Genomic DNA, 70,689 nt, shown 5'->3' on the forward strand with positions numbered 1-70,689 from the left:
AAATGAAAGCAAAAAGATCCATAAGTTTGGAAGAGTACAACGCAGAAGATGAACTGAGGTTGAAGGAAAGGAAGAAGAAAACCAATCTGCCCGAACCTTTCTTTTATGTTGTTCATTGCCCAGCCATTCGTTGACATCTAATGCCTGAAGACGTCTTCTTTTGATTGAACTTCCTGATTTCATGTAGGCCAAAATCCCCCAATTCATGAAGACATTCAATTGTAATTGAACTCTTCTTTCTACTGACTTCAAGGAGCTTGTAAAAACTGGGCTCTTCTTAATTGCTAGGTACCCCTTCAATCCCCTTAATTAGAAGGCAATTGAATCTGAATGTCAGAAAAGCTTGAGCTGCGTTTTGCAAAGCAAAGGAGTGTCTTCAAATGAGTAGAGAAGAGGATAGGAAGCTGGTCACGTGAGAGGCTTATCTCTTCTCCAAAAATTAATTATACATATTAGTAATTGACCACACAAGTCAACGTATCCACCTCCAAGTCCAAGTGCAGCAATGGGCCTTTAATTGTCCAATTCCTTCATCCAAGTATCAGACCTAGCAAATCAGAAAAATGATATAATTAGAATAATTTAGGCCAACAAAAGACTCAATAGCCAAGCAATTATGAAGATATGACTGCATTTTTAACCACTTATCACTTCTCAACCCAAATTTGAATTTATTACTATTTTTTTGTCTTTTTATTGCCTCCTCATCGTTAATTCTTTATTCAATTCACAAAACTATTACCTTTGACTTCATCAAAATCTTTGCAATATTTTTTGTTAACACCGAAAGTAAAAATTTAAAACAAGAAGAAAAAAAAAATCAATCTCTTCTTCATTGATCATAATTGTAAATTTACTAATTTTTTTATATAGATTGAAATAGAGAACATTGAAATTCCTGATCAAAAAAAAAAAAAAAAACATTGAAATTGAAAGGAAAAAAATTAAAAAAATGGGAGTACATCAGATTATGATTTTATTAGGAAACTTTAATAAATTTTAATTTTTTTTATGAGTATAAATTAAGTGAGAGATTTTCGTTAAAAATATTTATTTTCTAATTAGATATGTCATATAAGGATATTCTTGGAAAGAGAAATGAGTTAAATAAGTAAATTTAATAATTGAAATTAAAATGTAGGGTGTAATGAGCAAGTAAGGTGAACAAAGAAAATAGTAGGGTGGCAATAGCCACACCCAAAAGTAATTAATGAGAAAGGTTCTCATGTTTTGTTGCATGTATGTCAAATTCTTGGAAAATTATCTTATGGTCTTGGACCATGATACAAGTGGTGGTTCGGGTTGATGTCATTGATCCATATGACTTGTATTTATTTATGATTCGTCTCTCAGAAAATTTAAGTGATATTATTGACCCGGACCACCACATGACTAGGGACGTAGCGACTCATAGGGCTACTTGGGCTGTAGCCCAAGGGAGAATTTGGCCCAAAATGCGTCAAGTATGCGTATAACCCAAATAAAATAAAATAAATACTAATGCTTCGAAGAGTGTTGGGTTGCTGCTGTCGGTCCCGAGACCGTAGTCTCCCCGTCCAGAACTGCAGTTCGGTTCCGCCTTCCACTCTTCCAGAGTTCCAACTTCCAGGCTCCAGCCACGGAGCCACCTCCAATCGCTGCGAGCCACAAAGCCACCTCCATTCGCTGCGAGCCACGGAGCCGGGAGCCACCTCCAATCTCAGAGTTTCAGTCCACCGAGCCACCTCCTACTCTCACTCTCCTTGTCTCCCCGTTCAAAACTTCAGATCAATTTTGATTCCACCTTCCAGAGTTCCAGGCTTCAGCCACCGAGCCACCTCCCCTTTCAGAGTTTCAGTCCGCCTGAGCAGCTAAGCTGCCTCCTCCGCCACCGTCCACAGAGCCACCTCCACTGCGGTCTGCATCTTTGGATTCTCTGCGACAGTGCAGCTCCTTGAATGCTCTTGAAGGCTTCAAATCTTCAATCCCTGATGCTCAGATTCTCAGGTAAACACAGTATACCCAATACCCATGCTGATGATGTTTGAATCGTGATGTTTGGTGTTTAGGGTGAGGTGACTGAGGTCGTAATTGGGAATGGGTTGATGAGATTCATTGATATTATGCAGGTTTGGCTATAGAGACATTAAAAAAAAAAATTGGGCTTCGCCCGAAAACTTTAGCCCACCCCATTGTCGAATCCTAGCTACGTCCCTACACATGACAATGTTACGTGGTAATCCAGAACCATAAAATAATTACTCCAAATTCTTACTCTGTTGTGGAACACCCACATATAATTAATAATTACTCAACTAAAAATAACAATAAAAGTATAATTCACGAGTACCCAAAAATTAAAAATAAAAATATAATTATGCTTCTCACAATATATCAGAGACCTTACTTGGTTGGAAATCATCAACATGTAATTAATAAGGATTTAGGGGGGGTTGACGGGTTGGATGGTTGATTCGTGAAAATACCCACCTTTATGTAAAACCCAAAAAGTATTAAAATATAGAGAGAAGAAAAAAACTCAAAGAAACAAAGTTAATGCTCAACTAGAATTACTCCATTCTCCTCCCCTACATTCACATTACTATTCTGGTCTCAATCATCCGGCCCCTAAGAATGTGGAACACGATGATTATTTTAGCATATGAACTAGCGCCACAATTGCGTGCTGATTTCAGTGGGATGGCCCCATAAGATGATATCAGCACATAGAAAATCGGAATTGTACAACTCAATAATACATTTGATGTTTCCTTCTTTTTCTCAAGGAAAAGGTCCTTTGGACTTGGGACTGAGACTCATGCTTTTATCTTCTTTTCTCTTTTGCAGTGGCGGATTTAAGATATGAAAATGGGGTGAATTACATATTCATGTGTCTCTTTAGCGAAGTTTAAAATTTTTTTTTAGTACAATTATACACAAGTGTGGGAATGCAGGAGCAAGAAGATAAGAACATGAGAGTTCAAGTGTTCAACGATTGAATTTAGTCTGAAATTTAGGCATTTTTTAGGAGAAGCAGAAGACAAAGAATTAGAGTTTGAGATGGACAGAGAGAATGAGAGAACCAGAGAGGAGTTTGACTTCGATAATTCGAGAGTTTGGGTGGGCTTCGTCCAACGAACATACATACAAACAAAAAATATATTATATATATATAGGTTTTTTTTTTTTAACCCAAAAGTCTGGGGAGGGCTTGAGTCCTCCCACCCCTATACCTAGATCCGCCATTGCTCTTTCGTTTGTATTATTTCCTTTTGGAATATCCTATTATACTCCCCATCTTATATAAAATGATCTCCACCATAAATCAAGGAGATAAATTTGAAAAGGGTGCGGCTATTGCCACCCTACAATTTTCTTTATTTACCTACTTACTCATTACACCCTATATTTTAATTTCAATTATTAAATTTACTTATCTAACCCATTTTTCTTTCCAGAAATATCCTTATAAGATATATTCAATTAAAAAAGATTTTTTAAAACTTAAATTTCTCATTTAATTTATACCAATAAAAAACTAAAATATATTAAAGTTTTCTAATGAAATCATAATTAGATTTACTTCCATTTTTTTTCTTTCAATTTCAATGTTCGTCTATTTCAATTTATATCAAATATTAGTAAGTTAATAATTATGAGCAATGAAGAAGAGATTGATTTTTCTTTTGTATTTTAAAATTTTCACTTTCGGTGTTCACAAAGGTATTGCAAAGATTTTGATGAAGTTCACACTAATGAGAAGGCAACAAAAAGACGAAAAATAGTAAAAAATTCACATTTGAGTGGAGAAAAATGAAGATTAATTTATCCAATGAGAAATTAAGTAGTATGTATATTTAATTAATTGGTTATGTATTGATTTTTTTTCTTACATATTTGAATTTTAGAAAATTAGTGTATTTATTAGTCAATTTGCACTTGGGTAATATAATCTTTTAGTAATTTAAATGATTGTAGAGTGAACTACGAAAATGGTAGAGTGTCAATAGCCGCACCTATTTGAAAATAATAATGTTAGGTGAACCACGTAATTTAATGAAATTCTGTGATATGTTAGTCTTTCTGATACATCAGCTGTTACATAAAATGAGATGTATGCGACACCCAAAAAAGTGTTTCACATAACATTACTCATTTGAAAATGTCAAAAATAAACCAGCAGGTCTCTGTCAAATGAAATAAGCAAACCATCACAGAGAATCTCTAAGTTGACGCGAACATCCATGACCAATTTCTCATAAACCTGTATCCACCTTGATTACTTCTCAGAATGCTTTAAAAACCAGGTTTCTTCCATTGCTGGAGAAACCCACTAGTATGTGAACACTTGTTAATTAAGGGTTCACTGAATTCAGACCTTGTTCATTGCTTTTACACCAAATGCCAAAAGCGATGATAGACTTAACAATGACCTTGTCACCTCCCCCCACCCAGTAGGGAACATGATCTTTCTCTGGTTAGGAAAAGGTAAGTTTTTTATCACAAGAAAAGCGATTCAGGGATATCCATGCTTTTCACAAATTTTTTTATCTCTTTTGGTATTTGGCAATTTACTTAATGGCCCTTTACTTAATTGCATCATTAGTGACTTGGTGTATATTTTTTAATCTTTCACAATTTTACTTTATATCTACTGTTGAAACATAAGCTTGAACGACTTCAACTTTTGAATACTGATTAGGTAACATATATCAAAACCTCTTATATGAGGTTATGAGCCCAGATCTTGATATCGAGTATAATTGATGATATTTTACTTCAAAAAAATTTAAAATATTGATATGCAACTGACAAATATCTACAAAAATAATGAAGTACAACTTTCTTTACCTCCCAAGTCCGTGCGTAACTAACAGAGAATTGTTATGTGATGTTCCCAAAAACGGTAGCTATTCCTTGTAAGAGTTATACTATTTCAACTAATTCCTTTGATCCTCTTAAAAAAAGAAAAGAAAAAAAAAAAACTAATTCACATTACACCATTAAAGTGCTCTACCAAACTTTGGAAATATCCATGTGAAGGTGCTTGTCAACTTCCGAGTCCTTCTTCTGTTTTGGGACCTATATATACAAGTCAAGCATTATAGTTAGTTTAACAGCAGGAGTGCTTGGAGCACAGACCATAATTCCATTCTAATGGAGCTAACACAAGTTAAGAGAGACGTCCACTCATCGTTTCGACACCAAGCTTCGAGCTACTCAATCAAAGAGGAGGATGAGGAAACTCAGCTGCAGTGGGCTGCCATTGAGAGATTGCCTACATCCAGAAGGCTGAGGACCTCACTTTTCGACCTCGGTGATAGCGAAAATGGAAAAACCAGTGGCAAAGAGTGTGCAGGGAAGAAGGTGGTTGATGTTACCAAGTTGGGAGCAGATGAGAGGCATCTTTTCATTGAGAAGATCATAAAGCACATTGAGCATGATAATCTGAGGCTGCTACAAAAAATGAGAGAAAGGATAGACAGGTAACTACAAACTATTTCTTTAAATTCACATCAAGGCTTGTATAGATTAATTTTTGAGTACCGAAAGGTTTTAATTTCTTGTAGAGTGAATGTGAAATTGCCAACTGTGGAGGTGAGGTACAAGAGTTTGTGTGTGGAAGCCGAGTGTGAAGTAGTACAAGGAAAGCCGCTCCCGACGCTGTGGAACTCCCTTCTAAGCTTGTTATCAGTAAGCATCCCTTGACTTCAGTCTAATACATGGATGTCTTGATCTTGTTCAGCTTCAAAAATTCATCACAGAACCCTTTCAGCTAATACTTTGCCCCGAGTGCTTGACATTTTTCCAATAATTCAATGAAGGTTTTTCGAAAGGTAATGTGGTGCAAGTCTCAAGATGCAAAGATTAGCGTTCTCACAGATGTCAGTGGCGTCATCAAACCTTCAAGGTACCTACTTATGTATGCATGCTTAATATAGTAGTTCTCTTGTATAGAGGTTTTTTCTTTGAGTAATTATAGTGACATATATCAAATTCAGGACAAACAGTTAAAACAACAGACAGACTAAGGTAGCTTAACTTTAGGAAGAGTACACACATCTTTGTAAAGCAGAACAAGACAGACTAATTAACCAGCAATTGATTTTGATTGAACCAAGTCGACTAATTTCTGCAAATAAGGATGTATTAAATTCAATTAACATATAACAAGTAGCTGACGCCAAATTTCCAGTAACAGACAAATTTTTACTCATAAAATATGGACTTAAATGCAGGCTTACTCTCCTTCTTGGTCCCCCGGGGTGTGGTAAAACCACCTTCTTATTGGCACTTGCCGGAAAACTGGATAAATCCCTGAAGGTGAGTATTTGAAAACATACATGTTCAACAGCAATAAAATGAAGGTTGACAAATGTCATAAAATATGAAGACTTTTGTTTGCCTCAGGTTGCAGGGGAGATTTCATACAATGGTTACAAGCTAGATGAGTTTGTTCCTCAAAAAACGTCAGCGTACATAAGCCAACACGACCTTCACGTACCTGAGATGACTGTAAGAGAAACAATCGAGTTTTCAGCCCGCTGTCAAGGTGTTGGAAGCAGAGCTGGTACATTCCTCATCTCCTTTGAATTTTTTTCGGGTTAGTTCTTCATTTCCATCATCGACATGTGAAGTCAGAGCTTGATTTGGTCGTGCAGATATAATGCTAGAGGTTAGCAGGAGAGAAAAGGAAGCAGGAATTGTTCCTGATCCAGATATTGACACCTACATGAAGGTAACCATAAAATTGAACAGCATTGCCTTTGATAAATTTATAATAATGCTGTTAGAGATTAACATATGCAATTCTGGCAGGCAATCTCAGTTGAAGGACAAAAGAAAAACCTCCAAACTGACTATGTTTTGAAGGTAAATTTTTCTACTAGATATTGATTTAGTGTTGGACATGAAGCGAGATGATGTTTCATATACTACCCAATTTGTTGTGTGAATTAATTAGAATATTGCGTTCTCTTAGATGCTAGGACTAGATATCTGCAGTGACACAATGGTTGGTGATGCATTACAAAGAGGTATTTCGGGTGGCCAAAAGAAAAGGCTGACAACAGGTACTAAAAAATGAATGAATGTCATTACTTCCCAAGTAGAAATATTAATTTGAAACACTCTTCTCTTCAATTTTCAGGAGAGATGATTGTCGGTCCCACAAAAGCACTATTTATGGATGAAATATCAACTGGATTAGACAGCTCTACGACTTTTCAGATAGTCACATATCTGCAGCAGTTGGTGCACATAACAGATACAACTGCATTGGTGTCACTTCTACAACCAGCACCTGAGACATTCGATTTATTTGATGATGTGATACTAATGGCAGAGGGGAAGATAGTTTACCATGGTCCTCGGAGTCATGCACTTCAGTTTTTCGAAGATTGTGGTTTTAAGTGCCCACCAAGAAAGGGTGCTGCAGATTATCTTCAGGAGGTGCGAGAACAGAACATGCTTTATTTTCTCTTTCTAGTCAATACTTCATGCCTAACGAAAACAATGAAAAATATTCATTCCTACCATTTACATTTTACAGGTAATCTCAAAGAAGGATCAAGCACAATACTGGAAGCATGATAACATTCCCTATGATTATGTTTCTGTGGACAAATTCTCTCAGCTTTTCAGAGCAAGTTACTTGGGAAAGAAGTTAATTGATGAGCTCTCAAAACCATATGAGAAATCACCGGGCCAGGATAAGGCTTTATCATTTAGCATCTACTCTGTCAGAAAATGGGAATTGTTCAAAGCTTGCATGGGTAGAGAGCTGCTTCTTATGAAACGAAATTCCTTTGTTTATGTATTCAAAACAGCGCAGGTTTGTTATTTAATGATGTCAGCAGTTAGGGAAGTGCTTCTGGAGTTCCTGAATTCTAACTACTCACATGTTTTTGCTCTCATTTTTTGACAGCTTGTCATCACTGCACTTTTGACAACGACAGTATTCATACGTACTCAGATGGATGTGGATTTGACAAGTGCAAATTATTTTATGGGTGCATTGTTCTATACACTTGTGAGACTTATGACCAATGGAGTTGCAGAACTGTCCTTGACTATCACTAGACTACCAGTGGTTGATAAGCAAAGAGCCTTCTATCTTTATCCAGCATGGTCCTATTCAATTCCAGCCTCTCTCCTGAAGATTCCATTTTCACTGAGTGATGCGGTGTTGTGGACAGCAATAACTTACTATGGTGTTGGTTATAGCCCTGAAATAAAAAGGTAAGAGCACTCCATAGTGACAATAGAACAGTAATTTCTAGATCAAATGGTTTTCAGGTTCTTCTGCCAGCTAAACACTAATTTCACCAAATGGTTTTTAGGTTCTTCTGCCAGCTCCTTGTGCTGTTTGCTCTGCATCTTGCATCAACATCCATGTGTCGTTTGATTGCAGTAATTTTCCGATCCATGGTTGTTGCAACAACTATTGGTACTTTAATCTTGGTACTAATGTTTGTATTTGGAGGCTTCATTTTGCCACCACGTAAGTGCATTTCTTTCCTTTGATTATATTCGATAACAACAACTCAAACACTACTAAAAGGCTGGCTTTTTCAGCCTCATTACCTGTTTGGTTGAAGTGGGGATTCTGGTGTTCTCCTATGACTTATGGGGAAATAGCTGCAAGTCTGAATGAATTCCGTGCTCCTCGATGGCAAAAGGTAAAACTGAATCACGAATTTAAGATGATATAGTTAGTCACTTTTCAAGTCGGATAATGGATGTTAACAGCTAAAGTTCATTCTTCTTTTTTAGGTTTCGAAAGGAAACACAACCTTGGGGAATGAAATTCTAACCAGTCATGGTTTGAACTTTGGTAGCTACTTCTACTGGATATCAGTAGGGGCTTTATTCGGGTTCACAGCTATTTTCGATCTTGGATTTGTTTTAGCCTTAACTTACTTAAAATGTAAGTTCATTTGAATTTACAGATGACATATTTTTTACTATGTTATGATACACTTTGTTAGTTTACCTCTGAGCTCTACCTAAATACAGCTCCAAAGATGTCTCGTGCTATTATTTCGAAAAAAAGATTATCTCAACTCAAAGGACAAGATTCTTGGAACAAGACCGGTGCAAAGTCAGCTAATGTATCAACTCCAGCTGATTTTTCCCAAACCATGGAAGAAACAGGTAAGTTTTTTGAGATTAAACTGACACTGAAAAGTTATGTAATCTGAAACTTCATTTCTTATATTTAACACACCAAACAGGGAAGATGGTTCTGCCATTTGAGCCGCTGACAATCTCATTTAAGGATGTGCAGTACAGTGTTGACATCCCACCGGTAATCAAATCATAGTTAATTATATTCACATATTAATGATTATTGATTGGTTTCATTGTGGAAAATAATTATTTTAACTTTATGCCTTCTGCAAAGGAAATGAAAAGGCACAGTTTCGATCAGAAAAAACATCAGCTGCTTAAAGATATTACAGGAGCATTTAGGCCGGGAGTTCTTACAGCATTGATGGGAGTCAGTGGGGCTGGGAAAACAACTCTCATGGATGTTCTTTCGGGAAGGAAAACTGGAGGCACTATTGAAGGAGATATAAGAATAGGAGGCTATCCCAAAGTCCAGAAGACATTCGCTAGAATATCAGGTTACTGTGAACAATTTGATATACATTCTCCATACATCACAGTAGGAGAGTCGGTTATGTTTTCAGCTTGGTTGAGGTTGCCACCCGAAATTGATCAAGACACAAAAGCTGTAAGATATGGTCTCAACTAACCAACAATAGTATCATTGTGAGTTTCCTTCAATGCATAAATAAAAGGATTTTTCTTTCATGATAAGAGTTTACTTTGATTGTAATCATGCAGAAATTTGTAGAAGAAGTTATTGAAACAATTGAATTGGAGGATATAAGAGATTCTTTAGTTGGCATTCCTGGCCAAAGTGGCCTATCAACCGAACAGCGCAAAAGGCTAACAATTGCAGTTGAGCTTGTTTCCAATCCATCAATAATATTTATGGATGAACCTACATCAGGACTAGATGCCAGAGCAGCGGCAATTGTCATGCGTGCAGTGAAGAATGTAGTTGCCACAGGAAGAACAACTATTTGCACAATCCACCAACCTAGCATTGATATCTTTGAGGCTTTTGATGAGGTACTAGTACAGTATAAGGACTTCCTTCTGTTTAAAATGGTAAGTTGAAATGATGAAAAAGCCTGTCACTAAGGAAGACACATTGATCTCTTGCAGTTAATTCTGATGAAAACGGGAGGGCAAATTATCTATTCTGGAAGTCTGGGCCATCATTCGAGTAATCTCATTGAATATTTTGAGGTATGTTTATAATTCTAGCACTGCACTCATTAAATACTCTCTGGATCCTTTAATTCATATGTAATACTTTTTTCTGGACAGGGTATTCCTGGTGTACCAAAGATCAAAGATAACTATAACCCCGCAACATGGATGTTAGAAGTTACTTCCTCTTCAGTAGAAGCAGAACTCGGTTTAGATTTTGCGAACATTTATAAAGAATCTACTCTGTATAAGTAAGTATCCAAGCATACATAACAAAGGCCAATTTCTGTTAAGAAACTACACATGATCATTATGTATCTAATTTAGGAGTTTAATTTATTTGACATTGAAATTGTGTTTCTACTTGTAGAGACAGAGTTGAATTGGTGAGACAGATAAGTAAACCAAAGCCAGGTTCAAGAGCTTTGCAATTTTCCACCCAATTTCCACAAAATAGCTGGGTGCAGTTTAGGGCATGCTTATGGAAACAACACTTATCCTACTGGAGAAGTCCTGAATACAATCTAGCACGTTTCATGTTCATGACTGTTGCCTCAGTGTTGTTTGGTGCAATCTTCTGGCAAAAGGGGAAGGAAATGTAAGACCTTTTCTCCTCCAAAACCATTCATATAATTCTCTAATATAAATCAAAGTTCTAAATCCTATAATCTTTTTCCTTCTTCCTGAAGAAATAATGAGCAGGATTTGCTGACTATACTTGGGTCCATGTACATTGCTGTAATATTCCTGGGAATAAACAATTGTTCAACAGTTCTTCCTTATGTGGCAACTGAGCGCACCGTTTTGTACCGCGAAAAATTTGCTGGGATGTACTCATCAAAGGCTTATTCCTTTGCACAGGTTTGGTAATCTTGTCCATTACTCCATACCGTTGAGAATATACACATCCCACATGGGAAAAATGGGATCTTACCTATGGGTTTATAAAGGTTTGGGCCACTCCATCCATTGCCAATTGGTTTTGGATGTGAACCTCAGATTACTTTATCATGTTATCAGAGCGGGTTACCTACGTGTGCATGTCTCATGGCCACACGGGTTCCACATCATCTAAAGTTGTCCACGTGTATGGCTTGAAAATTCGCCACACGTGTAGAGAATATACACATCCTACATGGGAAAAAAAGGACATTGTCTATGGGTTTATAAGGGTTTGGGCCATTCCATCCATTGCCAATTGGTTTTGGATCACATACATTGTCATTAGTATTTTGGTAATTGTAACTATATATGTTGACCAATGTTGTAGGTGGCCATGGAAATACCTTATACAATGTTGCAAGCAATTTTATATGTGGTCATTACATATCCTACGATAGGCTACTATTGGACTGCTTCCAAGGTTTTTTGGTACTTCTATGCAACCTTCTGTACATTTCTATACTTTGTATACCTTGGGATGTTGTTAGTTTCTTTGAGCTCAGACATGGAAGTAGCTTCGATATTGGCCACTGCAATCTACACCATATTGAATCTTTTCTCCGGCTTCCTCATGCCTGGACCGGTATATATGATTCTAACTCTCCTTTGTTTGAAAGGATGATTCCAACACTCTTCTTAACTGAACAACTAACACTATTTTTCTGGGAATATGTTATGTGCAGAAAATTCCGAAGTGGTGGATTTGGTGCTACTGGATCTGTCCTACATCATGGTCACTAAATGGCCTCCTGACTTCACAATATGGAGACATGGACAAAGAGATATTAATTTTTGGAGAGCATAAAACAGTTGCTTCCTTCGTACAAGATTATTATGGTTTTCATCATGATCTTTTACCCCTTGTGGCTATTGCTCTGATTACCTTCCCAATTGCTTTTGCTTTTCTCTTTGCCTATTTTATAGGGAGATTAAATTTCCAAAGGCGATAGAAACAATATTGGTCAGGGTCTCAGATAAATTTTCATATGCAGTCTCTCCTTCATAGTCTTTGTTCATCCTTATTTTTTATCTAGTCTTAGCCGTTCATGTTTTTATGAATACATATATTTGTTGTCCCTAGACATTCTTGAACTTGGACTTTGTTCTATTTGTTGAGGTCCCATTACAACTTACAAGAGCTCCCTAGTTGGAGATCTGATGCAGAAACCTACAGGGAATTTATGAGTGCCGCATAATAATGTATATCACGGGCCTCTCCATCCATAGCCATTTGGTTTTGGATACAATGAATTTTTGTGGGAGTTTGTTGCATACTCTCCAGATCACCAATATTAGTTCACGAGCTAGGCCTGATGTATGGTTTTGAATATGCTAGGCAAAGCCATGCAGCCTTATATTTTGGATCCATTCAGCACAAGTACTTGAAGCAATGTATAACACTAGGAATTAGAATAAACTTTGTAATGACCAAAAAGATAACATAAGTTCATACAACCATTTGATAAGCAATGAAACTGATGAAACTGATTTACCTGGATTTCTCTTTCTATATTGATTGTACATTGCTGATATCTGTTTATCTTGATTATACATTGCTTGATCTTAGGATGTTGAGATCTAAACTGAAATCTCTAGAATCTAAACTGATCAGCAGTGCTTCAATTGTATTCATTGTAATGACTGATCTTTAGGAACAAAATTGATCAGTAACCATGTATATATGATTGACATACATCAATGAGAATAGAGTGGAAAAAAAAAACACTTCAATCAAATCTGCATTATGGTATCAAGAGCTTTTGTCTAAATGACAACTCCTAAACTCTTCTAGCTCATTTTTTTTTTCTACTATCTGTTCCCTCTCCTTCCCATGGCTACCCCCGCCAACACCACCACCACAACAACATCAAACTTCCTCACCATCAAACTGGACTGTACCAATTACTCCTTATGGTTAGCCAGATTACCCCCCTCCTCAAAAGCCGAAATCTCATGGGTTTTGTTGACCGAACAAAGCCTTGTCCTCCCGCCTTTCTTCGGAATGCAGTTGGCGAATTAACTTGGGTTTCACAGCGTCTCAAGCAGACTCTTCTCTATTTGTCTATCATTCAAGCAATATAAAGCTTTATTTTCTTATATATGTGGATGATATCCTCGTCACTGGCACTCATGCTGATCACATTAGTACTCGATCTTATCACCAATTTGAGTAAACTCTTATCCATGAAAGATTTGGGTCCATTACACTATTTCTTGGGCATTGAAGCTATGCGGTCCTGTCATGGCCTTGCTTTAACTCAAACCAAGTACACTTTAGATCTTCTACACCGCACAAACATGACAGATGCTAAACTTGTTTCAACTCCGGCAGCTACTGGCAAACGTTTGAGTATCATTGTAAAATCCAATCCCAAATATGCTATGGTTGTGACTTCCATCACTCACCAAATTGAACCAAGTTGTTATTCTCAAGCAACCAAGCAACAGGAATGGCGTTCCTCTATGAGCACAGAATTCAATGCTCTCATTCAAGCTGGTACATGGCAGCTCGTTCCCTATTCGCCTTCAATGAATGTCCTTCCCAACAAATGGGTCTTTCGCATCAAAAGGAAACCGGATGGTTCTGTGGAGCGATACAAAGCTCGCCTAGTAGCCAAAGGCTTTCGGCAGCAAGAAGGAGTTGACTATGGTGAAACATTTAATCCGGTAACTAAGCACTCTTCTATCAGATTAATTTTAGCTATAGCAGTTTCTTTTGGATGGACCATTAGACAATTAGACGTTCATAATGCATTTCTCCATGGATATTTGTCAGAAGATGTTTATATGCAGCAACCACAGGGTTTCATTGATCCACAATTTCCTACCCATGTTTGTAAGCTCCGTCGTTCTCTCTATGGCCTTAAACAAGCACCCCGGGCCTGGTTTTCTTGTTTCTCTTCTTATTTGGAGGACTTGGGTTTCACGGCGTCTCAAGCAGACTCTTCTCTATTTGTCTATCATTCAGACAATATAAAGCTTTATTTACTTATATATGTGGATGATATCCTCGTCACTAGCACTCATGCTGATCACGTCAGTACTCTTATCACCAATTTGAGTAAACTCTTCTCCATGAAAGATTTGGGTCCATTACACTATTTCTTGGGCACTAAAGCTGTGCGGTCCTCTCATGGCCTTGCTTTAACTCAAACCAAGTACACTTTAGATCTTCTACACTGCACAAACATGACAGATGCTAAACCTATTTCAACTCAGGTAGCTACTGTCAAACGTTTGAGTATCACCGATGGCACTCCTCTTCATGATGGTACCCAATATCGGAGTGTTGTAGGAGCCTTGCACTACCTAACACTCACTCGCCCTGATATATCATTTGTAGTTAATCAGGTATGCCAGTTTCTGCATTCTCCAACAAATGTGCATTGGGTGGCCGTCAAACGGATTCTCCGTTATCTCAAACACACACCTACCTATGGCTTGTTCTACACTCCAAGCACCTTGAAATTAACAGGTTATAGTGATTCTGATTATGCTGGGGATCCAGACACAAGAATCTCAATAGGTGGCACTTGCATCTACTTGGGTACAAACCTCATTTCATGGAGTTCTAAAAAGCAAAGTGGAGTGTCTCGTTCTAGCACGGAAGCGGAGTATCGTCAATTGGCCTATACTGCTGCACATATTTCTTGGTTTCAAGCTCTATTTCGGGACCTAGCAATGAAACTGATTTACCTTGATTTCTCTTTCTATATTGATTGTACATTGCTGATATCTATTTATCTTGATTATACATTGCTTGATCTTAGGATGTTGAGATCTAAATTGAAAATCTCTAGAATCTAAACTGATCAGCAGTGCTTCAATTGTATTCATTGTAATGACTGATCTTTTGGAACAAAACTGATCAGCAACCATGCATATATGATTGACATACATCATTGAGAATAGAGTGAAAAAAAAAAAACACTTTACTCAAATCTGCATTAACATTATAGAATTTGATTTACAGACAGAACATAAAGCTCTCTAAGATGAGGCACTTGCATGTAGTGCTACCAAAGAAGCATAAGTTCCACCCTTGATACCGATCAGAGTTTCATGCTTTCCTTTCTCTGTAATGACTCCATTTTTCACCACTGCTATTAAATCTGCACCCTTAATTGTGGATAGCTGATGGGCAACCACCACTGTAGTTCGATCCACCATAACTCGATCCAGTGCATCTTGAACCACTCTTTCGGATTCAGCATCAAGAGCACTGGTGGCTTCATCTAGTAGCAATATCTTTGGTGCCTTCATTATAGCTCTTGCAATAGCTACCCTTTGCTTCTGTCCACCTGAGAGTTGGACCCCTCGCTCACCTACTATTGTATCATAGCCCTGCATTGTTTGGCATACATACATATAATGCTTCAACATTCATAGTTTGACATTTCTAATTTTAATTGACTATCCATTCTCATAATCTCATTTACAAAATTGACAACTTGTTAATTCAGTACCTACATGTTGTAAACTACTAATGAACTTGTGAGCATTTGCCAATTCTGCTGCAGCTATAATTTCAGCCTCGGTTGCACTCCCTTCCTTTCCATATGCAATGTTGGCTCTGATAGTGTCATTAAAAAGTAGAGGCTCCTGGCTCACCAGCCCCATCTGCTGCCTCAACCACTTCAGCTGTAATGTTTGCATTTCAGTACCATCTAATGTAATGTGACCTGAATCAGGATCATAAAATCTCTGCAGCAATGAGATCACTGTTGATTTCCCACTTCCGCTTTCTCCAACCAGAGCAACTGTCTGAATAATATAACTCAAATTGGTAAGTTCAATTTTCCTTTATGTATTGAGAATAGGAAAAAGAAAAAAAAAAAATTAATAGTACAGTACACTAAAGTTACCTGCCCATAGTGAATGGTCAAGCACAGATCCTGGAATATTGGTACATTAGGTCTATTTGGATACTTGAAACTAACATGCCAAAATTCAATTTCTCCCTTCAAATTTTCTATAGTTGTTCCGGAGTTATCACTAGCATCTATTTTTGATTTCCGGTCAAGAATTGCAAATATTGAAGCAGCAGAGCTCTTTCCTTTGCTTGCATCAGGGGCTAAGGAACCCTGTTGAGACAGTGCCACAGCTGTCATAGTGAGGGCAAAGAAAACCTGCAATCCAGGAGAGTAAAATTTTATCTATGGACTTACATGGGGTAAACTTATTCTCAAGTAATGGGTCTAAGGCAGAACAACTTACCCGAAAAACATCTGGGAATGTCGTCTTGCCTGCTCCAACAAGTTGTGCCCCTGCATAGAAACTGCATGCATATACAGAAAAGAGCAAGAAGAGTGATAGCCCAAAGCCTATTCCACTAACTATACCTTGTCTTATCCCTGCCTTGATAGGACCTTCACATTTTGTCTGGTACAACTTAATAATCTTTTCCTCAGCACAAAAGGAAGCAATTGTTCTAATACTCCCCACAGCATCGGTGGCTACTTGGCTTGCATCTTCATACATTTTCTGCAACCATTTACTATATCAGTGAATAGAAGACTGCTCATGTATATAAAGTAGTATTCCTGCATGTCAGTCATGAGAAAGCTTCATATAATACATAAAAGAAAAGAAAAAAAGAATTTGGAGCAATACCTTTGCATTTGAGCTTAATCCTTTCAGGACCTCGATTTGAAAATATCCACTTATTCCTAGTAGAGGCAGCATAAGAAGAATAATAAAAGCAAGTTGCCAGTTTGCCAAAAAAGCAATAACCAAGCCAGCAATTGTAGTTGATGCATGCATAACAGCCAAACTGAGAGCATCTCCAACCAACCCTCGCAGAGAAGCTGCATTTCCTGAAAGCCTTGCACCAAGTGCACCACTCGAGTGCTCGGCTTCATCAAACCAACTTGCTTCCATATAAATGACCTTCTCAAAGCATAGTGATCGGATTCGTCTTATTAACTTACACCCTGCCACAGCAAAGAAGTATGCTCTCACTGGATGCGCCAAGAGAGCCACCACTCCAATAACAACAAAAATTAACGCCCAAAGTTTTGAGTCCTTTCGGAGCTGATGAGGTGGATCAAAGAAGGTCTTGATTACGCTAGATATTAGCACCCCAAAAATAGGCAAGATTACGCCACAGATTGCTGCAGCTATAGAACCTAGAAGTAGTACTGGGATTTCTGTCTTGTTCAGATAAGCCAGGCGGCTAAGTGAGACTTCCGGATGCACTTCTATCGATGCAGATAGAATGTCAGGTTCTGCAGGAGCTATTTCAAAGACACCGGTTACAGTAGGAGCACCATGTGAGATTGAAAATGAGTGACTACGGCGACTACTATTTCCTATTTCTGATGACCCCAGACTTATGGATCTAAAGGAAGAAAGTTTCCGAAAACTTGAGGAAATTTCTGGCCTTTCATGATCATTTTGAGCATCATGTTCTGACACATTGCTAATTTCTTGCAATCTTATAAGTTGGCTATATGCACCATCAGGATCCTTAACCAGCTCAGTATGTGGTCCTGCTCAATTGAAAACATTAGTATCTGCGATACTCATAAATTAAAAGTATGTGATGTAACATGTTGAAATACTGACAGAAGTGTTAGTAAAATCATGATTGTAACATGTTGAACTACTGACAGAAGTGTTAAAAAATGCATTTACCTTTTTCAACAATTTTTCCGCGATGTATTACTGCAATTGTATCAGCAGTCCTCACTGTGCTCAAGCGATGGGCTACAATGACAGTAGTCCTGTTAACCATAATTCTGTCCAATGCCTCTTGAACAACTCTCTCAGATTCTACATCAAGAGCGCTTGTTGCTTCATCCAAAAGCAGAATTCTTGGGTTCTTCAGAATTGCTCTTGCTATGGCAATTCTCTGCTTTTGGCCCCCAGATAGCTGAGTTCCATGTTCACCAACCATTGTATCTAGTCCCTGAAAAAGGAAAGGAAAAAAAATTAGAAAGGAGAAGAAAAAGTAACTAAAAGAGGGGAGTTGTGCTAAACTAATTAGAAAGGAAAAAACTAAAATAAACTTAAATAAAAAAGTACAATCTAATTTGACCTGAGGTAGTTTGTCTATGAATTTTGCAGCATTGGCCAGCTCAGCAGCAGCCCTCATTTCTTTAGTTGTTGCATCATCCTTTCCATAGCCAATATTATCTTTAATGCTACCACTAAACAAAACAGGTTCCTGACTTACAAGGCCTATTTTCTGTCTGATCCATTTCAGTTGAAACTCTTTTAGATTGTTCCCATCAATAAGAACTTCACCAGCCTGGGGATCATAAAATCTCTCAATCAAACTGATGACAGTTGATTTACCACTTCCGCTTTGTCCAACCAAAGCAACAGTTGCACCACTAGGTATCGAGAGAGAAAATCCGAGGAATATTTGCTCATCCGGTCTTGCAGGATAACTAAAATAAACATCCCTCAGTTCAATGTCTCCGCGGATCTCTTGTGATTTTAGTCCTCTGGTGTCATACACATCTATATCTGGCTTTCTGTTGATTGTCACAAACATCTTATAAGCTGCAGCTTGTCCTGCAGAAAATGCACTCACGCATGGAGATGCTTGCCCGAGGGAGCTGAAATTTTGCAAAAAATACATTGATCTTTTGCCTAGCATATCATACATAAAATATGGAGTGAAGGGGATAGGAAAGTAATGTATACATTTCCAAATGGCACAGGAATTTAACTTACAAAGAACCAGTGAATACAGCAAAAATCACATTGATGACGTCTCCTGCATTGTACCCCTTTTCAAGTATCATTTTGCCACCATACCATATAGCCAATGCATAACTGCAGAATAAAGTAAGAATAACCGTACCAAGACCCACTCCTGATGCTAAACCCTCTTGCACACCAGACTTGTAAGCTTTAGCTAAGGAGTTGTTGTACTTAGTTATAGCTTGATTCTCCCTCGTAAATGACGCAACCTATATAAGGTAGAAACCTCCAATGTTATTACCATAGAAAGAAAAAGACATAACAATTTGTGTTTTGAAGACTGAAATGCATACAGTTCTGATTGAACCAATTGTCTGCTCTACCACAGTTGCTCCAACTGAATAAGCAGCTTGTCCGCGGGATGCCAACTTCCTTATAGTGAGGCTCATGACAGCACCAGACAAGATAATAGGGGGAATAGAGGTGATCATGACAACGGTGAGATGCCATCCCTTGGCAAATGCTATAACAAAACCTCCTATAAATGTTGCAACTAACTGGATAAAAGTTCCTACCTGCAATAGGAGAATGAAAGAAATAAATAAAAGGATTGTTAATTGTTGAAGGCAATACCTAGAGGCTTTTTATGTGGTGTGTAGTCAAATTCGTACTTTCTCCCCCATGGCCTCTTGAATGAGCACAGTATCACCTGACATTCTCCCAACAATTTCCCCAGTATTAGCTTCTTTATCAAAAAAACCAACATCTTGCCTCAGTATTGTTTTCAGGTATAAACATCTTATTCGTGCAGCCTGTCTCTCTCCGGTGATCATCCAGCAAGACATCTCTGTCACATACAAAATCACAAGTAAAGTCATCAGTTTTGGAAAAGAAAGACTAGTAAATTAGCCAGATATGGTAATTAAGTTTTCTGCCAGCAAGGAACTGAATGTGCTTACGTGAAAATGCAGCAGCAGCAGCCCCTACAGCCAAGTAAACGAACTTTAGTGCTACCTGATGAGGATGGTTAATCAGCCACAGTATATTTGATCAAACATAGTTAGTACTAAAATTTGTGCTGGAAATGAACTACATTGTAATGAGCAAATATAGAAATATATACTCAAGTCAGTAATCACAATATAAAGTAAGGAAGAAATTAAAGATGTAATTGATTATGATAAAGTCAAAATGAATTGATTTTTTAGCTTAATATTTCAAATTCAAGTGGATGATAAGATTAAGAAAGATACTTAATTTAACTCTCCATAATCAGAAGGGCATATTAGATATATCAAAAAAATGAGAAAAACTATTAATCATAGACATATACTCTATATGGAAGGTTTGCTTATGTAGAGTGGGTGTAAATTGAAAGAAAAATATTTATGGGTTTTTCTCAATAGATCGAAGCTTATATTTTTGAGTTTATCTCTAATTTTCTGTACTATATTTACTTAATTATATGCACTAGAGAATTGTTTAATGCGGAACTTGTGTCTTGCCTCTTTTAGCAATATATAATAGACCAGGGAAACAAAAGAATATGGAAAGTTGAAGTTGAATTTTCTTTTTGTTTCCATAGTTGACTATGCTCAATTATAGTTAAAAATATACAAGTTGCACCAACACAGACGACTACGTATTAGTAATTTGCATAAGAAATACACCTGTTGCAACTTTCTAAAGATAATAATGAAAATTGGTACATGTTTAGTAAGCAAATATTTTTTGTTTTTATAGCACAGACGTATTAAGCACCTACAGTACACACTATTAACTGTACTAGAAAGGTAAATTAGTGAAAAAAAAATTATGATTGATCTTACCTGGGAAACTAAACTAACCACATTTTTGGTATTCGTAGTTTCTCCAAAGGAGTTAATCACTTCTCCCATGATCACGGTCATTAGAGGCAGACATAGTCCATTTCCAATTGCGCCGATCATACCAACAGACATTAACAGGCAATCCATGGAATCAGCAAATGAGAAAAGCTTGTAGTATGGTACTGTATTGGTTGCTTCCTCCTTGCTCTTATTGCCAGAAGTATTTTCTTGGTTGTTTTTGAATTCTACTGCGTTTGCTGATGCTGTTTCTGCTGGCTCTGTGGCAAAATCTCCATCCAACTGTTTTTTGTGATCATCAGCCATGTTTTCGACAGTAATAGCACTACTACTTGCTATATGTACTTGAACACAGTCGAGCAACTAAGAGAAGTTGCATAATAAGATCAGAGCTGCAGGAGAAACAGTTATGCAATTTAGTCGATGAAACAAAAAATCAATATGAGCAAGAGAAAAAGAATTTACCACTTTTCCCGGATATTGGTTGATGAAGATGGTGTAGCTAATCCCATATGAAACTATTGATTGGTAAATTAGATATATAGTAGTCTGCACAACACTGTAGTTGCTGGTCCTTTTATATTACCATTATAATAATCTTGGTCAACCTATGTTTTACTTATTCCTGAGCATAATCAATTACTCAAAAATTGCTGTAATCTTGCTGTAATATTCCTGGGAATATACAATTGTCCAACAGCTCTTCCCTGTGTCAACTGAGCGCAAAGATTTGTACCATGAAAGGTTTGCTGGAAAATATTCATCAAAGGCTTATTACTTTAAATAGGTTCAGAAATCTTGTAGATCACTACTATACACTCGTTTGTATTTCGGTTGTAACTATATATGTTGCTCAATGTTGTAGGTCATGGAAATACTCTGTACAATGTTACAAGCAATCTTGTATGTGGTAATTACTTACATATATATAGAAAGAAGCCTCGCTTCCAAGGTCTTATCCAGAGCTAGGCCTCGCTTTGAAATTTCAGAGCGAGGTTAGGGTTTAGGGTCACTTTTGGGTCGCATATCCACATCTCAACCGTTCAGTTTCTAGGCACTAATGTATAGATTATCTCTGCAAAATTTCAACGAAATTGATGGTCTTTAAGGTATCTAACTCGCTTAAACAAATGGATGACTGAATCTATCCAACCTGAACCATACTAGCTTTAAGGCAGTTATCAATGCTTTAACGACCATCAATTTGGCTGAAATTTTGCAAGGATGATCTATACATTAGTACTTAGAAACTGAACGGTTGAGATGTGGATATGAGACCCAAAAGTGACCCTAAACCCTAACCTCGCTCTAAAATTTCAAAGCGAGGCCTCGCTCTAGATAAGATCTGTATATATATATATATATATATATATATATATATATATATATATATATATCCAACAATAGGCTACTATGGGACTGCTTCCAAGGTTTTTAGCCTGTTTGCTCAAAAATCGTCTCGGCCGCGTGTCGCTGGGCCTAGGGCTTCTTTGGCTTACACGTGTCCTTCTGGAGTGGTGACGTGTGAGCGGGCGTGCCAACTCACGGCCGGTAGGCCAAGCGAGGTTTTGTTCTAGATTGTAGATCTTGCGCCGATCTGACTTCCGATGATCAGTTGATTGTGGGCCGAGGAAGGATCGATCTCGGCCGCGTGGTTCCCTATGCCTTGAATGCAAGGACTTTAGCACGAATCGGCCTTACCTAGCCGCAGTGCTGTGTAACTCGGTGATTGAGGTGAAAGTGAAGTGATGATGATTCTTTTTGTGATTTTGTATAAAGTAAATGACGTAAAGTAAACAACACGAAATAAATAACATAAATGCAAGTGCAGGTAAAGAAAGTGCAGCAATGTAAAGGTGCAGCAAATAAAGTGCAGGAAGATAAAGAACAAGAATGTAAATCGCGGGAAATAAAATGCAGCAAACTGAACAGCGAAAAGATAAATTGCATGAATGTAAAGAGCCACAAAGTAAAGTGCAGGAAAGATAAATACCAGTAAAGAAAGCGATAAGATAAACACGTAAAGATTGATATGTGTTGCTGAAATGTTGAAATGTATTGAGATAAAATTTGAGTAATCGCGTAGAGCGTTTGGTCGAGGACCTTTAACAATGAAACCTATGGTCCTTTTTATAGTGAAACTAAACTACTGATGACACGTTTACTTATTTGGAATGGAAAATAATCATGAATCGGAGACAACTGGAATGAGAGAACAAAGGAATCGGTATTGATTCCGGAGGAGTTGATTCCTAAACCCATCTCCCCCCTTCGTAATCAAATTCCTGAGTATTCAGGAATCGATTCCTTATAAGGAGGTGAGACCTACACCAATTCCGATTCCTTCATGTGTTAGTAAACGCAGGAAAACTTTTATCCGGAATCATTCCGATTCCTTTATGTGTTAGTAAACGTAGGAATAGTTTTACCCCGTAATCATTCATTTCCATTCCAAGTAAGTAAACGTGCCCTGAATGAAGGAAAAGAAGCAATCTCAACCTTTACAGCTAAGACCGCATTGATTACAAATAGAACAGTATTCATGTTTGTGATATCATTATCAATGATTGATTCTATCATGAGTAATCAATCAGGTCTTGTAACTGATGATTGGCAATAACACTTCATGATGCTCATTCAAGTTAATTGCCCCAAACTTCGGTAACATTTCTCGATTGTGACAATCAACCTCTTTGATGTGCTGCGGCTGCGGTCATTCATTATGACTTGTGAGTCCACGGTCATTCATTAAGCTTTGTGATTCATTTGATCTCTTCCGATTTAATTAACGGCTTTCTGCACAAGTTATTTTTTGTCATAAATTTGACAATAAACATTTAATGTGCCGCGGCTAATTGGCCGCGGTCCTTCATTAGGCCTTGCCAAATGTAGGTTCAAACATAGCCATTTCTATGCAACCTTCTGTACATTTCTATACTTTATGCTTCTTCAAATGCATCAAATGGAAGTTCATTATCATACAGAGCTTTATGTTACTACTGATATATTGCAGTACAGACTAGAAATAAGAAATGCAAGTTTCTGGACAGAGGTAAGAAAGAGAAATAGATCCTTCTTTCTTTTTCGGCATCTTTAAAGCTGTTTACAGCAGCACATTATTGCATTTAATTTACAGAAAGAACAGAAAACACTCTAAGATGAGGTACTTGCATGTAGTGATACCAAAGAAGCATAAGTTCCACCCTCGATACTGATCAAAGTCTCATGCTTTCCTTTCTCTGCAATGACTCCATTTTTCACCACTGCTATTAAATCTGCACCCTTAATCGTGGACAGCCGATGGGCAACCACAACTGTAGTTCGATGCACCATAACTCGGTCCAGTGCATCTTGAACCACTCGTTCAGATTCAGCATCAAGAGCACTGGTGGCTTCATCTAGTAGTAATATCTTTGGTGCCTTCATTATAGCTCTTGCAATAGCTACCCTTTGCTTCTGTCCACCAGAAAGTTGAACCCCTCGTTCACCCACTATTGTGTCATAACCCTGCATTGTTTTCTCAACATAACAAACATTAATATTTAAAATACATTATTGGAAATGGCTGAAAGAATCAATCGACAAACTTCTTTATTTCTTATACATACCTGTTGTAAACTACTAATGAACTTGTGAGCATTTGCCAATTCTGCTGCTGCTATAATTTCAGCCTCAGTTGCCTCTCCTTCTTTTCCATATGCAATGTTGGCTCGGATTGTGTCATTAAACAATAGGGGCTCCTGACTCACCAGCCCCATTTGCTGTCTCAACCACTTCAACTGTAATGTTTGCATTTCTGTACCATCTAACGTAATTTGACCTGAATCAGGATCATAAAAGCGCTGCAACAATGAGATCACTGTCGACTTCCCACTTCCACTCTCTCCAACCAGAGCAACTGTCTGAATATATTAACTAAAAATGATAAGTACATTGTTTTATTTTCTGTACTGATAGTTGGTTAAAAAACAACAGTACAGCACACTAAATTACCTTGCCATGGCGAATGGTCAAGCAAAGATCCTGAAAGATGGGCACATTAGGTCTATTCGGATATTTGAAACTAACATGGCGAAACTCAATTTCTCCCTTCAGATTTTCTATTGTTGTTCCGGAGTCATCACTTGAATCTATCTTGGATTTCCGGTCAAGAATTGCAAATATGGAAGCGGCAGAGCTCTTTCCTTTACTTGCATCCGGGGCTAAAGAACTCTGCTGATGAGTCAATGCAATAGCTGTCATAGTGAGAGCAAAGAAAACCTGCTAACCAGGAGAGCAAGATGTTAGCAGTGGACTAATAAGTTAGTTCTTATATAAAGGATACTTAGCAGAGAAAATAAAACATTTGTCTCTTGAAGCAGAACAACTCACCCGAAAAACATTAGGAAATGTTGTCTTGCCTGCTGCAACAAGACGAGCCCCAGCATAAAAACTGCATGCATATACAGAATAAAGCAAGAAAAATGATAGCCCAAAACCTATGCCACTAACTATCCCTTGTCTTATCCCACTCCTGATAGGGCCTTCACATTTTGTCTGGTACAACTTGATCACCTTTTCTTCAGCACAAAAGGAAGCAATTGTTCTAATACTCCCCACAGCATCCGTGGCTACTTGGCTTGCATCTTCATACATTATCTGAAACCATTTAGAATATCAGTAATGATCAACAAGACTACACCTATACATACATATAGAGAGTAAAACTTATGTCAGCTGTGAAACAATTAACTTTATAGGTTCATACATAATAGAAAAGGAAAATGATCGAACTATATATAAAACCAAGTAATTACCTTTGCATTTGCACTTAATCCTTTCATGAACTCGACTTGAAAATATCCACTTATTCCTAGTAGAGGCAGCATAACAAGTATTATAAGAGCAAGTTGCCAATTTGCCACAAAAGCAATAACCAACCCGGCAATTGTTGTTGATGTATTCATGACAGCTAAACCTAGAGCATCTCCAACAATCCCCCGTAGGGAAGCTGCATTTGTCGAAAGCCTTGCTCCAATTGCACCACTCGAGTGATCAGCTTCATCAAACCAACTTACTTCCATGTAAACCACCTTCTCAAAGCATAGTGAACGGACTCGTCTTATTAACTTGCACCCAGCTACAGCAAAAAAGTATGCTCTCATTGGATGTGCCAAGAGAGACACCACTCCAAGAACAATAAATATTAATGCCCAAAACTTGGAATCCTTTCGGAGTTGATGAGGTGGCTCAAAGAAGGTCTTGATTATATTGGATATCAACACCCCGAAAATGGGCAAGGTTATCCCATTGACTATTGCAGCTATAGTACCTAGGAATAGCACTGGGATTTCTGGCTTATTCAGGTAAGCCAGGCGTCTAAGTGAGACTTGTGGATGCACTTCTGATGATGCTGAAGCCGGAATATCAGGTTGTATTTCAAGGACACCGGTTATGGTGGGTGCACCATGTGAGATTGAGAATGAGTAGCTGCGTCGACTACTGATTCCTCTTCCAGATGATCCCCGACTTATGGAGCGAAAGGAAGGAAGTTTTTGAAAACTTGAAGAAAGTTCTGGCCTTTCATGATCATTTTGAGCATTTTGTTCTGACACACTGCTAATTTCTTGCAACCTCATAAGCTGGCTATATGCACCATCAGGATCCTTAACTAGCTCAGTATGTGGTCCTGCTCATTTGAAAAGCATTAGTCGTATCATTTTGTGCTGGACAAGAAAACAGTTGGAAAATGATGATTTTGAGATAACAATGACAATGACAACAAATGCATTACCTTGCTCAACAATTGTTCCGCGATGTATCACTGCAATGGTATCAGCATTCCTTACTGTGCTCAAGCGGTGCGCTACAATGACAGTAGTCCGACTAACCGTAATTCTGTCCAATGCCTCTTGCACAACTCTCTCAGATTCTGCATCAAGAGCACTTGTTGCTTCATCTAAAAGAAGAATTTTTGGGTTCTTTAAAATTGCTCTGGCTATAGCAACTCTCTGCTTTTGGCCCCCAGATAGCTGAGTTCCATACTCACCAACCATTGTATCTAGTCCCTAAACCCAAAAATCACAATACTATCAATTAGAAAGAAATGGAACTCAAGGACTGGAGTTGTGCTAAATATTTGGTAATGTCTACATATATTTTCATCTTTGTGTCACGAAAATTCAGATATACACAAATACAGGAAGCTATAATCTAATTTGACCTGAGGTAGTTTGTCTATGAAATTAGCAGCATTGGCAAGCTCAGCAGCAGCCCTTATTTCTTCAGTAGTTGCACCATCCTTCCCATAGCCAATATTATCTCTAATGCTGCAAGTAAACAAAACAGGTTCCTGGCTGACAAGCCCTATTTTCTGTCTGATCCAATTCAGCTGGAACTCTTTGAGATTAATACCGTCAATAAGAACTTCACCAGCCTGTGGATCATAAAATCTCTCAATCAAACTAATTACGGTCGATTTACCACTTCCACTCTGTCCAACCAAAGCAGCAGTTGCACCACTAGATATTGAGAGTGAGAATCCATGGAATATTTTTTCATCCGGTCTTGCAGGATAACTAAAAGAAACATCCCTAAGTTCTATGTCTCCACGAATGTCTTCTGATTCCATCCCATTAGTGTCATAAGCATCTATATCTGGCTTTCTGTTAATTGTCTCAAACATCTTAAATGATGCAGCTTGTCCAGCATGAAATGCACTCACGCATGGAGATGCCTGCCCAAGAGAGCTGAAAATGTAGTAAGAAATTTTGTTATACATTGATCTTTGCTAAAGCATACATATAATTTGGAGTGAAGGGGATAGTGCAAATATATGAACATGTCCAAGTAGTACAATGATTGATGCAACTTACAAAGAGCCGGTCAATAAAGCAAAAATCACATTCATGACATCTCCTGCTTTATATCCCTGTTCAAGTATCGTTTTTCCGCCATACCATACTGCCAAAGCGTAACTGCAGAATACAACAAGCACAACCATACCAAGACCCAACCCTGATGCCAAACCCTCTTGCACACCAGACTTGTAAGCTTTAGTTAAGGAGTTGTTGTACTTGGTTATAGCTTGCTTCTCCCCCGTAAATGATGCAACCTGCATCAGGAAGAACCAATCGCATTTACATCTATAAAAGAAGGAAAAGGAAGGGACAGTGTTTTCGAGACAAGAATGCATACAGTTCTGATAGAACCAATGGTCTGCTCTACAACAGTTGCTCCAACTGAATATGCCTCTTGTCCACGGGACGCCAACTTCCTTATAGTGAGGCTCGTGACAGCACCGGATAAGATAAGAGGGGGAATAGAGGTTAGCATGACAAGGGTGAGACGCCATCCCTTGGCAAAGGCTATAACAAAGCCTCCTATGAATGTAGCAACTAACTGGATAAAGCTTCCTACCTGCAATGGGAGAATGAAAGAAATAAAGGGTTATTGGGAAAATGGCAACAACTTGACGCTTTTTATGTGGCACGTAACAAAAATTACAAAATACACACTTTCTCCCCCATTGCTTCCTGAATGAGCACAGTATCCCCCGACATCCTGTCAACAATTTCCCCAGTGTTAGCCTCTGTATCAAAAAAGCCAACGTCTTGCCTTAGTATTGTTCTCAAGTATAAACTTCTTATTCTTGCTGCCTGTCTCTCTCCAGTGATCATCCAGCAAGACATTTCTGTCATATGGAAAATCAAAAGTACATCAGTTTCAAAAAAGCAAAACTAGATGGTAAGTTTTATGTCAGCAGAGAATCTGTTGTACATACGTAAAAATGCAGCAGCAGCAGCCCCCAGAGCCAAGTAAACGTACTTGAGAGCCACCTGAGGATAGTTATTTGGCCAAATTAGATGTGATTAAACAGAGTTACTTATATAGTTACTTGTTTGCACAGTTTGAAAAATAACAAACACCAGAGAATTGCTGATCTTTTGGTGGAGTATCCATATATCTTATTTTAGCAACTAAATTATAGACAACAGGGAACCAAAATAAATAATGGAAAATTGAAGATGAATTTTGTTCCTAGTGTTTGCATATACTAGTTGACTAAAATATAGTGTAAAATATATATATACAACCTGCAACAAAACAGATGACCGTATATGTAATTCTCATGCATATACTATTTTTCAAGAATTTTCCCATTCATACACTTTCTAAAGATAACAGAAAATACACTTTACAAAGCAAAAGTACTATTCATAAGTGTATATATCAACAATATACACACATTATCTTGACATACTACATATACTATTCTGTATTGCACATGTAAATCTGATCTTACCTTGGAAACTATACCAACCACTTTATTGATACTCGTAGTTTCTCCAAAAGAGTTGATCACCTCCCCCATGATCACGGTCATTAGAGGCATACATAGTCCATTTCCGATAGCACTGATTGTACCAACAGACATTAACATGTAATCCAGGGAATCAGCAAATGAGAAGAGCTTGTAATATGGTACTGTGTTGGTTGCACCCTCCTTGCTCTTGCCTGCAGTATCCTGCTTGTTGTTTTCGGAATCTGCTGCCTTTGTTGATGCCATGGCCGGCTCTTTTAATACATCTCCATCTGACTGTTCTTCGTGATCAGCCATGTTTTCAACAGCAGTAATTGAGCTGCGAAATATATTTTTGAACAGAAGCAACTAGGAGTAATTGAATAATAAGATGAGAGCTGCAAGAGAAACAGATATATGCAACTTAGTCAATATGAAACAACTAATCAATATGTTAAATTTAAACTACAAGAACTTGCTCACTTTTTCCGGATAATGGTTGATGAAGATGAGCCGAGGTGAAATAATTGATTGGCAAATCACTTATATAGTAGTCTGTGTCTAACACGTAGTCACCGGTCCTTTCTTATTACAAAGGATTTTTGTCCATTTAACTCATTTTCAGAGATTTTTTTTCTCACTTACCCCATTAAGTTTTTTTAATTCTCTCTTACCCAAAACACTCTAAAGGAGGTCTTCCCTAATACCCCATTAAGATTTTTTTTTTGTTTTTTATTTTTTTTTAATACTATTTTACCCTCACCCCTTTGTTACTTAGAGAGAGAAAAAATAGAAGAGAGAGAAACTATATGAGACTTCGCCAGAGCTCGGCCCGTCACCGGCAGCCGCCCACCTGACTTTTCTGAAAACCTCACTGGAAATGTTTATTGCCCCCAATAGACATCTATTACCCCCCAATAGTGGGGCATTAGACCTCTATTGCCCCCCAATAAAATTTTCGGTTGCTGGAATGGAAACTAATCTTTCTAAAATTAGACAAATAAAACTTTGATTTAAGAAAAAAAAACGAAAATATTTTGTCAATTCAAAACATCTATTGCCCCCAATAGACATTCTTTTTTTTTTCCTTCCTTCTGTCCCATTACTTAAAAAAATAAAAATTAGAAAAAAACCGATTTAGGCACCCAGAAACTACTCTGGGCATCCACCCCTCAACCTTTCTTCGCCTGGCCGGTTTTCGCCGGTTGCAGACCCTCATATAGAAGAGGCGTCGTGCTGGAGAGAGATAGAGAGAGCAAAGAGCGACGACAACGCTCAGATCGACCGGAAGTTTGGCCTCTCCATCGATGATCTCAGAGCTTCGTCGAGGTAGCTTCGAGGCGAGGCGGCGCTGTTTTGTGGCTTTGATCGAGATTGAGTTCGACTCCGGTAGCTACTACCGGAGCTTCAGGCTTGGACGCCATGGCCGTATGTCTTCCAAGATTGTGATGCTGGAGTTCGACACCACGGTGGAGGTGATCGGAGAGAGAGAAACCGGATGTAGAAATCAAGGAGGGGGGGGAGGAGAGAGAAAGACTGTGAGAGAGTCGCACTGGAGAGTGAGTGGCATGCATATACTGTAGTTTGTTAATTATGTCAAGGGCAAAATGGTCATTTGATGTTAAATTGGGTTAGTGAAGCAAAAATTCGTTGGAATATGGAAGAAAAAGAAGACTACATGGAGTGTGGAAGAGAACAATATGTAACACGAGAGGACAATAGCAAAAAGGATCAAATAGTCAACTACATGACATCTTATTTTCTAGTTTCTTGACTTTTGGAATTGGCTAGCTCTTCTCCTCACTGGGTTGACAAAATTGATATGCACATTTACTACTATTAGAGCAACTCCAACAACTTTCTTATAATTTTTGTAGTATAGGGAAGCAAAAGTCAAAGCTTTAACCTTTTTTTCTTCTCTCAGGCAACTCCAACAGTTTCCCTATAATTTCTGTATAATAGAGAAGCAAAAGTCAAAGCTTTAGCATCTTTTTCTTCTCCAACTCCAACAGATTCTCTATTTTACAGCAATCTCTAAAATCACCATATTCTTCCTTAAATTTTAGAGATTGCTGTAAATATAGGGAATTTGGTTTTCTCTTTCCTCACTTTCTCTAAAATAGGGATAATTATAGGAAATCTGTTGGAGCAAAAGAGTCTAATTTTTCCCTAAAGTAGAGAAAAATCAAAATATGGGGAAGCTGTTGGAGTTGCTCTAACTCCAACAGATTCCCTATTTTACAGCAATCTCTATAATTCTTCCTCAAATTTTAGAGATTGCTGTAAATTTAGGGGATTTGGTTTTCTCTTTCCTTAGTTCCTTAGAGAAACTCCAACACTTAGAGCAACTCCAACAGCTTCCCTATAATTTCTGTATTATAGGGAAGTAAAAGTCAAAGTTTTAGCCTCTTTTTCTTCTTCAACTCCAACAGATTCCCTATTTTACAACAATCTCTAAAATCTCCATATTCTTCCTTAAATTTTAGAGTTTGCTGTAAATATAGGGAATTTGGTTTTCTCTTTCCTCACTTTCTTTAAAATAGAGATAATTATGGAGAATCTGTTGGAGCAAAAGTGGCTTATTTTTCCCTAAAGTAGAGAAAAATTAAAATATGGGGAATCTGTTGGAGTTGCTCTTAGTTCCTTTATTATCTTTAAAATAGGGATAGTTATAGGAAATCTATTGGAGTAAAAGAGACTTATTTTTCCTTAAAATAGAGAAAAAAAATAAAATATGGGGAAGCTGTTGGAGTTGCTCTTAGTTATGAAATTACATATAGGGAAGAATATCAATAATGATTTTTTTTTTGGTGAATAAATCAATAATAATTATTTGAAGTTTATTTTATGGTGATGTTATTTAGATTAAAGTAAAGTTATCTAGATAGCGGCTCAATTTGGACGTAAGCTGAAGAAGGTGGATAATTATTTAACATTAATAAATGTTTTAAGTTTTACATTATTCACTCAAAGTTTACTGTGGATGATGAAACAGTTGTGCAATTTAGTCAATGAAAAATTAATATGAAAGACAAAATGAACTTGTCACTTTTACCACAATTAGCTTGTGAAATAATTGATCTGACAGATATATGACTTTTCAATGTTTATCATTTCAGAAAAAAAAAATTGAGGAACAATCTCAAATCATGTACCTTGTTAAAATGAAGTGTGTCCCATTCTCTGTTATGGCAAAAGAGATATCAATTTGCATGAGACCTCATCTAACATTGCGGCCGAATAACAATATCATTAGAACTGATATATAAAGTCAAAAGCAAGCATAAATATAGCTCATTAGAGCAGCAACAGTAGGCTCACTATTGTGTGGACACTCAATTGCGGTACAACATCACATAATGTCGTAGAAAACTCACACAGTAGCAAATTCCCAAATGATCATTTCCAGCTAAGTTGAAGAAACCATGATCCAGACTTGCCGTCGATTAATGAACGGTATAGACCAAAACCGAATCCCGGCTACCCAATCCCTTACGAAGCTCTATACCCGCCACCAGCTAGTGCACATCTTCAAAACTCAGAAGTCAGAAACTGGACTTGTATTCTTTTCACGAGAACAGTACTGAACAGAAACTGAAGGATGAAGCGTGTGTTTGCAAGGATAGGAAGAGAGTGAATATAAATATAACGTGTAGATAGAGAGAGGAGTAAAATAGTTTCCTATTAGCAGGTGAAGGAGTAGTTTAATTTGGGTAGTTGGTGTCTTGCAGTTTGCAAATGCATTATTTTTTCCTATTTACTCCTTGTAATTATGAGTTTTGAAGTAGCTTAATGAACATGATGCCTAGAGCTGTGGATGCATTGTACTAAAAAAAAACAGAAAAAAAAAATGAACGTAAAAGTACACCTAGAATAAAAGGATATGTAATAGCAGAGTAGTACTGCTACTTCGATTCAGGCCGCAGGATCAACACGTAGACGGCAATGATAAAAGGCTAGGGCAACGTCTCCCTGAAATTGATACCGACAATGAAGAAGTATACCTACCTCATAGTTAATAAAATGACAGATGCAGATGCAGATAGCTTATAATGGTTTGGCATGGGCATATTATTCAAGCCAAGTAGTTTTCTTCCTCTAAAGATAGTAGTGGTCAGATAATATAGTGCGACTCGATCTTCTTCAAATGATAGCACATAGCGAAAGCCGATAGACTAGAATTATGACATTTGAAATACAGAAAGAACAATTCTTAGGTTCACCCCTTGAGTCATATTCACTCTCTTTTGCAATTAACACATAACAACTTTATAATTTTCTAATCTAACCATCCACATTGTATAACGTAATACAAAGATTAACTCTGTGAAAAATCAATCAAATTGAAGACTTTTTAGTTATTTATTTCCATGAAATACATGGATGGTTCATCATAATAGTAGTAAGTATTGTTAGAACCATTCATTTCTTTGATTTAATTAGATAATTAAACGATTTCCGATTCGATTGATTTTTTTACAAAGATGATATTTAAAGGCTAATTTGAGATATGGACAGTTGGATTATAAATTTATTAAGTAAAAGTATGTTAATCGAAAATGGGGGTGAATATGCTCGTTCACCCAGGGGTGAATCTAAGAATTGTCCATACAGAAATTCCCGAGCCTCGATTTCTATATATGGAAAGGATTTGATTGTCATCAATGTTGATTGAGATGGAAACTCAAAACACCATAACATTAACATGTGTCCCATTATCTGTACATTGAAGAGGACAATCCCATTATCCCATTACCAGTTGTCACCTCCCAACCACATATGCGGCCTGCGGCCACCATCATATTTACTCCGATGAGCCCTCACGCCAATTAAAAACCCTTCAGATAAGTGAGTAGTTGGACCTAATTAGTTAAATGATGGCTAAATTTAAAGCTATTGATTTTCCTTATTCTCCTACAAATATGTCGATTGTAGTGTAGGGAAATAAGGGTCTCCCGCAGAGGATTAAGTTAAATTAAATGCTTCAACAAAAGTAAAAAAAAAAAGTGACTGCAGCTCCTACTGAACAGCAGTCTGAAAACAAACTAAAAACCTAATAAAAACAACCCAGAAAAATACGAAAATTTACAGAGATGTACTAGACACACAAGGAATCCAGCACACAATTTAGAAATTTTTGGAGTTCGTTTACTATGAAAATAAAATATGTTAACACAGAGGACAGAAAGAAAAACGAAACTGATCTAACAGATTTGAGATTAGTTGATATCAAGATGATGAAACTAGCTAGGCAGGAAGTATCCACCCCCAACAATCATACACAACACAATTTGTCCAATTTACTACCAATTAACTTAGTTGAAGATGCTCAGGTTGGCTCAGTACGCTTGAACACAACCTATTACCCTTTCTTACTTTGTACGCTAGGCAGGAAGTGCTCTACACCTAGACTATTCCCAAGCAATGCAACCTAAAGGTACATTTATTAGATTAAACATGCAGAGATTATTAAGTTTGAAAAGAGTTTGAGCAATCACTAGGCATCGCAAATAACTTAATGCCCTGCTAAACCTAGGGTTTTGTTTACTTGCTAGTGAAAACTACCAATTACTTCTCTAGACAATTTGAGGAATCCAACTATCACTACTAGAATTTTCCTCATACACATCGGCCAGAAACCGATGTAAAAAAAAAATTGTACCGATGTGTTAGTGGGTGATGTAAAAGATCGCAAAAAAATAGACATCGGTTAAAAACTGATGTCCCATATAACAATAAATATCAGATTATGTTCCAGAATCGATGTTAAACTGCTATTATGATCACAAATTGGTGTTTTTAGATATTGTTAAATCTTCATATTTATGCATATCATGGATAGGCAAAATGGTAGTATGCATTTTATATTAATAACTCGATGTGCACTGAAGAAAGAGACATCGATTTTTGTTTCCAATCTGATGTATCATCTCTTTAATGACATCGTTTTTGAAGTTTAATGCTGATTTGAAATAGACATATATACATCATGTCCTTTGCATGAGCATGATGTCCACTAATTTTGTAATTGCTGCTACCCACACATTTGACAACATGAAATCCCAAATAATTTGAATATGGGGCATTGTATTAATTTGTATCCAACATCTTTAATAGTTCAAAAAATAGGCAAAAGGACCCCAACCAACTTCAAGGCTAGCCTAAAACATATATACCATTGTAATAAGTGTACATGTAGTTTTGTTCACAGTTGCTGCAACAGTACAACGTACTACTCCAAAATGGTTCACAAAAAATCTAGCTAGCCCTACTCAAAATCACTTTGCTAGTCAGCATCTATAGCAAAGTCTGTAAATAGTCAGCCACTTCAATGCGCACCTCGTCAAGTTGCTGTTGGGTGTATCATTTCCGAGTCTTTGCTGCCCACTAGGAATGTATTTCATAACGTAAGTCATAATCATCAGGTAAACGCGCTATTTATAATTAAACTAAAGTTTATATAAACTATAATGCATATACCTTAGTCGGAAATGAAAATGTGTCATCATTTATAATCTCCTTCATGTATCTCAGTACATAATAGCCACATTCATCAATTCCACCCGGTTGTTTAGGTACACCCTATGTATTCACATTATTGAATTAGAAAGTGTACATACTGGGGAGTCTCAACTAAGTTTGGCACTATCGGCTGGGCCCCATCGGTACTCCCAGGTACTATGCCATGGGCCGGGTTCACGACCCTCCATGGAGGGCCTCACATGGGATGCCACCCCGGACACCCAGGGCCCGGGGCAAGTCCAGCACAGCCCATCTATACACAACAAGAGGGCTGATATGACGTCAGAAGAACCTGTGTCCCACATCGAGGATAGGGGGGACTCCTTTCCTATACTCGAATATAAAGACATTAGCACAACCACCTTCGACAGGTAATAACTCCTTTATCCACTATTTAATCTCTACACATCTATTAGTTTCTCACTCAGGCATCGGAGAGGTATAAACCGTCCGGTACGGTTTATCCCTCTAACGTTGTATTCTTGATACAGGATTTAAGAGTTGGATCGGTACCCCAGACGGTATAGCATTCTGTGTGAGGTACCCGGAGAAAGCCACCAGTAACATTGGCCCGCCAGATAGGGGGTGGAGTCATGAATGAGCCAGAAGTGACAGGAGAGGGTAGAAGTGTTGCCCGGGCACTGATATTCTCTCCGGGAACTTCGTCAGCAGACGCTCCAAATGTTCAGGGAGAAATGCATGGTCTTGGATCCTTGGACCCGATAGTCCCGGATCAAGTGACTCCGGTATTGGAGTTGGAGTCTATGCGAGCCGAGATCGCAGCCTTCAGGGAACAATCTAGGATCGATAGGGAAACAAACCGCCTTACGCAACAGAGAATGCAGGATTTGGAAGATGAAAACACAGCGCTGGCCCGAGCACTGGACAGGAGGCACCAGCACAACGAGGCACTCACCCAGGCCCTGGCTAGAGCATCCCAGCTAGCAGCAGGCGTGAACGCTGCCCCGATAACAAGAGACACCAGCACCACCCCAGCACCTCCAACGGAGGGCAGTCAACGGATAATCCAGATACCGGTTGACTTATTCCCGGAAAGCTTAAGGCATCTGCCACCACCACCGTTACCACAGCCAGTTCATAATATCCCACCGGTAACCGACGCAAACACTACATTACTCGTGCAAATGAGCAACTCTTTACATGCCCTGCAGGCAAGGGTACTGGCCACAGAAAATAGAGACACCTGGAGAGCTATGACCACTTACGAGGACCGCCCGGGCCCTTTCACCCAACAGGTTAGAGGAGCCATTCGAGCGAATACATCGAAACCACTGAAGATTGACTATACGGGAGTTGGAGAGCCCTACCAGCATCTACAGGCTTTCCGGTCGCAAACAAGCACCAAGGGATATACGGACGAAGTGTGTTGTAATATGTTCCAGGAGACCTTGTCAGGGGAGGCTTTGAGTTGGTTCTACGAACTGCCGGTCGGTTCTGTAGGGAATTTTAAGGAGTTAGCTGACAAATTTGTCGCTCGATTCATCTTACGCACTGATGGGATACACACACCAAAGGGCCTGTTAAAAGTCCAGCAGGGAGAAGATGAAACTCTGAAGTCTTTTGTAAATCGATGGCAGGAGGCTACCGCTAAATGCCGGGACCTTAATAAGGAACTGGCTGAGCTGGCTTTCAGGAGGGGCTTAAGGCGCGGAGAATTTCTCTACCGGATCAACCATAATCCTCCAGCTAATTACGACGAGCTGATGGCCACTGCCATCAGACACGCCCAGGCCGAATTCGAAACATACGGGGACACCCCCAGACCAGAGCTAAGATTGTCCGCACCGGCCTCGACGGTCAGGGATGAGCCACGAAAGAGGGAGTGGGTCCATAGTCATGATAGGTCACCCCATACCTCGAACAAAAGAAGCAAGGAGTCCTCATCCAAGTCTAACAGTTACGGGACCGCTCACCCCCACCGGGAACCGAGGGTACAGCAGGCCTCGGGACACCACCACCACCCCGGTATGAAGTATTCACGATCCTCAATGCTTCATACGAGACTATTTGGAACGAAAACAGAGATGAGATACCGGGACCACCCCAAGGAAGTTCCCGAAAAGTAAACTTACCCAGCAGGATACCGGAAAATTCTGCACTTATCATGAGGATGCCGGACACAATACCAATCTCTGCGTTGCTTTAAAAAATACAGTCGAGTCCCTCATCCAGAGGGGCAAGCTTCAACGATACCTACCTGCCAAGGAGATAGGAGCTGTAGACGTGTACGGCCAGATCTTCACGATCCACGGTGGGGGCCCGAAAGAGTTGCCTCCCCAGGGGAAGAAACGAAATTCTAGTTTCGGCCGTCCGGAAGTTTTCAACTTCCACAAGGCCTCGCAGCAAGACGGTGGCACCAGGTGGACATCGGTGACATTCCTGCAGGTGGAGGAAGCCGATCTGAAGATGCCCCATGATGATCCCTTCCTAATAACACTCCAAATGGACCACTATATAATGTCCCGGGTGCTCGTGGACACCGGGGCCTCAGTTAGAGTATTATTTCGCGATGCATACAAAGCTTTGAACAGAGGAAGAGCCAAGCTGTCACAAGATAATGAGCCCCTCATTAGTTTTTCAGGAGATATCGTCCAACCACTCGGATCAGATTACCTATCGATCACGATAGGCGAAAGTCCAAATTGTTCAACCATCAAAACAGAGTTCATCGTAGTGGACTGCGTCTCGTCCTATAATGCTATCCTAGGCCGGCCGGCACTCTGGCGTCTGAAAACGTTCATAGCAGGTCACATGCTGATGATGAAAGTGCCGACCCCGACCGGCACTGCTACGATCCGGGGTGATCAGGCCGCCGCGAGGAAATGCTATTCTCTAACTGTATCTCGCGGTAAGGGAAAGTCTGAAATGTTGCACGTAGCTACGAACCCTCTGATGGACAGGTACGAGGATCCCAGAGATGATACCGGTTCAGACGAAGAACTGCCCAGTGCCGTAGAAGACATTGAAGAGGTGGTGCTATCAGAGCAGTTCCCAGACAGGACTGTTAGGATTGGTACTAGGCTGTCTCCGGTTGTTAGGGAAGGGTTGATCTCGTTTCTCCGTTCCAACACATCCGCATTCGCCTGGTCGTATGAGGACATGCCCGGTATACCGACGGAGATAGCCACGCACAATCTTAGTATTGTTCCTTACTCGACACCGGTAAGACAAAAACGAAGGGCCTTCACACACGATAAGTACCGGGCTATCCAGGTTGAAGTAAAGAAGTTGATAGCCATCAACTTTGTCAGGGAAGTAACATACCCCCGGTGGTTGGCCAACGTGGTCATGGTACCAAAGAAATCTTCGGGATCATGGCGCATGTGTGTGGACTACACGAACCTCAACCGAGCGTGCCCCAAGGATAGCTTCCCGCTCCCGCGAATTGACCAATTAATCGACTTCACTGCTGGGTACCGGTTACTCAGTTTCATGGATGCGTTCAGTGGATACAACCAAATTCGAATGAACCCAGCAGACAAGGAGCACACTGCCTTTACCACAGACAAAGGTCTCTATTGCTACCAAGTCATGCCTTTTGGGTTAAAGAACGCAGGTGCCACTTATCAGCGACTTGTCAACTCCATGTTTGAGGAAGTTATCGTTACTATCATGGAGGTATACGTGGACGACATGCTGGTAAAAAGTTTAACTTCGGAGGATCACGTATCCAACTTATCAATCGTCTTCACCATCATATTGCGCAATGGTATGCGGCTTAACCCACAGAAGTGCATCTTCGGGGTCGAGGTAGGAAAATTTCTTGGGTACATCATTAGCCACAGGGGAATTGAGGCCAATTCGGAGAAGGTACAGGCTATTTTAGACATGGTATCCCCAACATACCGGAACGAGGTCCAATCTCTTACTGGCAAGGTAGCCGCCCTGTCAAGGTTCATCTCCAGGCTGACGGACAAGTGTACTCCTTTTTTCAAATTGCTAAAAACCCAGCACGTCGAGGTAATATCCTGGACAACGGAACACGAGGCTGCTTTTCTTGGCCTGAAGGCATACTTGTCAGAGGTACCTCTACTCTTCAAACCGGTTCCAGGAGAAATGCTCTACATATATCTGGCGGCATCATCAACAGCTGTGAGCTCAGTTCTGATTAGGAAGGACTCCGATTGCGAGTACCCAGTGTACTATGCTGGGAAAGGTTACACTGGTGCAGAATCCAGGTACCCGGACATTGAAAAAGTGGCACTAGCTCTCCTGGTATCAGCCCAGAAGCTCAGACATTACTTCCAAGCACACTCAATCACCGTTTACACTAATCACCCTTTGAGGCAGGTTTTGCAGAAACCAGAGACATCGGGCCGGTTAATTAAATGGGCCATCGAGCTTGGGGAGTTTGATATCAAGTACCAACCCCGGACAGCTATTAAGGGCCAGGCAGCAGCAGATTTTATTTCCGAGTCAATTCCCTCCCATAACCCACCCCTGGAATCACCTGAACCGCTAACCCCAGTTCCACCTCCCCCAGGCACTTGGCGATTATACGTTGATGGCGCGTCTAACAAGAAAACCAGTGGAGCCGGTATCCTGCTAATTAGCCCGGACGATCAAGTATACAAATACGCCCTCAAATTTTCCTTCAAAGCATCCAACAATGCCGCAGAGTACGAGGCACTCATAGCAGGTCTGCAGATCGCCCGGGAACTGGGGGTACAACACTTTAGTATCTTCAGTGTTTCTCAGTTAGTCGTAAAACAGGTCAGCGGTAACTTCGAGGCAAAGGAGCCCCACATGTCCTCCTACCAGGCCTTGGCCCGGGCATTAGTTCAGAGGTTTACCTCCTACATTTTTACCCAAATACCGAGGGCAGAAAACGACAAAGCAGACGCCCTTGCAAAGCTCGCATCAACTTCTCCAAGCCCTACCTATGGGGCCACTAAGGTCGAAATACTCGCGGGACCTAGCACTTCTAAGACGGTGTCAGAAATATTTGTGGTGGATCACGCAGCTTCATGGATGGACCCAATTTTGAAATACATGGTCGACGGCCTGGCACCGGATGATAAGGTCGAGGCCAGAAGACTACAGCTAAGGTCAGCTCGATACACGATCATGAATGGCAAACTGTACAGAAGAGGGCATTGCTTTCCAAATCTGAAGTGTGTAACACCGGAGGAAGGTCACAAAATAATGAAGGACATTCACGCTGGTGTATGCAGTAACCATGCCGGAGCCCGATCCCTTGCACACAAGACCCTAAGGGCAGGATATTTCTGGCCAACCATGTCGGCCCTGGCCCAAACAATATCCAGTTCGTGCCACAAATGCCAAATGTATGCAAATATCCCAAGGGCACCGCCCATCGCCCTTTCCATCCTCCTTGCACCATGGCCGTTCTGTCAGTGGGGTTTGGACTTAATTGGTAAACTTCCCACAGCAGTGGGACAGTTCAAATACGCCATCGTTGCCGTGGACTACCAAACAAAGTGGGTAGAGGCAGAACCTCTCGTCGCCATCACCACGGAAAAGGTCAAAAGCTTCCTATGGAAGAACATCTACTGCAGGTTTGGAGTCCCGGATACCATAGTCACGGACAATGGTACCCAGTTTGACAATGATGAGTTGAGGGCTTACACACAGAACCTGGGCACTAAGATTCTCTATGCTTCCCCGGCTCACCCCCAGACCAACGGTCAGGTCGAAGCTGTCAACAAGATAATCAAGAAAATACTGAAAAAGAAGCTTGACGAAGCCAAGGGTCTTTGGGCTGCTAAACTCCCGGAGGTGTTGTGGGCTATCAAGACCACGGCAACGGAGGCCACCGGAGAGACCCCTTTCTGCATGGCTTTTGAATCAGAAGCAGTACTACCTATTGAAACACAAATCCAGAGCCCCCGGATCGAATACTTCGATGCGGGTACCAACTCAGAAGGCCTACACCTCGATGCTGATTTACTCGAGGAACGAAGAGATGTGGCACACATGCATAACTTGGCAAACAAGCGGAGGATAGCTCGTTACTACGATGCCAAGGTACAGTCCCGAACATTAAAGTTGGGGGATTGGGTCATGAAGCAAGTCTACCCAGAGCCCCGGGGACTGGATCCATCCTGGACAGGCCCCTACGAGATCATTGAAGAGGTAGGCCCCGCAACCTTTTTCATCGGGGACATGAACGGGGTCGTTTCCAGGCATCCATGGAATACCCAGCGCCTGCGGTACTATTACAAGTAGCTCCGGGAGCATCTTGTCCTAGCTTTTGCTTTTTGAACATACAGCTATGGCAAGCCACCCATCGGGTACTCATTCTGTATTTAACCACCATGTGGTATTTGAATGGAAAAATGAATTATTCAGACCATTTCTAGCATTTTTTTTACCTACCCCGGACATTCCCGGACATAGCTATTGTCAGTTACTCTATTCCAGTAATAAGTGATGCAAACAAATGCTCAAGGTACGAAATCCTAGAAATTTTAATTCCTTTCCAATTCCCATTCAAAATCAAGAAGTTTCCATTCCACTACTAAAAACAATTGCAATTGCTTCGGAAATTTGCGACGGAAAAGTTTTCCGTCGCAAAAAGTCAACTTTTGCTACGGCATGTGCTACGGTTATTTTACCGTCGCATCTCAGAGAATTTTTACGACGGACGTGACCTTGCCGTCGCATAATTATACATCTATTGCGACGGTACAGTCACGCCGTCGCTTGTATAATTAAAAAAAAAATAATAATAAGACTATTCAATCCTTTAGATCTAGACCAAAACTGATTTTCTTTCATGCCTCCTCTCTCTCACGCTTTATCCACCTAGCGATCCTCGGCCTCCTCTCTCTCAAGACCAAGAGAGACAGGAGCTTCGATGAGCCGACGCCGCGTGGCTCGCCGAGAGTCAGTAAGGATTTGGGGACAGTTATAAACGGGTCGTCGTCCGGGTTCTCAGGTTTCGATTCTGATGGTGGCGGCTCCAAGGGACATCCGCTGCCGCGGCTGTCGGTGTCGTCGGCGCAGGGAGTGGGAAATGATAAGGGGATTGGGTTGGGATCTGCGTCCGGATCGGTTTCCAGTGGGACTTCGTCGGTGTCATCCTCTGATGAGCAGCCAATTGTGCACGACCCCAGTCAATTTGGGGCTTTCAGGTTGGTTTGGATTTTTGGGGCTTTTTGCTGTTTTTGATCAAATTGAGTTTCGCTGAATTTGATTCAATTGAAGTGAGTAAGATGTGCAGAAATGAACAGTTTTGGCTAAAAGCAGTTGTGAATTTATTGGATTTGATGATTGTCAAAATTAGTAATTTGTTGGCTAAAACCTGAAAGTCTGGGTTTTGCTGTCAAATTTGGATTTCCGAGTTACTTGAGTCTGCTACTTTTTCTGAGTTAGCAAAATTAGGAATTTACTACTAGAAAAATCGAGTCTTTTGCTTTAGAATTGGTTTGGTCTGTATATGGGGATTTGTTATCAGTTACAGTCCAACTCCCCTTGTTGAGTTTGCTACTTTTTCCGATTTTTGTTTTGGCCTTTTCAATTGATTTTTCCTTCTTTCTGCAATTGGTGTGTCTTCATTCGACAACAACATCATCTGATCCCGCTTTATTTCTTCTTTTTGAGCGTCTTTTACTGATTTCAGTCTCAATATGGTTGTCTCTAGACTACGGATAGGCTTTTTTGTTTGTTTGTTTTTTTTCTTCTCTATTCCCATAGAAGGTTGAAATGTAATGGAACAGTGAGTGGAAGAAGTATTTTTGTATTTTGTGATTACAAGCTCTAGATGTTAAAGTCAAGGTATGCAGCTTTACATTTTTCATTTTTGTGATTACAAGTGATATCATGTAAAGTTATATTATTGATTAGCAAATGGAGGACTTTGAGATTTCAAACCACTGAGCTTCTCTCTATTTTGCTTCAATTCCAGAAATTTTCTTTCCTTTCGGTAAGAACTTCTACTTTCTGTTAAATTCCAGTTCTTAAAGCTATTCAAGGTTGTAATGGAATGCACTTTTGATTATTACGTTTTGGTAAACCCATGAGGATGGATAGGACTGGAAAATACCAAAGTTCAATTACTGCACTCCAAGTGTCTGGTGTTATGCCTCAAAGACAACACCCAAGCTGAACCAGTGGGCTATTCCATGATTTTTGAAAAACCTATACTTCTTGTTTTACTCTCAGTTTTTAACAGCTTAAAATAGACTCTTAAATGATCATTTTGAGCTTGGTTTCAAGAAAAACGGAGTTAAAATGAGATACTTGTACAATTTTGAAGTTACTGCACTGTTTCAGGATTTCTGCAGAATCAGCGTTTCTGTCCATTTTAGATTCTTGTTTGACCCTCCATTTGAACTTCGATTAGCATGAAACTTTGCAAAATAGTAGCTTCGCATGTCTACTTCAAATCTGGAAAGTTTTGCTTGAAATGACTGAAAGACTAATAGTTGGTGAAATTTTCTTGCTTGTTACCAGTTTTCTGAAATTTTCTCAAAACTTGCAGCTTATTGTTACAAACAATTGATTTGAGAACCTTTACACTTGTTTTCTGTCCTCGATCTTCAGTAAGTTAGATTAGAGATGCAAAGCGGAATTGAAGGACATCAAAATTGTTTTCTGTCCTCGATCTTCACTTGATTTGAGAACCTTTAAACTTGTTACAAAAAGTGGAATTGAAGGACATCAAAATTGTTGTGGTTAGTACATACATATTCATTATGTTATCTTTGTTTTTGGAGTTCAATTTTCTACTCAAGCATAGAGGGAGGGAAATATAACACTATGCCAATAATGCCTTCAGACGACACATTTCAGACGACAGAATTTTTGTTTTCTGTCGTCTGAATCTTTTAAACTTCTTTAGACGACATATAAATTAATTATGTAGTCTGAATAGCAAGAGAATCCATACTATTTCACTTTTTAGTAAGTTAGAAAATTAAGACGACAGATATCTGTCGTCTGAAAGAACTGATAAATTTGCATGAAAAAGTGAAAATTTAGGACAACACTCATATGTCGTGTGAGTAAATGGGAAACAAGTGGAAAATTAGGACTACATTCATATGTCGTCTGAGTAAACGAGGAAACTGACAGCTAATTTGCTAATCTAAAGTATTCGATCCCTCCCTTGGCTAAAAAAGAAAAACTCGGGCTCCTTTTGCTAGGACCTTTCCCTTAGCTGAAAGAAAAAAAGAACCAACCCTAGATCTAAAAACTCGGGCTCGTTTTGCCGCCTCTGACTCTCAGCCAATCTCTCCCTCGCACGCTCGATCTCACTCTCATGAACCTCAGTCCCTCAATCCACCCTCAATCCCTTTCACCCTCTCAAGCTCACACACACTCTCATCCTCCTGCGATTCCGGCAAAGCAAGTTTGGGTATGGAAGTTTTGGGTATAGAAGTTTGGGTAAAGTAAGTTTGGTAAGTCTTCAATCTTCAAGTCTGGGTTTCTCGGTTTATTTTTTTCACTCTTCAAGCTTCATTCTTCAATCAATCGGTCTCTTGCTTTCTGGGTTTTCAATTTCATGTGTTCAATTTGCAGCAAAGCATAGACGTCCTCAAGTTTGGTTCTATTTCTGGTTCGATTTCGAATTCTTCAAGCTTGGTAAGTTGCTGCCTTTCTGGGTATTCAGTCACTCTAATCTTTGTGCTTTGAGCTAATGAACCCTGACTAAGATTCATTTCTCGGTAGCAGAAATCAGTGGCGTGTTTTGATTTTTGTCTATTAGACTTTACCATTGGGTTAGACCAAGTCATATCACCAAGGCTTCTGGTGTGACTTGGTTGTAAGGTTGGGAGCTAAGCTGATGAGGTAGACTAGTTCATTTGGATTCCTTGAATGAAAATCAGGATGTATATGTACTGTGAATGAAACCCTGATGTTCTACACTGTGTACATTGAATTGTACTTTCCTCTATACGTAACTTCTTTGTTACTAAGTTTCTGAGTTGTTCTGGTATGCTTTTGCTTGTCAACAGGAACATGGAGGCGATCTCAATGAAGCCGTGAATGCACATTTTAGGGAAGGAGATGTACACAGGTATCACATTTTCACTTCATCTCATTCCTTTTTATTTTCTTGCTCAACTTTTAGCAGTAATTTTAGTAACATTCTGCGTCTGTGTCTTTTCTCTTTAATACTTGTTTTACCTTTGTTCTTTTTTGGTTCAGTACAAGTCCTTCATCTACTGCTCCCCCACAGTACAATTTCCCTCAAATGAGTAATCGGAATCAAGTAGCTCCACAACAAGGACTTCTGCCACTTCTCTCTGTTGCCAGGAGTTTCAAGCCTTCATTACTACTTGACCGTAGTTACAGTAGAGATCTCTACAATCGGATTGGTTCTGCATTAACTGGTTGGGCACCATCACCTTCACACCCAGGAGAGGTAACTGGGGTTCCTGTAGGTTTCAATGCCAGCAATGAGCAGCCTTATCTCTCAGGACAGAGGCCTACAATTCCGGATGTGGCAAGAACTGACTTGGACGCCTCAAGATATGGCAATGATGTGGAGGAAGAAATGATTCAAGCTGCTATTGAAGTTTCAAAACGAGAAGCTGAAATGGGTTCTCCGAATGTGCAAAACAGTACTCCCAATGTATGCTCCTGCCAATCTAATTGTCTTGGCCTATATCTTCTGTTTTTTCTAAAGCTATGACTCTTATTAGATTTGTTCATTCAGGTATCTCCTGGTAATGGGCTTCCGGTTGAGAAAATTCCTGAAGAAAATTCAGATTTTGATCGTGCAGTTTTGTTGTCCTTGAAGGTTCTTAATCTGTCTTTCTTTTTCTGGGAGGTGGGTGCTTCCTTATTTTGAGGTCCTTGATTTTTTGTAATTTGAAGTGAGTTCAGACAGCAGAACAAGAGAAAGCAATACGTGAGATGCAGCTGAACGACAGGAATCAAGATCCAGGAGTTTATAGTACATGGAAGGTATACCTTCTATTTATGGTAGAGTTGCTCAGTTTCATATACAAATATTAGAAATAGTAGAAAAGATATTTGTAATAATAAATATATCAGAATTTCATTCAAACAGTTTCATTTCAGGTTGTATGCACTGCAGAATGGAGGGTTTAGGTTTCATGTTATACAAATAAGAAGAAACATTCTCTAATTTTTGGCAGACATTGTCTCAAGTAATATTTTAGGCTGCATGTAACTGTTTTAGCTTTTCTTACTTATCTATCTGTCTTAAAAAGCATGTCAGGCCTAAATTCTTCTTATGCATCTATCAAACGAAGTACATTATGAAACTTTAGTGAAACAATCTATTGAGACTCCCCTTGCTAATGAAAAATATTTGTGGATTCTAGCAAGGAAGGTCATCACAGCAAAATGGAGCTGAAGTTGTAGAGCAGCAATTAGTTAGTGAAGAGTCTAAGCGTGATGGTGGTAGTCATCTTCAGCAGGGAAAACTGGCAACTCACAGTGATGAGGTATAATCTCTGTTCTTACTTTTTTATTTATTTAGCCCACGTAAAAGAAAGTTGACTGCTAGACTAGTCAAATTTATCACATATATACTTGTAGTTGGGAAGCTTATCTCCAAAAGAGCTTGACGAAGCAATTATGCTTGAGACTGCACTTTTTGGTAAATTTCCATACACTTTTTGGTAAATTGTGGAGGACAAGAACTTGGATTTCAATATGAAGGTAAAATTGATCAACTGCTTACCTATGGACTTTATTGTTTAATGATATAGTACGTGCATGCTCTGTGCATGAAACTTTCATATTTAATTTGCTGCATTTCCTTATTGCAGTGGGGAACGAGGTCAAATTTGGTTTACACAGTCAATGATATTGATGAGATCCGAGCGGAATGGGCTGAGCATGTTTTGAAGTTCCCAGAAAATTAAGTATCAGCCTATATATATGCTTTTGTTTCTGGTAGGTTATGAGCAGTAGTAGTGTCTAGAAACTGCTTTTGTGCATTTTGACAGAACTGCCTATATATATGCTTTTGTTTCTGGTAGGTTATGAGCAGTAGTAGTGGCTAGGAACTGCTTTTGTGCATTTTGACAGAACTGATGGAAAGTGTTGAACAAATGCATGCAGTTGCTGTAACTACTCTATGGATGCTACTAGGTTTTTGTCTTAGTTAGATTAAGATCCGTGCAACAATGGCAGTCATTAAAATCATTTAATGTAAAGGCTAGCATGCTAGCTAGTTTAGTATTATGCTACTGATGGGAATGTATTTTGGTGGGTTGATTTATGCAATGAGGAATTTGTTGATTTCAGATCTTATAATTAATCTGCCTTTCTCGATTGACTACTGTACAGAATGAGGTTTGCTATGGTTCAAATCCAACAAATGCAAGTTTATGATATGTTGTATCACAAATAAAGTAACAACAGAAAACTGAAGTTTATTTCACTGTCAAACAACAGAGATGCCTTTAACAGACAACATAAAACTGAAGTTCAATTCACTATCAAACAACAGATATGCCTTTAACAGACAACAGAAAACTGAAGTTCAATTCACTATCAAACAACATAAATACTTCTAACAGACAACATAAAAATGAAGTTCAATTGATTATCAAACAACAGAAACGCGAAGTTTTATTTTCTATCAGACAACATAAAAACTTAAAATTGTGGTTGGAATACGAGACAGACGACATAAAAATAAAGTCTTACAACTACTTAGACGACATATGAGCATAATTTACCCAATTATAAGTGATTTACAAACAACAATTAAATGTCGTTAAAAATGCATTCAAACAATAGATTGTCAAACAAGTCTTTATTTTGGTAACTTCAGACCACATATATATGTTTTCTTATTTGTCTTAAGACGACAGAGGTTTTATTAAAACTGTAGTTTGTACCTCATTTCAACAACATTAATATGTCATTGTATATGATTAATAACTACATAAAGTTCCATATCCTTCAAAGTTGGGTTGTTCAGACGACAGAGCCTTACGAAACTTCTGTTGTCTGAGTGAGAACAGACGACAGAGGATATCTGTCGTCTGATGCTATAAGAGATGACAGCTGGATAGACTACATATAATTTGCATATCAGACGACAGATATAATCTGTCGTCTGAAGCTATTATTGGCATAGTGTAAGGGAGAAAGCAGGGAGGGAGAGATGCAGAAGAATGAAAACAGTAGCTAAGAAATGGTTTTGTTTATGTTAATTTGTAGGCACTGATAGCAATCACTCCAAATTTCAGCCCTTGTCTCTTCCTAATGTCAAAAAGAGTGGTATTATTCTTTTATTCTCTACTGATTTACAATTTAATTGTTTCTATGAACAATGGAGTAGTGCACTGATTGTTTGTTGTTATATTTGGTTGATTGAGTTCACCAAAAGTTTGAGAGTTTTGATCAACTAATCCCTTCCTTTGTTTTTGTCTTCCCTTATCAGCAAATGGAGAAGCATATCAAGACACTCATTGTCCTATCTCACTACTTGGAGGTGCAGTGTTTTGATACAAAATTGTTTGACTAATCCAGCAATTTTCAAGTGGTTTAGGTGGAAATACAGATTAGATTCTCCACCTCAGACTGAAGAGCTATGGTAATTATCTAAGAACTTCGTTATTATCTCTCACCATTGAAATTGTACTTGAATTTAGTTCTCTTCTATTGTTGTTGTTGTTCTCTCTTTTTTTTGCCTTCCCTTTTTATGGAAATTGTATGATTCATTTGGCTATTTTCAAATGGTTCAGGTGGAAATCTTTCGATTCTGCAGCTCTCAAGTACAGTTTATCTCATTCTCTGATGTTGAGTACCTGGAATCAGCCGTTTTCCTGTGGGCAAGGGTTAGGACTAGGCTGCAAAGGTTTGTTCTTTTTCTTATACATACTTCTTTCTCATATTTCTATAGTTTATTAGACATTCATTCTAATAATAACACTTTGTCATAGGTTTGTTTGAGGATGAGAAAGCACACAGTTAATTCTTCAACATTGGCTTGAAGCTGTAAGTTCACACTTTATCTATGACCTTTAATAAGCTCATATATTTCTTTTGGAAACCGATATTCCTTGCAATATAAAATATGCATGATCTAATATTAAGCCATTTACTTCTTGATGTGCTCTACAGATTCATCCACACCATCAGTATGGACACAATTTACACATGAACTACGATTTATGATTTGAAAGTGAGAGCAGCCAGCCTTTCTTCTACTGGTAAGCGATTGGCCGTAATCTTCATTTATTTTCACCATATAATGATCAAATACGTTGGTGAAACCTTTTCTGATGATAGATGTGATGTTTGAGACTTACTGACCAATATGTATTTATTTTCACCATATAATGATCATATACTGCTTTGTGTTGTTTATATATTGCAAATTACTCTTTCCAATGCTATTGGTGATAAATAATGTTACCTCTGATTATTTTTGTGTGTCCTATGTTTGATTATATAGACGGATACCCATCTGAATTGTGGGAAGGCACTACTGGAAATGCTATTATGTATTTATGTCCCCCTGCCATCATATGTTGCAAAAGACTTGGGACAATGTTCAAAAGCCGTGATGGGTCCTGCTGGAATCTGTTTGCTGTGTTTTTGAACATTTGATGGAACTATGGGCTTATTTGGGAAGAGAAATGATTGAAGAATGTCACTGTGTTATGTTTGTGTACTGGTAGCTTCTTCTTTTTTTAGGCAAGCGACATTTTACTGATCTTTGGCTGTAATTAAAGAGTTGGTGTATGAAAAGCTATTGGATAGGCAAGAAATGGATGACTTGCTGCAGATGGTACTAGCTTTGGTGTGCAATTCACACCTTTTTTTTTTTTTTTTATAAATGAAATATTCTTTTGCGACGGCAAAGTATCCATTGCAACAAATTCACCCCAATTTTTTTTTAAAATGAAATATCTTTTTGCGACGGCAAAGTATCCGTCGCAAATAGTTTAACCATTGCGACCGCAACAGTTTTCCGAAGCAAATACTTTTTGTGACGACATTTTACCGTCGCAAATGGATTTTGTGACGCCACCTATTGCAACGCCAACATTTCCGTCGCAAAAGGCTCAATTTTCCGTCGCAAAAGCCCAATTTGCCGTCGCAAAATAGGCGTCGCAAAAGCAATTCTTTTTAGTAGTGTTCACAAAAAGCCTGGACTACCAGACAGAATTGGACAATTGTTCAAACGGATAAAATTTCAAAAAAAAAAAATTTATTTACAACCGCTCGCCACCGGTACTCTGGGACCCACCGGCACCAGACTTGACCGCCGCCTCCCGATCTTTCTTCTTTTTCTCCAGGAGACCCCGCCTGAATTTAGCTTCATCCAAGTATCCGGCCGCCACCCACTCCTTAAACTTCATGATGACAGCCTTATCTTGGGTAGCAGTTAGCATAGCGATGAGCTCTTCGGAGGACTTGTACTCCTCCACGGCCTCGTGCCTCTCCGCGGGAAGGTGATCCTCCAGGTGGTCTGCCTTCTCCTTCCATGACACGGCAGACTCTGCAGCTTTTTTCTCGGAGTCCCGAGCGTTTTTCACCTTTTCCCGCGCCTCAGAGAGTTCACCCTCAAGCTCCGCGATCCTCTGCTTAGCCGCGGCCATCTCAGTCTTCAGCGAGTCTCGCTCCTTCTCCAGCTTGGCCTTCTCGCCATGAAGATACTTCACCTGCCCGGAGAGATTGCTAACCTCCTCCTTCAGATGAGTATCTTCCTCGCTGGTGTCAATCGCGTACACATTGAAGAGTGCCTGCAAATACACCGATTAAAAGGTATATAACAATAAAAATCCATTGCAGAGAATGAAACAAGACGTACCCGCATCATGGATTCCAGGGCAAGACGGCGATTCTCTTGGGGCGTATTGTCCTTGGCCCGCACCCGGTCGAGGTCAATGTCCTTCAAGTCACCAAGCATGGACCGCACGAACTTTTCATCGGCAACCCCGTACTCACTCAACAGTTGCTTGATGGGCTTCTTGGGGATTACCGGAATGGCAGGAGACAATAAGCCAAGCGAAGGCGACGACTCTGGTCCCGGGTGATCTTTCTTCTGCCTCTTCGCACCAAAACCCTGAACATCCCGGCCAGTATACGTCACCTCCTGCTTATCACTTCAATGCCGGTGCCTATGGGATCTCTTCTTCTCACCAGGAAGCAATGCCTCATCGCTCCCAGTGGAACGAGAGGAAATAGGCACGGGGGCCTGTACCTTTCCCGTCCCGGTATCATCTATCGTGATAACGTCGGCCAAAGAGGGCTGCACGACGTGGGTCACGGGAGCGTCAGGATCAGGTTCACCATATCCCTTATCGGTGATCTCCAGTAGGGTCTCTTCAACGGACCGACTTGTACCTTTCGACCCTAGGTCGACATCGATGTGAAGGGCGTCTTCCCCTTGGCCCATCAGCATATCCATCAACTGGGCATCATCCATTCTGTCCTCCTCTTTGCCTTTCCGGGGTTTCCTCTTCGGCGCTTTCACTGCAATCAGTTCCAAGATTAGTCGAAGGTAAAAAGGACGAGCGACACAAAAAAAAAAAAACAATGTAATATTTTAAACCCTTACCGGGGAGCCACCCTAGCCCTAGCCTATAAAGTATAGAATGCCGGATGAATCTATAAGAGCTCCTCTCTTTCTCTGACCAAACGGCATATACCCGGGCTATCCTCTTCCTTTCTACTTCGGATAGAGTATAGGACTGGTCCCCGATAGCTTGGAAGGTACCGGTCAGCTGCCACTTCTTATTTTTAATTTGCCACCGCCCCCCAGCTAGGAATACTTTGTTCCTCCACCTTTTGCTCATCGAGGAAGGCCTGTCGGTAACTAGTGGTTCGTAATCCCTAGCGGCAAATGTAACCATACCCGCACAAGACAGCTTCCTTGAGTACAGTACCCGGTGTACCACGCAGAATTCATTTATTGAAGGCCACCCTTGTTGGCACAAGTCCCACATGGCCATCATACTGTATATTTGACGAATGGCATTCGGGGTCAACTGCCCCGGTGACAGGTTCAGCATCCGCAACAGATACTGTAGGCACCGGGGCAGCGGTAGATATAACCCTTGGTGGAACTGATTCTCGTGCAGCGCCACCCACCCCGGGGCAGGATTCGCGGCCATCTCTCCATCCCTGAGAGGCCTAAGCTCCACCGCGTCCGGTATTCCCCACTTCAGTCGCATGTCGATTATCTCCTTAATCGTCATACTTCTCCCGGGTTCGTCGCACAAGGTCCCATCCGCTAGTGTATACCTCGGCTTCGGTATGACCTCGGGAATGGCCACGGTGACTACCGGGGCCTCCGCAGATCCACTCTCGCTCTCACCCTCGTCGGACTCCCCACTGCTCTCCGAGAACACCCCAGTAGAGGATCCCGTGTTCTCTGCTAATTGATCTACTCGGCCTAAGTACCGATCGATATCCACTTCAGCTTGCCTGGCAGAAGACTGGTACGACGATCCCTTATCCCCACCCCTGGCTTCTGATTCCATCCTAACTACGGTACCGGGGACCTCAAATCTCGCTATAATCTGGAACCAGAAGCACAAGGGTTAGCCTATCCAAAACCCAGAAATTCCCAGAAATTCAAGTAAAACCAAGACCATTTTGAAGCACGGATTACTCCCCACTTCAAAGCAAAACCCAGAGAATGGAACAAACCCAAAAATCTAAAACAAAAAGTTAACTACACACTAGTATTGTTCGTGTTCTGTCTTTATGCAAACAAGAGGACCAAAGACAAACAGAAAACATCCATGGCAGAAGCAGAAACAATAGACCTAGCAAAATCGTACAAGCAGAGCGAGAGATCTAACCTCTTCTTCGACAGACGATCGATCTATCACTCCACAAGCACGCACACTTCTCCTTTGGCTCTCCCCTTTTTTCCCCGCTGCAAATCTTCGAAGTCTTCTGAATTTTTCACGAAAGTGAGGGAAAACAATCGGTTTCCCTCTTAAATTCAATCTCCAATGCATCAGGGCCGTCGAAACCGAAAAGCCCTCAACCATAGGATCGCTACACGTGTCCCACGCCTCCCCATTTCTCGAGCTTTGGCAGGCGAAAGGACGGGCATTTATTGCACAGCCCAGTCTGCTCCACGTGGCCGACATGCACCGCCTACCCCATCGGGTATCAGAGCCAAGTCCTCTCTCTACCCCATTGGGTACCGGAGGCTCAAAATTTTCTACCCCATCAGGTATCAGAGCTAAGTCCTCTCTCTACCCCATTGGGTACCGGAGGCTCAAAATTTTCTACCCCATCGGGTATCAGAGCCAAGTCCTCCCTCTACCCCATTGGGTACCGGAGGCTCAAAATTTTCTACCTCATCGGGTATCAGAGCCAAGTCCTCCCTCTACCCCATTGGGTACCGGAGGCTCAAAATTTTCTACCCCATCGGGTATCAGAGCCAAGTCCTCCCTTTACCCCATTGGGTACCGGAGGCTCAAAATTTTCTACCCCATCGGGTATCAGAGCCAAGTCCTCTCTCTACCCCTCTACCCCATTAGGTACCGGAGGCTCAAAATTTTCTACCCCATCGGGTATCAGAGCCAAGTCCTCCCTCTACCCCATTGGGTACCGGAGGCTCAAAATTTTCTACCCCATCGGGTATCAGAGCCAAGTCCTCTCTCTACCCCATTGGGTACCGGAGGCTCAAAATTTTCTACCCCATCGGGTATCAGAGCCAAGTCCTCTCTCTACCCCATTGGGTACCGGAGGCTCAAAATTTTCTACCCCATCGGGTATCAGAGCCAAGTCCTCTCTCTACCCCATTAGGTATCGGAGGCTCAAAATTTTCTACCCCATCGGGTATCAGAGCCAAGTCCTCTCTCTACCCCATTGGGTACCGGAGGCTCAAAATTTTCTACCCCATTGGGTATCAGAGCCAGGTCCTCTCTCAACCCTCATCCTGTCCCAGGGCGTAGGTGGCTTTTACCTACAGCGTAGCCAGCTCAAGATTTCTCTTATGCGGGAACTTGGGGACTACCTATAGGCACACTAGTGCCAAACCTAGAGACAAAATAATAATAAGTCCCCACCCAAGAAACATCTTGAACGGGAAATTGGGGGACTTGTACATACTGGGGAGTCTCAACTAAGTTTGGCACTATCGGCTGGGCCCCATCGGTACTCTTAGGTACTATGCCATGGGCCGGGTTCACGACCCACCATGGAGGGCCTCACATGGGATGCCACCCCGGACACCCAGGGCCCGGGGCAAGGCCAGCACAGCCCATCTATACACAACAAGAGGGCTGATATGACGTCAGAAGAACCTGTGTCCCACATCGAGGATAGGGGGACTCCTTTCCTATACTCGAATATAAAGACATTAGCACAACCACCTTCGACAGGTAATAACTCCTTTATCCACTATTTAATCTCTACACATCTATTAGTTTCTCACTCAGGCATCGGAGAGGTATAAACCGTCCGGTACGGTTTATCCCTCTAACGTTGTATTCTTGATACAGGATTTAGAAGTTGGATCGGTACCCCAGACGGTATAGCATTCTGTGTGAGGTACCCGGAGAAAGCCACCAGAAACAGAAAGACATTACCATACTAAATCGATGTGGTATTATATCGATGTGGTAGCCTAAACAATCAAGGTCCGATAAAAAGATGCCATAGATCATGCAATGAAGTTTGTTACCTGGAAAGAAATGAGTCAGGGATTTTGGAAATCTTCCAATCTCCTTATTTATCACAGTAGCATTCTCGAAGTCCTTGATGCACTTTGATAGGTAAGATGTCACCTTGGCAAATATTTGCTTATCTGTTAGTACTAACAACTCATTGGCACGATACTGCACAAGAAAATTGGATCAGACAGAAGTCCGGTTGAACTTATGAAATTAATAATTACAAAATCATAAGAAAAGCAGGAGCATTGGTACTCACAAAATCAGCTTGTAGCACTGTTACTGTACTATCTTTGTGGTCATCATGAATTACATTCAAATCAAAGAAAGACCACCCGAATGAATCATCAAAACCTGAGCAAGCATTGCTTGCATTTGGAATGTTCACCTGATTATGTGGTCCACAACAAAGAATCAACTCCATCAAATCATGACCGAAAAAGTACCATCGATTGACTTGTTATATTAAAACTTTCCATATTAAAGTGCCTAATTAGCAAAGTAGGTATTAGAACCATAATTGAAATCTAAAGCATGGTAGAAATAAAAGCTAGAATCAAAGGACATGCTCACACTACTACAAAAATTGAAACACACAACACTCATCACACAACAGAACAAAAATCTGATGTTGTGTGTTAACATAAACTCTATCATACAACGGTACAAATTTGTTTCTGTTGTGCGAATGTAAGCAAATTGAAAACTTTTTTTTTAGGAAGATATTGCACAACTGAGTTTAGAACTTTCTGTTGTGTAAATGTGAGGCCTAGAATGGAGGGAAATGAGCACATAATTCCCTCCCAGAACGAGCTCACCAAAATGGAATTTGAACTATCACACAACAGGTTTTTGTTATCTGTTGTACAACGAAGTGTTGTATGAACTTTGAGAAATCGTACTTGGTACACCTAGTGTAAGATCCCCAAATTTGTACAACAGACTATCATAGTTCTGTTGTCTGAGCATGGAAGCAAGTTGCACAGCGCGGCAAAGTTTCAATTTGATGAAACCTATGTAGGCACATGCGGCAAATTTTCCCTCCCAGCCTGCTTTGTTGTCATGTACTCACACAACAATGCTTTCTTTATCTGTTGTTGGAGAAACTTGAGACAAATTGAAGTTTCCCAACCAAACAACTTAATTGAAACCTTTATCCCCATTTACTCCCAGCAAACCCGACGACCACTGTGACTCCTTCCAAAACAGCCCTATTTGCTCCCTTAAACCAGCAACCCGTATACTCGAAATCAAAACCTAGCTAACCACTTACACCGTTTCGTTTCTCTTCAGCCTAGAAATCAAACCCATTTGCGGCGGATTTCTTAAAACCCTAGAAATCAAAATGGGAAGAATATTAGCTCCGGCGAAGGTGGGTTTTGTTTTGGCTTCGTTTTAGTCAAATCCTATATTAGATTGGGGGTTCCGGTTTTTGTTTCCCACAAGCCCAAGCGTGAGCAGCCATCAACAGCTAGCCCGGACTCTCGATCAGTGTGCTCTCTTATGAACCCACTCTCTTAGTCCTCTCTCGTGAACCTCTCTCTCTCTCTCTCTCTCTCTCAACATCTCGAGTCTAGACAGCTTAGAATAGCCTCTCGACCGAAATTCTCTTCGCCACTGTTCTCCCCTTCATCAACGCCACCCCCAATTCTCTCTACCTCTACTTCGATTTACTCTACTTTATCAATGTCTTGCTTGACCTCCGATTTACTCTTATCCTTGAAACCCTAATTCACCAATTGTTCTTAGTCTCCAGCAAGAAATTAGGGTTCAAATTGGGGCTCGCTTTTCATCTCTGATTGAAATCGATCTCGGATTCGAAGATATATATGTGGAATGCACCACCAGGTTTCAGACCCATAAGGGTTCAAATTAAGGCTCGCTTCTTCCTCTCCGGCCAAGCCTCTTGGAGTTTCGACGATTCGGTCTGAGTCATTCCATGGAACTCACAAGGTCCCTGTGGTGTCAGAGCCAAGAATGTTCAGGTAAGGTTCTGGGAACTTTTCAAAATTCGATTCCGAAACCCAGATTAGTTTTTATCTTCCTCTAATTCATGTGATAATTGATGGGTGTTTGGTTTTTGATTTGAATAGCTGGTGGATAAGGATCCAGAGAGGACTATTCTGTTCTGGGCCACCTTTGTAAACTACTTTTCTCTCTGGATCCATCTACTTTTAGTTCAAATCTGGTAAAAAAATGAAGAAGAGGAAGTTATGTGTGAAGGATTTACACCAACTATTCTTTTGTGAATATACCACTATTTACACCATCTCTCGACCCTCAGAAGGACCTGATTATCAAGGTCAAGCAACACAAGGTCAGTGCGACCCTAATGCTTTGTTTATCTAACTAGTTGTTTTCATTTGTGCTGAGCCTTTAGCTTTGATTTTTCATTTTCCTATTCTTTGTTTGATTTGGATTGGGTGCTGGTTTTTGGATTTATGTGTGGATTGGAGGAGAGGTTTGATTTTAGGTTAAGATATGGTGAAATTTGAGATTGATGTGCAGTTTAAGCAGGCAATGTGAATTGGGTTTGAAATGTGAATGATCATGTATAGGACCCTGAAACCAATGTGCCATCTTTTTCCTATGTGTATGTTAATATTGGAATATGTAGAAAAGATCCTTAAGATATCGGTACATTTTTGACCCTTGCATTGTCACTTTTCTTCCTTCATTGCTGCTTTCTGAGTTTTGAATCTTTTGATTGGTATTGTAGATTCAGGAAATAGTGACTACTGGGAAGTTATCCAAGTTGGAGCATTTTGAAACAGATGAAAAGGTGTTAGAATTGTTTTCAGTTAACCAATAATTTCTATAGAATTTCAATATTCCGGTGGTGATTTGAAATCCACTATAGGTTGAATGGCTAGTGCACCTTGAGTTAGCTATATATAGCTTCATGTCTTCATAGTTCAACGGTTCTGATTTCTACTTTTGTCAACTTTAGGTACAGACTATCAGCTTATTTAGGGAAGTCTGGGGCATTGGTCCAGCTACTGCCCAAAAATTTTATGAGAAAGGACACCACACATAGATGATCTAAAGAATGACGAATCATTATCAAATTCACAGAAGTTAGGGTTAAAATATTTTGATCATATGAAACAAAGAATTCCACGCAATGAGCTAATGAATTTCTATGCTAACTTGAATTCTTTGTTCTAGTATAGCTTCATTCTTACCCACCAGAAATTGTTTTTTTTTTTTTTAAATTTTATCTTTTATTTTTATTGAATAGGCTCAGGAGATGGAACATCTACTACAGAAAGGTGGAGAAGATGTTTTGCCTGGGGTGAGCATGATAATAGTTGACACAACTGCTGATGTAAAAAACAATACTAGGAGTAATGAACTAAACTAGAAAAATGAGCCAAAATGAACTTCTTCCTCTAGTTCCTTATTTAGATACAAGTCCTATGTTGTTCAAAAAAGAAAGAAGGAAAAAAGAAGAAGATACGAGTGCTTTTGTTTCACCCCTGAATTTGGTTTGTTTTTTATTCCTATTTGTTCTTCAATTTAGTTTCGGCTGACCTCCTTATCAAATATTGAAAAAATATTACTAATAGTTCACTAAATAACCATCTGAAAATTGTTTAGTTGCTTACCCTATAAAAGAGCTGTTGAGAATAATATCCTTATTTGTGTTATATTGTTTGTATGTTAATGGCATAGATACATCCATAATGGATCTGTAGGCTGCAAAAATACTTATATAAATTAGGATCTTACTTTCATTTCAATTTATATGCATTATCCAGACTACTGCATAACATAGGTTTGTTGAGCTTTTCTTTTCAGAGATTTTTGTATCATCATTTTTTTTTCTTTTTCATTGCAGATTTCACAAACCTTATATTTTCCAAACATTGTAAATGTTCCTCTCTTCAAGGGATGCTCAACGGAATTCATCAATCAGATTGTATGTCCTTTTTTCCTCTTCCATTTATATAATTAATGTTCAAATGAAAAAGGATGCATGGTTGACTGCTACTTTGTACAAAGTTGAATTTGTTTGTAGGCCAGCTGGTAGTTCATCATAGACAATAAAAATAAAATAAAATTGGTAATTAATTGCACTTATGGAAACATTGTAAATAGTGTTTACTATCTTGTATGGAAATGACTGTGACCTGGAACCTTATTTCAAAGTCAATAACAAAATTATAAGTGTGTACTGTAATGTCCCTGTTTGTGTGTCATGCCAATTAGTCCACCTTAAAGAAGCACCTGGTGGTGTAATTGTGTCAAACATTCAGGAGTTTTCATGCGTAACGCCACGTATATTGTCAAATAAAATCTTCCTTGGTTCATGGATATCTCTGCATAATGTGTACTAATGAATTTGGTATTCTTATTCTTTTCATTTTGCAAGTTATTAAGTTACATGAGGAATTTTTTCTCCCAGGAGAAGTGATAATGGAACCTGGAAATGTGGTAGATCAAATTTATTTTGTCTGTCGTGATGTACTGGTACGTTTTAGTTTCTAGACTCACCAATGGATCTAATTTAGTTAGTTCAGTAAACTTATGTCAGTTTGCTTTTGAATTGATCTTTGGGTTTGCTTACATTGCCTTCATGTTGGTTCGTTAAGTCGACCAATTCCACAGTGGTAGACTAGCTGCAATCAGTGGTAGGCTAGCTCAGCCTAGTCTCTAGCTAGTTTATGCTTTCATGGCATGGAGCTTGTCTACTGGTGTAGGGGGCTGGTCTACCATTGATGTATGGATACGTTAGTGTACCGTAAACATTTCCCTAATTGTTTTACCCCCAAAAGTTTAATTTATTTTCAAGGGTTTACCAAACAACTAAATTTTTAATTATTGATTTATTTATTATTTTAAAAACCTGGCTTTTGGAAACCATCCCCACTGCATCAGCCTTCTTGGGTTTTCCTTCCTCCTTTTAGTTGCTTAAATATTTCTGCTCATATTATTGAGTTCAACTACTTGCTGCTGACACAGAAAAAGACACTTTTTCAGTTTATGTGTAAATATAATGTTAGCATGGTCACAGCAATAACAAGGATAGTATGGTAATACTATCTCATTCTCTTTTTCTATTGTAATTTGATATTTTGATCACATTGCACAATCATCTGACCTACATGACCCCTCTGATATGATCAAAGCTATTCTTGTACTGGAGGAGGTAGGTTTAGGGGAAGATGGGTCAGAAGAAACAGTTTTTCTTTTGCAACCTAACAGCTCATTTGGACAAGTCTCCATCCTTTGCAACATTCCCCAACCTTATACAGTTAGGGTGTGTGAACTGTGTAGGCTTCTGCGACTGGATAAACAATCATTTACAAGTATCCTTGACATATACTTTTATGATGGGCGGAGAATCTTGAACAACCTTTTAGAGGTTAGTTCTCTGTATCTAATTGACACACACACACACACATATATTCTGTTTTTGAGTAAAGTTGAGTATATTTGTAGTAGGTACCAATCACATGGCTGAAATTTTTACAGGGTAAAGGACCTCATATCAAGAAACTAGAATCAGACATTACTTTCCATATTGGAACGCAAGAAGCTGATCTTTCTTTGAAGGTGAATAGTGCTACTTATCTTGGAGATCTGCATCAGCTAAAATGTTTGATCCGAGCTGGAGCTGATCCCAACAAGACAGATTATGATGGAAGGTCACCCTTGGTATGAAATGTTTCATGGATTTCTGATGATACACACACACACACATAGATTTAGTGCGTGTGTGTATATATATACACATACATACATATACATTTAATATATTTAGCTATTGAATTCCTTCCTAAAAACAGACAAGTAATTGGGATAGCTGTACTTTTGAACATACTAGCAAGTACAGAAAATTGTACTCACTCAGAACTTGTGTTCAACAGCAGCAAGCAATTAATGTCATTTTGAATGCATGACCACAAGAAACTAATGTAAAAGTTTATTATAATCTGCATGGTTGCAGACTTGCAGATATATGGGTACAGAATGGCACTGTGGGCAGAGCATTTTGGACTTGTTGAAGAATGTTTCAATCAGCCAGAGTCTTGAATGTGTTCAAAGGGTAAGGTCATTGGGTGAGCAGAACTGGAGTCAATACTAGAGCTTCTGCAGGGTCCTTGTCCATCATGTGTAGGATTGATGGCTTAAGAGATCGAAAGACTGCTTATCATCTTTGCCTACAAGAGAGCTACTGCAAAAACAAATGAAGGTTCATTAAAGGAAAGCAGCAGTAATCTATGTAGTTTAGGTCTTCCTAGCTAAAACATTTTACAAGTACAGACAATTCTCTATGTTGTCCTAGCTTGAACTATATGGATTATAGTACTGTTTCAATGGTCATATGTTGAGCATTATTTCAGGAAGAAATTTTATATGGATATTCTTCTTGTTGTCCAAGTTTCATTCATACAACACAATACAAAACAATGTGTTGTATGATTGTAAAAGAGTTCAAAATTAAGGCTTTTTCCACAACAGTCATTGGTTGTTAGCCAATTTGATTACGATATTCACACCACAGCTAACCAAATATAATTAATTGTTGTGCGAACTAACAACCAACAACAAAAGAAAACAAAATTATGTTGTGTGAGATTCATAACACACAACAGAAATAAATCATATTTGTTGTCTGAGTGATCAACAGACAAGGGAGATAATTCCACTTTGGTTGTGTGTTACATATCTTAGACAACAAATAATGAGCTATATCTATTGTGTGTTACATATCTCAGACAACAAAGAATGAGTAAAATCTGTTGTGTGTTATGAACTTCAGACAACAAAGAATGAGTTATATCTGTTGTGTGTTATGAATCTCAGACAACAGTAAAATTTCTTTCTGTTGTCTGAATGTGCCAAGGCATCCCCGCGCATGCCATGCGAGGCACATGCCTACGCAGAATTCGCACAACGGAAATAATTATCTGTTGAGGAAATGAATATTGCACAACGGTGAAATCACCGTTGTGTGATTTTTCAATCACACAACACTCGTTTAGACCACAGTGAGGCTGGTCATCACACAACTCCAAATATCTGTCGTCTGATTAACTTATTGTAGTAGTGTCAGTTTCGTTTGGCTCATAGGAATCTCGTAAAATTCCCCAGTTCACATTGGGAGAAAAAGTTAAAATGTAGAGAAGAGTCATTTAGACAAGCTAGATAGTGATGTTAAAATTAAAAATTAAACTTTCTCTACTCACCTTCCTATTGAGCCAGAGCTTAACGGAGAGTACATCGATGGTAGCCCGGTTCGAGACCTTGACAAATTCCTCCCTCGTATACAACACTGCACTATACATAACTCAAGTACTGCCAATTAAGGTAGAAATAGCAGGAATAGGGTTAATTTCAGATCTAACATGGACTTCACAGTCTTATACATGAAATGAGCTCTAAAACTAGTATCTGGACTTCCCTATGTGAATGATAGTCAGGACGAACCTAGTTTCACTGTAAATGTACGTAACACTATTCTGTCTTATAATACTAACTGATTTGATTTCAATAAAAAAAAACCTTGATTTCTAATAACATTGGATCACAGATATTTGCATAAATCATTCTGAGATTCAATAACAAAATACCTATTTTCAATAAATTTCTAAAGCGTGGAGATTCCAACAGCTAAGGACAACTGCGTCAGCACTATACATTTCTTTGCCACAAACTACTTCAGAAATACAGCCAGTTTCCTCATTAAGCAAAAGGTTTGTTACACTTGGACCTTTCTCAAACTTGCAACCTTTGGTTGTCATGCATAGACTCCATCCACGGCTTAAAGATCTTTTCCCTAGTTGTTCCACGACACAACACTAGATCAAAATCTTTCGGAAAAAAAATATACGATTACATTTATCAGGAAGGAAAAGATACAATTGAAAAGTGACAAGTGATTGGACTTATTTAATACAATTATTACAATAACAAAAAAGACGTGATAATTCCATGCTAAGTGTACTAGAAATCTCATTATGGGGAAATCCTGTACAGGTAAAGTAGAGACTTGTGTGGTATTTGGAATAAGGAATATATCATAGGACTTCAGAGAGGATACTTTATGAGAGTCATGAATTTTTTTTTTTTCCAAGAGTGATAGTTTGCTGCGGTCTTTATTTTCCAAAGATGGTAGAATTTGATGTCAAAAACTCATTATATATGGACTCCTATGACTATTAGTCAGCCTCCACTAAGATAATACTAATAGTATGTGAGAGCTTTATAAATGATTCTGAACACTTGAGAAAACCTATCAAACCTGGTGAGCAAGGATGTAGGATAGCAAGCCCAGAGTAGCAGCAGCACTACATTGTTCTGCTGGTGCAAACAGACCCACTTGAAGCAATGGTGCTAGGACTTTCTGATAAAGCTTTTGTGAGCAGCCAAACTGCTTAAAGAGCTCCCTTGCAGTAACTACCAGTAAAACCTCTTAATAACTTCTGTTTATTCAGACATATGTGATAATTATTAACCCAAATGCTGAAACTTACTTCTAGTGATAGAGATCGATCCTTACTTGAGCCATATTTTCTCCAGGCGGTATCAGTATTGTCAAAGTCGATTACTGCAAAGAATATGCACTTATGAGTTGGGAAGTGCATGACTCACAAGAATTAGATGAAATGCCTTCAAAAATTTCCTCAACATACATTACAAGCAACTCTACGCCGCAATCAGTCTTTGCCTTTCCAAATAAAACAATTAGTAACATTTTGATAGAAGATATATGAGTAACAGAATTCACTAGGATTTTGTACAATATCCTTCAGCAAATAATTGGTTGCTCATCAAGCATTGAAAGTTTAAAACCAAGCAGGGAAACTATACCTGCAGCCGTTAAAGGAAGTGAAGTTAATCTATCAACCAACGGCAACTGAACAAACTGCACGAAATGCACATTATACCATCTCATTCATCACCAAAAGGCTGCTAACTTTTCCACTGGAATTAGAAATGGCACACAAGAGGGTGAGCAAATAATATATAGGGTTAAATACTATTTATTCCCTATACTTATAGGATTTCATCGTTTCAGTCCCTGACTTTCGAATTTCACCTTAAAAGTCTCTGAACTCCCAATTTCCCCCCAATTAGTCCCTTCCGTCAAGCATCCGTCAAAAACTCCGTTATCTTCCCCTAAAAAGTCTATTATACCCTCAATTACTAAAAAAAAAAATTATCTTCTCTTTTTTTATTTTTTTCTTTTTACCTCTTATTCTTCCGGCTCTCTTACGTCCTTCTATTCATCTCCTCATCAAGATGGTTCCAATCCACACACCTTCAAGAGGTGAAATGAAACAAAGAAATAAAAGAGAGAGAGAGAGAGAGAGAGAGAGAGAGAGAGAGAGAGAGAGAGAGAGAGAAAAGAGTAAGTGAGGGCATAATAGACATTTTGGCAACTTTAACAGAAAATTTTGATGACAGGGACCAATTGGGAGGAAATTGAGAGTTCAGGGACTTTTTAGGTGAAATTCGAAGGTCAGGGACTGAAACGATGAAACCCTATAAGTATAGGGAGTAAACAGTATTTAATCCTAATATATACCTGTGAATAGTACAGTTCCTAATGGAGTTGGCAACTGAGGAAGGGCTCGAAATAGCGGAAATTCAACCTGCAGAACATTCTTGCCAGTCATGTTAACACATCTCAAAGCCTCTAAAATCAATCCAAATCACATTGTAAGCAAGAAATGCCAATACAAAAAAGGTGTTGATTACCTCCAATCCCTCAGCTGAATATTGCGCAAACTTAATCCAGTTAGTGACACTACTAGAATAATGTTAATAGACATCATGTCATAGACATCGGTTAGGAATTCACGCGATGTAAAAGAGATTTGTAACATTAGTTCTTGGAAAACCGATTTCTATTTGTACAATTAACATCGGTTATCATTTTTGACCGATGTCTCTGTTTTTTTGCAAAATTCTGAGAAAGCGCGGAAACACTAAGTTACAAAATTGATGAGGCGGGGGAACAAAATTTCGTTTGCCTCTAACGCTCGGTCAGTTTCCCACGCGACTACACTAGGTCAATTTTCTCTCTCAAACCCTAAACACCACGACCACACTTCGTTCGCCTCCTCTTCCTCATCCTCCTCCTCCTCCGACCGGCACTCGACTGCTCTCTGCCTCAGCCTCCGCCTCCGTTATCCTCCTCCTCCTCTTCCTTTGGCACACCTGTTCTCTCATCTCTCTTCTCCAATTCACCAGATCTAATAAAGACGCAGTCCATGCCGGAGCTCCGCCTTGCCCCTCCTCCTTCTCTTTTCTCCTTCCACCCCGACGGTATCACTTTCATCTTTATCCTCTCAATTTTGCTTGAAATTTTGTTCATGTTCAGTGCGTTTTAGATTCCTTCGTTGTTGATTTTGCTTCTCTGGACCGCTAGTAGCTCTTTTGTTCTTGATTTTAGTAGAAATTTCCTTCTTCAGATGATGAACTGAACCCAAGGTTTTCGATATTGCAATGGGTGTTTGTGTAATTTGGAGGTGATGGAGTGATGGGTATTGGGTAGTCGATGATTTGCGGATAATCTAGTAGTTGTTGATGGAGTGATGGGTATTTTGTTTCTGATTTTGTTTTGGGTAGTCGCTGATTTGCTGATAAATTGAAAGCCACTGGATTTTCTGGGTTGTGTTTATGGGTTTTGGGGGTTGTGTTTGAGGTATCTGTAACGGGTTTTGAGGTAGCTGTAATGTGTTTGAGAAGCTAAGCGCCTTCTTCTTCTTCACAGAGAACTAGAAATGGAGGCAGCCAGTGACTTCGGCGCTGGAGTTCGGCGGCGTCAAGATTGCTAAAGATGGTAACTTTATTGGGCTTTGCGATTTGTGCATCTCTCAAAATGGTGTTGGTTCAGTGTGATTTATGAAGTGGGCAACCTCTTTTAGAACTTGGGTCGCTGCAGGTTTTATGATTATTATTCATTCACTGCTGCATTTTGCTTTGTCTGCTGTGCAGTTTAATTGTTTGAAAGGTTATGCATTTTTTGTATTAATCCTCAGATTTTAGGGTGTTTGGATAGTGGGTTAATGAATTGAGGACAATGAATTGGTTAACTCAGACAAAAACCAACACCTATGATTGGTTCACTTTCGAAGGCAAAAGCCGAGTACTTTACTGTGATGCTGTAAAGTTTTATTTGATACAGCTTATTAGAGGGATGTATCTCACTTCAATTCTTTCCATTTGTGGTATACTGCTTTTTGAAGCTTGTTAACTTATACATGCTCCCATACTATAGTATATGAAGCTAGAAAACTGAGCCCTTGCCTTTTGAATGTTCTGTATGGTATAATATTTTCAGTATATGTATTGTAGATATGTTAAGCGATTGCCCCACAAACAATGTTCTGGATACAGTTTCTGCAAGGCTCTTGCTTGCTTTAAAAAAGTATGTAGTGGCATAATATATTTGGGTTATGGTTTTGTAGATGTGTTGAGGGATGACCCCACAAACAATGTTCCGGATACAATTTTTGCAAAGCTTGGAATGCAACTGAACAGAAGAGATCGATCAGCACCCACTTGGAATTCTGAAGAATGCCATATACAAATACTTTGACACCAATTACTCAAACAAGTTTGATAAGTTCGATGATCTTTGCCCATTTGTATCTGTTAAGGAGGTATGCCATTGATCATGTTTTCTATTTTGGATACCTATGTTGCTTCAGATATTTGATTCTAGTGCACGGTGTCTGATTTGTTTATTAGAGTAGAGACACTGCATCTAGTCTTTCAGTTTTGAGCTGACAATAAGAGTTGGAGACAGTGCATTCTTACATGATAGTTATGAGGCATACAGGTTTTCAATCACAATAATCTTATGGCCTATAAAATATCATATTTCTATTTATTACATTATAAAGCTGCAGTAAGTGAGATATTCATTTAGATCTATTACTCCATCCCCCAAACAGCGACACATATACTAACGTAACTACAGAAAACAGAATCTTTAAGCTTTTACTGTTACCAGTGCAATTTCCGTGGAAACCTGAACTAAAGTTCTGGGGAGAGACTCTGCGTGTTTACTACTACATCTTATTTTTCATCTTTTGTGACTATTATCATAGCCCTTGCTCTAAATGGAGACCATATCCACAGCTGTTTGTTAAACATATTATGAATGATATTTACAGCTCTTTGTTTGGCAGTTGATGTAAAAGCCCATTAATGCATACTAGGCCAAAAAAAGTTGGTTGTTCTGTTTTATTCCAAATGAAGTAAACTATGCAGCTGAATTTGATAATATAAGATGGAAATCCAAATGTTCTGTTCAGGCTAATTCTTGACGATGATCAGGTCTAAACTATCCTTTGGAATGTGCTAACACTAATTAATTTGTCTGTCAAAGAGTTGTGCCTGATATCTTCTCTTCAATTTGTAGGGATTGAGAAGGGAGTTCTTTCCAAACAAAAGACATGAATGAGCTGTTAGAGTTCCACAAGAAATTAGAATCCATTCTTGAACATTTGACTGATGGTTGTTCTTCTTTGTCTTTTGATGGTCATGCTGATAATTTCTTCTACATAGTAATATCTGTATAAAAAGTAAATAAGCAAGAATGAAAAAAGTTCTTACATGAATGCATGTTAATAGGATTTCTAACTGAGATGTTTTGCAACATTCAAAATGCTCTATCTGTCGATTCTTGCTCAATTAAATTTTAGTGTTAATGCCTTGGGGCTATTGTTGTTATTATTATTCTAGTGGAACTGGAATAAGGTGTTGCCTCTATGGATAGGCCCCTTTTATTTGGCCAGGCCCCTTATCTCATGGCTTTGATAAAACATAAACCTTATGGTTCATATTTTCTAATTTCATTTGTTGTTTCTTATGTCTTTTATGATAACTTGAATTTTCTGCATATTTGGTACAGGTGCAGGGAAAAGATCGAGTAGTTGTAAGATGTGTTGCAGAGCAGCTTGGCTTGGAAGGTTCATACATACCTCGTACCTACATTGAATAAATTCAACTGGAAAAGCTCGTGAATGAGGTCATGGTATGAATTCTACATCTTATTCTCTCTCTGGGATGATATCATAGTGATCCAAAGCATAACTTGCCTTATGTTTCTTTTTCTTGTTTTTCCCTCTCCCGATTATCTTTCAGGCCTTGCCAGATGATTTAAAGACAAGGCTTAGCATAGATGAGGATCTTGTTTTGAGCCCCAGAGACACACTTTCTAAAGTCTCTGCAGCTCTCATGAGAAATAAGCATCTCAAGAGGTTTGATTTTCAATCCACCTATACATAATTCTTTGTATATTGGACTTTTTGTTTTTTGTGGGGGGGGGGGGAGGACTGCACTGTTTATGGTCAGTGGACATTGTTTGAGTGGCTCAGTTGGCAACATAAGCTTCAGTCCAGCATTTTGAAAGTGATAGTATGTCAATATGTTAAATGGAATTTCAGGTTTTATTTGCTTCACAGGAGATAAATGCTTTGCAATGTCAGTAAGGATTTGTTGGTTCCTTCTCCTCTTATCTAAACAATCATCAGTCTTCCTGTCATGAAGTAAAGTCCAGTACTTCAATGACATAGCAAAGCACGAATCTCCACTGACATAGCAAAGCATGGATCTCTATATTCAGAAAGACATCATTTTTGTTTATAACATGCGAGTTTTTTTGTTTTTGTTTATTTCATTTTCTGTCCAAAACTGAGACCTGAGTCTATTCTGGACAGTGGTATGTCGCAGTCCTATACAAACCAAAGGGACAAGGATTTGGATCGGGCAAGTGAAGGAAATGAGCTAAAGCAAGAAACTACTTTGCATGAACTGGAGCCGGTTGCCGTCCATGCTCTTCATGAACTTGTTTCTTTAGTTCACAGTCCTGTCAATGCTGCAGAGCAATATGATTTTGAGTAAGGCAAGATTTTGCTGACCATTTTGGAGTAGATGTAGTGTTATCAGGATGAATTGTGAACTAATTATACTTCATGTAGTTATTGCAGTAGTGGTATCTTCTAGACTAGCCTTACAGTAGGTTAGGGTTTATTGTGCAAAACTTTTGAAGCTACCTCAAGCTCTAATTTTGGATAGAAATTAATGCAATTCCCTAATATTTGAATTTCATGTTATTTGTGGATCAGCTTTCTAGTACCAAATACAGCACGAAAGGGATATAACAGTAGTTTGAATTCACAGACTGATGTCAAGAAAAGAAAAAACATCAGTTACTGATGAAGAACTGATGTCAAAAAACAGAAATTACATCAGTTTGAAAATAAAAACCGATGTCAGAAAAGAGAAAATACATCAGTTTGGAAACAAAAACCGATGTCAAGAAAGAGAAAATACATCAGTTACTAAATAAAAACCGATGTCAAGAAAGAGAATGTACATCAGTTCTTAAACAAAAACCGATGTCTAGCATTACTATGGACATCGATATATAAACAAAAACCGATGTCTAGCATTACTATGGACATCGATATATAAAAAAAAACCGATGTCTAGCATAAATATAGACATCGATATAGACCAAGGAACTGATGTCCAACATAGCATTGGACATCGTTCTTCTTGAGGAACCGATGTGTAAAATATTATCAGACATCGTTTCTAAATCAATAACGATGTTAAAATGGATAATTATGTTGTTAGACCTATATTTCATTAAGCATCTAATGCCAAAATATGAAGGTTTGACAATAGCTAAACACACCAAAATGGTGATCACATTAACGTTTTTACATCGGTTCTGAACCTGAAACCGATGTCTCGTTGCAAAATAGACATCAGTTGTGAACCGATGTCTTAGTTTTAGCGATTTTTAACATCGCCCACTAAGACATCGGATTTTTTTTTTTTTAACATCAGTTGTGAACTGATGTCTATGAACTTAATCCTAGTAGTGTGAAGGGTTTAATCTCCAGCTCATCAACAAGGCTGAATATATTCCTGTAGGGATACCAATAACCTAAAACAGCAGTATCATAATATATCAGAATCCAACAAAGTTAAAATGTATTGGTAAAACCAACTTCAGTAAAAACAAGTGAAAAACATGCATGATCACCATGGATACCCACATCATCAAGACTATCCTGGATACCCAGTTTCCAAAATCCAAAAAGTAACAAAAATGCAAAACACAGAAGTTGATGATTACCATGGATACCCACATCATCAAGACTATCATTTTCAAGTACAATAACATCAAAGCCCCGGCTACAGAAACCTTCATGACTAGATAACACAGTTCGAAGCCTCCTCTGCAAAACCCAAAACCTATAACTCAACAAAAGCGCAAAATTTTTTCAAAATCAATCACAAACAATGAGAAGAATCGAGAGAGAGAGAGAGAGAGAGCAAACCAGATATAGAGAATGCCCAGAAAGCTCAGAACATGAATACCCACAAAGCTTCAGTAGATGAAACACAAATCATTGGAAGCAAAATAAGAAACAAAATCATATCAGTGAACTAAGGACTCACAAATCCTTCGAAGACATGCATTGAACAAATTTGTCAATTACCTATGACAAAAAGCTCAAATTTTCTCCAAAAGGCCGGCCTCGATCTCTGATTCTCTTCACCGTCTTCAAGCAGAGGAGCTGGTCAGAGGCGGAAAAGGAGGAGGACGAGGTGGGTCGGGTTGTGATTG

At 39.3% G+C, this 70,689-nt stretch overlaps 5 protein-coding genes and 1 long non-coding RNA gene across 17 annotated transcripts; 4 read left to right on the plus strand and 2 right to left on the minus strand.

Moving 5' to 3' along the window:
- The first annotated feature begins 1,454 nt into the window (after window positions 1–1,454).
- LOC112197293 (pleiotropic drug resistance protein 3) lies at window positions 1,455–12,550 on the plus strand. Its single transcript, XM_024337915.2, has 26 exons — window positions 1,455–1,463; window positions 2,049–2,108; window positions 5,092–5,465; window positions 5,550–5,673; window positions 5,805–5,890; window positions 6,219–6,303; window positions 6,391–6,550; window positions 6,642–6,718; window positions 6,799–6,852; window positions 6,962–7,052; window positions 7,130–7,431; window positions 7,532–7,813; window positions 7,907–8,220; window positions 8,322–8,482; window positions 8,557–8,660; window positions 8,755–8,908; window positions 8,998–9,135; window positions 9,216–9,289; window positions 9,386–9,718; window positions 9,832–10,122; window positions 10,219–10,302; window positions 10,384–10,517; window positions 10,637–10,864; window positions 10,956–11,127; window positions 11,537–11,791; window positions 11,892–12,550. Exons 1-26 carry the CDS (start codon window positions 1,455–1,457, stop codon window positions 12,156–12,158), a joined length of 4,413 nt encoding a protein of 1,470 aa, XP_024193683.2. The 3' UTR covers window positions 12,159–12,550.
- Window positions 12,551–12,570: 20 nt separating this feature from the next.
- On the minus strand, window positions 12,571–21,218 carry LOC112197294 (ABC transporter B family member 11). The gene is made up of 14 exons (XM_024337916.2): window positions 21,174–21,218; window positions 20,691–21,100; window positions 19,821–19,875; window positions 19,533–19,708; window positions 19,215–19,436; window positions 18,892–19,130; window positions 18,248–18,773; window positions 17,845–18,118; window positions 16,822–17,699; window positions 16,426–16,692; window positions 16,074–16,337; window positions 15,679–15,972; window positions 15,159–15,552; window positions 12,571–12,664 (listed from the first exon to the last, which is right to left on the minus strand). The coding sequence occupies exons 2-13, from the start codon at window positions 21,012–21,014 to the stop codon at window positions 15,199–15,201; spliced, it is 3,873 nt and encodes a 1,290-aa protein (XP_024193684.1). The 5' UTR covers window positions 21,015–21,100; window positions 21,174–21,218; the 3' UTR covers window positions 12,571–12,664; window positions 15,159–15,198.
- A 2,643-nt stretch (window positions 21,219–23,861) lies between these two features.
- LOC112197295 (ABC transporter B family member 11) lies at window positions 23,862–29,561 on the minus strand. Its single transcript, XM_024337919.2, has 13 exons — window positions 29,473–29,561; window positions 28,993–29,387; window positions 28,471–28,525; window positions 28,205–28,380; window positions 27,885–28,106; window positions 27,563–27,801; window positions 26,911–27,436; window positions 26,482–26,755; window positions 25,505–26,376; window positions 25,080–25,346; window positions 24,702–24,968; window positions 24,317–24,610; window positions 23,862–24,215 (listed from the first exon to the last, which is right to left on the minus strand). The coding sequence occupies exons 2-13, from the start codon at window positions 29,305–29,307 to the stop codon at window positions 23,862–23,864; spliced, it is 3,861 nt and encodes a 1,286-aa protein (XP_024193687.1). The 5' UTR covers window positions 29,308–29,387; window positions 29,473–29,561.
- A 16,204-nt stretch (window positions 29,562–45,765) lies between these two features.
- On the plus strand, window positions 45,766–47,678 carry LOC121052725. The gene is made up of 6 exons (XM_040518357.1): window positions 45,766–46,075; window positions 46,160–46,243; window positions 46,330–46,410; window positions 46,794–46,916; window positions 47,244–47,374; window positions 47,457–47,678. Exons 1-5 carry the CDS (start codon window positions 45,998–46,000, stop codon window positions 47,337–47,339), a joined length of 462 nt encoding a protein of 153 aa, XP_040374291.1. The 5' UTR covers window positions 45,766–45,997; the 3' UTR covers window positions 47,340–47,374; window positions 47,457–47,678.
- A 1,260-nt stretch (window positions 47,679–48,938) lies between these two features.
- On the plus strand, window positions 48,939–50,298 carry LOC112197297. Of its 3 annotated transcripts, XR_005810007.1 has the most exons (5): window positions 48,939–49,024; window positions 49,199–49,288; window positions 49,374–49,428; window positions 49,555–49,643; window positions 49,889–50,298. It is a non-coding gene; the product is annotated as an uncharacterized LOC112197297 (long non-coding RNA). The 3 variants fall into 3 exon arrangements; XR_005810008.1 differs by lacking the exon at window positions 48,939–49,024 and having other exon boundaries at window positions 49,138–49,268; XR_002935609.2 differs by lacking the exon at window positions 48,939–49,024 and having other exon boundaries at window positions 49,170–49,288.
- Window positions 50,299–65,049: 14,751 nt separating this feature from the next.
- LOC112197298 (inorganic pyrophosphatase TTM2-like) lies at window positions 65,050–69,160 on the plus strand. Of its 10 annotated transcripts, XR_005810003.1 has the most exons (8): window positions 65,050–65,360; window positions 65,809–65,877; window positions 66,506–66,700; window positions 67,232–67,379; window positions 67,465–67,559; window positions 67,957–68,079; window positions 68,190–68,305; window positions 68,765–69,160. XR_005810003.1 is itself a non-coding variant. In XM_040518355.1 (3 exons), the coding sequence occupies exons 1-3, from the start codon at window positions 68,077–68,079 to the stop codon at window positions 68,946–68,948; spliced, it is 303 nt and encodes a 100-aa protein (XP_040374289.1). In that variant the 5' UTR covers window positions 66,709–68,076; the 3' UTR covers window positions 68,949–69,160. The 10 variants fall into 10 exon arrangements, 1 of the variants encoding a protein (XP_040374289.1); XR_005810002.1 differs by having other exon boundaries at window positions 67,232–67,559; XR_002935610.2 differs by having other exon boundaries at window positions 67,465–68,079.
- Window positions 69,161–70,689: the final 1,529 nt, after the last annotated feature.

The sequence above is a fragment of the Rosa chinensis genome, chromosome 4 (genome assembly GCF_002994745.2).
Source record: "Rosa chinensis cultivar Old Blush chromosome 4, RchiOBHm-V2, whole genome shotgun sequence".
Classification (NCBI taxonomy): domain Eukaryota; kingdom Viridiplantae; phylum Streptophyta; class Magnoliopsida; order Rosales; family Rosaceae; genus Rosa; species Rosa chinensis.

What these genes read in the sequence shown, in the direction of transcription:
- LOC112197293 (XM_024337915.2), top strand. An exon ending in AGGTGTTGGAAGCAGAGCTG is followed by an intron (nt 6,551 to 6,641) that starts GTACATTCCTCA and finishes TTGGTCGTGCAG; the next exon opens with ATATAATGCTAGAGGTTAGC. An exon ending in AGCCTTAACTTACTTAAAAT is followed by an intron (nt 8,909 to 8,997) that starts GTAAGTTCATTT and finishes ACCTAAATACAG; the next exon opens with CTCCAAAGATGTCTCGTGCT.
- LOC112197294 (XM_024337916.2), bottom strand. Translation starts at nt 21,014, where the DNA reads ATGGCTGATGATCACAAAAAACAGTTGGATGGAGATTTTGCCACAGAG. An exon ending in TGCTGCTGCTGCATTTTCAC is followed by an intron (nt 19,709 to 19,820) that starts GTAAGCACATTC and finishes TGTATGTGACAG; the next exon opens with AGATGTCTTGCTGGATGATC. An exon ending in TCATAGACAAACTACCTCAG is followed by an intron (nt 18,119 to 18,247) that starts GTCAAATTAGAT and finishes TTCCTTTTTCAG; the next exon opens with GGACTAGATACAATGGTTGG.
- LOC112197295 (XM_024337919.2), bottom strand. Translation starts at nt 29,307, where the DNA reads ATGGCTGATCACGAAGAACAGTCAGATGGAGATGTATTAAAAGAGCCG. An exon ending in TGCTGCTGCTGCATTTTTAC is followed by an intron (nt 28,381 to 28,470) that starts GTATGTACAACA and finishes TCCATATGACAG; the next exon opens with AAATGTCTTGCTGGATGATC. An exon ending in CCATTGGTTCTATCAGAACT is followed by an intron (nt 27,802 to 27,884) that starts GTATGCATTCTT and finishes TTCCTGATGCAG; the next exon opens with GTTGCATCATTTACGGGGGA.
- LOC121052725 (XM_040518357.1), top strand. Translation starts at nt 45,998, where the DNA reads ATGATTCAAGCTGCTATTGAAGTTTCAAAACGAGAAGCTGAAATGGGT. An exon ending in CAGTTTTGTTGTCCTTGAAG is followed by an intron (nt 46,244 to 46,329) that starts GTTCTTAATCTG and finishes AAGTGAGTTCAG; the next exon opens with ACAGCAGAACAAGAGAAAGC. An exon ending in TGGCAACTCACAGTGATGAG is followed by an intron (nt 46,917 to 47,243) that starts GTATAATCTCTG and finishes TCCTTATTGCAG; the next exon opens with TGGGGAACGAGGTCAAATTT.
- LOC112197298 (XM_040518355.1), top strand. An exon ending in AGAAATAAGCATCTCAAGAG is followed by an intron (nt 68,306 to 68,764) that starts GTTTGATTTTCA and finishes TATTCTGGACAG; the next exon opens with TGGTATGTCGCAGTCCTATA.